At 43.0% G+C, this 57,728-nt stretch overlaps 2 protein-coding genes across 5 annotated transcripts in view; both read right to left on the reverse strand.

Moving 5' to 3' along the window:
- Positions 1-3,442: 3,442 nt before the first annotated feature.
- On the reverse strand, positions 3,443-32,926 carry ISY1 (ISY1 splicing factor homolog). Its single transcript, XM_045063385.1, has 11 exons — positions 32,706-32,926; positions 28,127-28,149; positions 26,966-27,017; positions 25,922-25,987; positions 24,621-24,663; positions 21,967-22,079; positions 15,655-15,772; positions 9,988-10,110; positions 9,101-9,222; positions 4,588-4,674; positions 3,443-4,197 (listed from the first exon to the last, which is right to left on the reverse strand). Exons 1-11 carry the CDS (start codon positions 32,706-32,708, stop codon positions 4,090-4,092), a joined length of 858 nt encoding a protein of 285 aa, XP_044919320.1. The 5' UTR covers positions 32,709-32,926; the 3' UTR covers positions 3,443-4,089.
- A 14,385-nt stretch (positions 32,927-47,311) lies between these two features.
- LOC101683974 (CCHC-type zinc finger nucleic acid binding protein) overlaps positions 47,312-57,728 on the reverse strand; it is a 12,661-nt gene continuing 2,244 nt past the window's right edge. Inside the window, exons 2-5 of one of the 4 annotated variants that reach the window (XM_045063386.1) lie at positions 49,960-50,076; positions 49,749-49,841; positions 49,366-49,567; positions 47,312-48,403 (exon numbers count right to left, since the gene is read on the reverse strand). In XM_045063386.1, the coding sequence (XP_044919321.1) occupies positions 48,286-48,403; positions 49,366-49,567; positions 49,749-49,841; positions 49,960-50,062 (516 nt within the window). In that variant the 5' untranslated portion in view covers positions 50,063-50,076 and the 3' untranslated portion in view covers positions 47,312-48,285. Of the gene's footprint in view, positions 48,404-49,365; positions 49,568-49,748; positions 49,842-49,938; positions 50,077-57,728 lie in introns of all 4 variants that reach the window. The other 3 variants (XM_013055074.2, XM_045063387.1, XM_004738624.3) reach the window with 3 other exon arrangements.

A 57,728-nucleotide genomic window follows, 5' to 3' on the forward strand; every position in this document is an offset into this window, starting at 1 on the left:
GCCTGATGTGGGACTTGATCCCAGAAACCTGGCATTTTGACCTGAGCAGAAGGCAGTCAGTCGCTTAACCAACTGAGCCACCCAGGCACCCTTCTTCCTCCTTTCTTTTCTTATCTTTATTCTTTCTACAGTCACCATGATTAAAATACACAACCTCTAACAATATCACCTGAGTTCTATTTCGCAGCACCCAGACTTAGTGCTAAAAATGTGCCTCCAACAGACCCATCAGACACGAAGGTGAGAAAACACAGTAAGGAAGCGAAGACCAGACATCAACGATGATACCCTGCATTCTTAATATAGAAGAGGGCTTGCTAAGCGACATTAGAATATAATGGCGCAGCAAGGAAGCAAAGCTATCTTACCAGAGCTGTAGACATGGGTACCCTGGGCTGGTGCTGGCTGATGACTGGGAAGGCGCCCTCCCGGGGGCCAGCCCTCAGCCAACTGGAGATCAAAGAAATGCCAGCTATCCAACTCTCTCCCCACTCCCAGAACCCCAAAACATCACGAACATGGGGAAATGAACCCCAGTCCTCCCTGCTTCTGTTGATTCCATTTCATGCTTGAGGCTCTGTCTGAAAATAAAGGGATCAAATGGCTCTCGCAGCACCCCTACTTCTACCTCTGCCAGCTCCATGCTGTCCTCCCACCCCCACTGCCACCCTCCACCTGGCACAGTGCTCCTACCCAGGCCTGTGCTGGCTTAACAGCCCCCCCTCCACACCACCCCCTCAGCATCAGGTTCCCACAGTTCCCCTCCCCCCACCCAAGGGGCTCTGAGGAGGTCACTCCGCTGCTCAAACTTCAGTGATAAGTCCCAGACCCTCTGAAACACAGTATTAAACCTTATTCCTCCGTCATCTGTGTCCCCCATCCCCGCCCTTTTTCCCAGACCCTCCAACTTGCCAGTTTGCATGGAGTCCTCCATGGCATAGCCAGAGGGACTGAGGGGGATCAAGCCCTGCTCTCCCCACTCCTCACCACACTGACTGAGATGGAAACCCAGGCTTTGAGATGCGCAGGAAATACCCTGTGTGGAAACTCAGCACCCCTCAACCCTGCAGGGAACTTCCCTCTACATTCTTTTTGGGAGGGGGTGTTGGGGGGGAAGTGCAACAGGAGAGGGACAGATATGAAAATGCCTGAAGGGGCGGTGTGCTGCCACTGGCCTCCCCAGGGTCCCGTCTGCTCATTAGTCAAGCGCTGCCTGCCCCACTAGGGAAGGCCTGATGTACCCAGATGGGTTCCTGCTGTCACCGCTTCACAGTTTCTGTGAGCAGGGGCTGAGACACCCCCACTATATCCTTTCTTAGGGCTTTGGGAGGAGGCAGTGGGATGCTGATGTCTCTTCTTCAGTTCAGTTGTTAGAGGATGGAGAGGCTGCTGTCTGTGTGGCCACACAACCGGAACCTTTGCTCCCCTGTGACCGGCCTGTCCCTCTCATCACTGCTCAAGGTATCCAGGGTCAGAGTAGAACATGTTCATCTCTTCCTTGTTTATAAATTGCTCAAGAGCCCGAACACAAGTGTCACGGGGGTCAGAGTACAGGGCGGGTGGGGATACATGGGGAGGAAGCCCAGCCTAAGGCCTGGATGGTGCTAGTCTGATGAATCTTAAAGCAAACCAAGAGGAAGACTGATGTTTCACTTGTAGGAAAACCAGTGGGGTGAGCAAAAGGGAGGGAAGTCTATGGAAATATGGAGAGTCGTGTTTTTGGAAACTTCAGGCAAAGCCAAAGCTAATATAAACCACGAAACAGATTTTGTCAACAAACTCAAGGCTCCCAGGACTGGCTCTTTTGTCTCTGAGCAATGAACTGGGCCAAGGAACCACATCCCCACCAGTGATGACACCTGCTGATTCCTCTGCTGTTGCAGGTCCAGAATGGGAGCCCTGCAGAGATCTTCCCTCTCTGGCCTCTCGCAGGGCAAGTAGCCAGGGCCTCTGGGATAGGAAGAAGCCTGGGGTCAGGGCCATCTCTGCCAAGGACACCTATAGGACATGGTGCTAGGTACTTTCCCACCCAGCCCTGGTTTCCTCAGTTATGGGACACTCATTCCTGTCTGCCTACGTCCCAGCAAGCCACTGCAAGACTCTAGCTGGGACAGGCTCTGTACACTGCGGGGCTGGAGCAGGGGCTCCTGTGTCTGGCTCTATCCCAGGGGTTAGAAGCCTGGTAACTCCACTGACTAAGGGATGGAGGCCTGGAGCCTGGACCTTCCAGAGGGGTCACACTCCAGGCATTTCCAGTCACCTTTTCCAGGCAGAAGAAATGCCTACAGTTTGGATTTCCTGCTGTCCTTGAATGCTGGGCAGCCCCCAAGCCTACATGTACCCTTTGGAAGAAAAACCCCCAAGGGAGTGGTCTGAGCCAGGCCACTACACACCCCAAAGAGACTGTGATGAGGGCCCTCACTTGCCTCTGCCTGCACCGTAGCACTGCCGGACCCTGGGACAAAGTCCTGGGCTTTAAAACAGGGAAACTAAGACCAGGGGCCTAGGTCCCAGAGCTGAGCCTGGCCCTGCCCCTCCCTCCCCTGGGGGTTCCCAAAGCTGCAACCCCACCTCCCCCTGCTCCCTACACACATTCAACCAGGGGCTCAGCTAAGGGGGGGACAAGCCAGCCCTTCCCTGAGGGAAGCCAGGAGGCAAGGTGCCCCCACCCCAGTCACACCCCCCCTCTCCTCACCCTCTGTTGCCTTTCCCATGCAGCCACATCCCCCTGCCCCCAGTCTCTGCCTGCCCTGCCTCCTGCCTCCTGTCTCCACATCCAGCTCCACACACCCTCCTAAGGCAGGTGACACATTGCCTGGCTCAAACTCTTGCTAGGATCTGCACAGCTCCCTCAAGGGGCCTATCTGGGTTGGCCATGGCCTGGCTAGCCTCTCCCCTGACACTCACCACCCTCAGCCACATGGGGATTTGGCATTCCCTGACCCCGCTGTTCCCCTGACAGGCAGACCCCCCCAGACCTGCCCAAAGAGCCCAACTCCCCCCTGTGTCACAGGCTTCCCCAAGCAGGGCCACCTGTTGACATACAGTCCAAGTTGGGGCCCGGACCCAAAGGACAGCCCCCTGGTCCTGACGCTGACTCCCAGACTCTCCCAGGATCCCTACAGAGTACATGGAGCACCCCCCACCCCGACACACACACAGCCCTGGAGACTGCTGTGTCCCATCTCTACTGGAAAGAAGAGACCCAGCCCAGAGGGCAGCCTTGGCTCTGACTGTAGCTTCCTGGGCATCCGTGGTGTGCTCTGACCCAGGCCACCTTGGGGACCTCCCCAGCCTCTGCCCTAAGAGGGAGCCCGGAATGTGTCCCACCCCTCCCACACCGGGGCCTTGTACTTCGGGTCTCTGGTCCCAGCAGGGACTCTGCACCAGGCATCCCACTGCACCTCAGTGCGCTTCCAGGAACAAGCTGCAGACATGGAAGTTTCCCTTTCATATAAAAATCTTTAATAAAAATAGCTCTCTTCTGAACGAGTCGTAAGACAGAAGTAACGAATTGAAACTCCTGCCACCTGGGCAGAAGGGAAGGAGGCAGGCTGAGTGGTCCACAGACAACTGGGGGCAGAACCTGACCCAAAAGGAACAGCCCTGGCTGGCAACTGACATGTGACTATGGACCCAGGGTTGACACATTTTGTCATTTTTCAAGAGGAGGTAGCAATACGTCTTTTTAGGAAAAACTGCATCTTTTTAATGGCAGTCATAAATTGACCTCCCTCCCCAGCGATGACAGTAGAAAGCTAAGTAAAACACAGGCCGTCTGTGAGCAGCCTGTTTTACACACTCCGGATAAAAATAAGTGGGTTCCTACAATAGCAAAACATTTGTACAAAAGTGACAGCTGAACGGGTTCAGTACGCAGACAGCCTGCCAGCGAGGCCCAGGCAGCCCCTCCCTTCAGATCAGGAGAGGGGGGTTAGGAAAAAGAGGGGAAGTAGCAGGAAGACTCGAAGCACTAGCCAGCCTGTCTGCGATCCCAGGACAGCAGAGTGCGGTGGGCTCACCAAGGGCCACCGGGGGATGATGGTCTTCTGTCAGATTTTCAGACCCTGAGCAGGTCTCAGCTCAGCCCTAGTAGCCCAGAAGTCTCTTGGCCTCTTCGCTCTGGGCCTGCAGGGTCTCACTAGCATACTTCTGGAGGAGTTCCATCTTCTTCCTCCGTACCAGGGCCTCCTCGATCTGTGGATGGCAAGAAGAAAGGGCTCATCCTTTACTCCTCCGAGAGGCCCTCCATACCTTGCTGGAACCTGGCCAGGAGAGAGTGCCCGGGACAGAGGCCACTGAGGAGCCAAAACCCAGAGGCATCTACCCAAGCCCCACTCTTCCCCACCGGAAGTGTGGGAACACCGTGTGTCAGTATCCCCTAAAGCAGACGAGGGCCTGCCTCCTCGGAAGTCCACACCCTGTTGTGAGCAGAGCAACCAGTGTGGTCGGAGTCAGAGCTGCCCTAATGGACAGGAAGGCCGAGGCAAACCCGCTCCCCCACTCCGTGCAGTCTCCTTTAGAGGTGAGACCCCTGGCGCTGGAGAAGCCCTACCGGCAAGGGCAGCTCCCCCCTCTCTGTCCTACCTCTTGCTGGGATGGCACTGGGACGTGGGCGATGAACTTCTGCTGCCCATCTTCACCTCCTTTCTCCTGGCTGCCTTCCTCATCAGACTACAAACAGAACCCCCAAACAGTCAGTGAGCAGGAGCCTATTAAACACAGGCCAGTATCACTACAAAACTGGACATCTGTGCAGCTGCTTACAAGGAAGAAACAAAAGGAAAGAGGAAGCTCAAGGCTCAGAAAGACATGAAGAAGCACCACTGACTATATATTTGTTTATTTTAATTTTTTTAAATTTTATTTATTTATTTGAGAGAGAGAGAGAGATCACAAGGAGGCAGAGAGGCAGGTAGAGAGAGATGGGGAAGCAGGCTCCCCACTGAGCAGAGAGCCCGATGCGGGGCTCAATCCCAGGACCCTGGGATCATGACCTGAGCCGAAAGCAGAGGTTTAATCCACAGAGCCACCCAGGCACCCTATTTTTACTTTTTTTAAAGATTTTATTTATTTGACAGAGAAAGAGACACAGCAAGAGAGGAAACACAAGCAGGGGAGTGAGGGAGGGGGGAGCAGGCTCCTCACTGAGCAGGGAGCCTGATGCGGGGCTCCATCCCAGGACCCTGGGATCATGACCTGAGCCGAAGGCAGGCGCTTAACCCACTGAGCCACCCAGGCGCCCCCACCATTAACTATTTAAAGAGCAATGAGGGGCGCCTGGGTGGCTCAGTGGGTAAAAGCATCTGCCTTCGGCTCAGGTCATGATCCCAGGGTCCTGGGATCGAGCCCCGCATCAGGCTCTCTGCTCAGCAGGGAGCCTGCTTCCTCCTCTCTCTCTGCCTGCCTCTCTGCCTACTTGTGATTTCTGTCTGTTAAATAAATAAATAAAATCTTTTTTAAAAATTTAAAAAAAAAAATAAAGAGCGATGAAGCTATGTGTAAATGATGCCACCTTTTGTCTGAGGAAAGAAAACAGGAACAGAAACTAGCGAGAGCTATGAGAACCAGGCGCATCTCTGCACTAAGAGACCTATAGAATTTTTGTTGATCTTTATGTATTTTTTTCTTTTGAACCTCATACATGTTCTCTTTTTGTTTAATGAAGATCACATAGAGAAAAAAAGGCCAACTCAGAGGCTGCACTTAAGTCAAGAGAGATTACTAATCACCTAAGGAAATACTGTGGCTTGGGAGACCTGAGCAGCAAGGACCTCTGGGAGGCCCTGGGTGGCCCGCACTGGCCTCTTGGCACACCCTTCAGTGGAACGTCTTGGATGCTGCTGGCAGGAGGGCAAACGCACCTAGCACCCCAGGAAATGGTTCAGCCGCATCTTCTGAAGCCTAGCATGTGCCTCCCTTACAACCTGATAATTCCGCTCCTCCATGTACACGCAACATAAACGGCTCCCTGTGAACGAGGAAGGCCACAGCAGCCTCATTTGGTACTGAATGAGGTACTAAACAGATTCCCGTGACCATGAGACACTAAAGAGTATGCATGATTCCACCGACAAACGTCAAGTTCAGAAATAGGTAAGAGCTTAAGGGTTATCCAAGGTCAGGAGAGTAACACCCAGTGGGGCAGAAGCAAGCTTCTAGAGTGCTGGTCATGGTCATGTTGTTTCATGACGGGGTATTTGCTCCTTGTGAAAATGCACTGACCAGGCACCTGGGTGGCTCAGTGGATTAAGCCACAGTCTTTGGCTCAGGTCGTGATCTCAGGGTCCTGGGATCAAGTTCCGCACCGGGCTCTCTGCTCAGCAGGGAGCCTGCTTCCTCCTCTCTCTCTCTGCCTGCTTCCCTGCCTACTTGTGATCTCTTTCTGTCAAATAAATAAATAAAATCTTTAAAAAAAAAAAAAAAAATGCACTGACCTGCCCACTTACCACTCACATACTTCTCTCTATATGGAATCTACCCAGCAATAAAAGGGAATGAACTCTTGAACCCAACAATTCCGATGGATCTCAAGGGCACTGTGCTGAGTGTCGGAATCATCCTCAAAGGTGACATAAGGTATGATTTCATTTATGAAACATTCTCAAAATGACAGAATTATAGAGAAAGAGAACAGACTGGAGTTTGCCAGAGGTAAGGGATGGAGGAAGGAGGGAGGTGTGACTCTAAGGGAGCAGTGCAGAGAGGGAACAGCTCTGTATCTTAACTGAAATGGTGGTTACAGGGGCACTTGGATGGCGCAGTCAGTTAAGTGACTAACTCCTGGTTTTGGCTCAGGTCCTGATCTCAGGTTTGTGAGCTCGAGCCCCACATTGGGCTCCGTGCTGAGCAGAGCATCTGTTTAAGACTCTCTCTCCCTTTCCCTCTGCCCTCCCCACCGCACATGCTCTAATAAAGAAATCTTCACAAAAAAAAGAGAGAGAGAGAGAAAGAAATGGTGGTTACACAAATCCACACATGATAGAAGACACCAAACTCTATGTACTCATTACCCCAACTCTGTCCTGCAGCGTGGATACTGTACTATAACTCTGGAAGATGTAACCATTGGGGAAAACTGGGTGAAGGATACACAGGACCCTCTGTGCTACCATTCCTGTAAATTATTTAAAACAACAACAACAAAAAACAACACTTGGGACACCTGGATGGTTCAGTGAGTGAAGTGGCTGCCTTCGGCTGGGGTCATAATCTCAGGGTCCTGGGATTAAGTCCCACAACAGCCTCCCTGCTCAGTGGAAAGTCTGCTTCTCCCTCTCCCTCTGCCTCATGCTTGTTCTCTCCTCTCTCTCAAATAAATAAATAAAATCTTAAAAAAAAAAAAAAAACCCACAATAACCTTTGGAGGCCTGCTACTGCTCTCCGGATAAAGGCAAAGCCTCCTCCCTATAGAGCTGGGGCGCTCACTTGTCCTGCCTTGCCCCTCTCTCCCCACCAGCAGCCCACACTGTGCTTCAGCCACATGGGCCTGTCCTCTGTCCCCCAACTCCCACAGTGTCTCTCAGTACATGCTGTTCCCTTCTGCCTGGAACACTCTTCCCTCACCGCCTCTCACTTGGTTAACTTCTCCTGATCTTCCAGGCCTCAGCTAAATGGGCTGCTCCCCAGGAAAGGCTTCAAGGGCTCTCCCCACCCTGTGCCACTGTCTCAGAGCTGCTGTGACAGCCACTGTTTTCCACTGATTCTACCCACTGGACTGTCTCCTCACTGACTTTAAGCTATAAGCAGAGCTCCATTACTGCTGTGGCCCCAGCATGGGCCCGGCTCACAGTAGCCACTAATTAAGGCAACAGCTGCTAAAAGAACAGATGAATGTTTGCAGCTAAAGAAGACCTTCCTAGGTACGGGCGCCTGGGTGGCTCAGATGGTTAAGCATCTGACCCTCGATCTCCACTCAGGTTTTCATCACAGGGTCTTGAGTTCAAGCCCTGTGCTGGGTTCCACTTAGGGGAAAAAATAAAGGAAAAAGGAAGGGAGGCAGGAAGAAAAGAAAAAACAAGACAAGAGAAGAAAATACAAGACCAGACGAGACCTTCCTAGGGCATGCTGCCAGCCTACTTCAGTGGATATGCCGCTGAAGCAAGCACATATGCCAGCTTATTTCAAATGCTTCACTCTTCCCACTGCTCATCAGCCAAACCTGCCCAGAAGCCTCAGGTCAGCTATATCATGTGTGATGCCAACAAGTCGCTAACCTCTGAGACTTTGCCACCCATATCACAGCAAGCTCCTCATACAGGCCCTGACCTACCGCCCACACAGCGGTAACGCCCCTCCCCTTCTCAGTCCAGCAAATCCACTTCATTCTCTCTGGATGTGTCAAGGCCTGCATGGCAGGCCCCTCAGGAGAGCCTGGAACTAGAAGGCTCTGGCTTTGAGGCAGGACCACAGCTCCACCCTTGGGGTGACCTTCTGCATCAAAGCCTTGTCTGCTCTGGGTGGGTTTCTATCTCTACCCTGGAGGGATGGGGGGTGTTAAGACTGCAGCAGAGCTCCTGGACCGGCATCTAAAGAGAAATGACAAGACCTACTGCTGACACCTTGAGCTCAGACTTCCAGCTTCTAGAACACTGAGTAAACCCATTTCTGGTGTTTAAGCATCCCCATCTGTGGTACTTTATAAAGTAAAAGCAACTAATGCAACAGATCTATAATTGCGCTTGAAAACACAGTAACAATAAATAAGTGAACAGATAAGTAAGAAGGAAAAATGGGGATGGGGCTGAAAATCATATGGCTTCCCAAGTGTTTAGAAGTTGGGTAGCAGTATATTCAGGGGGACCTACCTCTAAGAAGCAGGAAAGTAATTCTGGGTGTAAAGCACAGATTACAGAGTGTTCTCACACTCTCACAGCCATTCCCTTCTGGAACCCTCCCTGGGATGCGCGAGGTAATCCTCATACCCATCTTCCAGGTAAGGAAGAGGAGTTCCCAGCCAGAGAGCTGGGCTTTGACCCTGATCTCTCCCCAGTGAGCTGAGGCTTCCTACCGCCCCACCGATTCCCCCAAGGTCCAGTCTAGCCGGTGGCTTGGAGCAGAAGGCAGTGAGGACCAGTCCCCCCACCCCCACCCACAGTACCTCCTCCTCAGTGACAGCATATATGTTGATCTCTTCCTCCTCTTCCTCCTCCTCCTCCTTTTCTCCTCTCGCCAGCCGGGCCTCTCGCTCTGCTTTCCACTTTTCTACCAACCCGGCCCTGACTGCAGAAATAGGAGAGTCAGGCCTCTGAATTAGCTTTACCCACTATGCAGGGCAAGGCCCCATGTCCCCTCTCAAGAGGAGCTCCCTCCACTCTGCCCTGGCAGGCAGGAGCAGGATGTGAGAGAGTCTGGTCACACCACAGCTCTGGCCGGAAGTCACAATAAGGCAGCTGTTTAGGGGACATTCCAAGATCCTCCCAAGTTCAGCAACCTGAGTGGCTTCAGGTTGACAAGGGAGACACAACTGTACATGCTGCTGGAAACAGGATCAGACTCCCGACCAAAGCCCTAGCTCCACACACCACTGGGAGATCAGCACTAATGATTCCTCACAGGGCTGTCATGAGGCTTCAGAACAGAGTCCAGAAAATGGTTAGCACAAGACATGGCGTGGAGGAAGTGCTCAGGGTCAGCCATCTTGCTCTGCACTGTTAATGTATTAGCTGTGTTTCAAGCAGACTGAAAAGCCACTTCGATGGGCACCAGTTCCTGAGTTCAAGAAAGGCCAACGTGGGAAGGAATCCAGATGATGAATTACGGGTGGGGAACAAGTCTGATGTCGCCCTTGGGCTTCCCCCATCTGCTGCTTCTGGCCCCACACAGCCCTGGATGGCATCGTAGTTAATGGAGGGTTCAGTTATGAGCAGACCATCAGCAATACATAAACTCGCTTCTGGTATATGGCACTATTTACAAACCCATTTTCTAAGGACAGAACGGAAACCAGATGCCATCTATAATGAAATGAGTTGCTCATAGACCTACATTTCTTCTCATAGTCCTGTTCCAAAGGCACGATGACACCATCATCTTCATCAAGGTAACCGTAGTATTCAAAATCGATTGCTTTCATGAGCTCCGCACGTGTCTTTCTTGGAGGAGGAAGAGCTAAAAGAAACAGCACCAACTTAACTAAATCACCACAATCACACTCGAGCCTGCATCCCATACAATGTTTCTCAGCCAAGGGAGTACGCTCAAGAAAACACCATGATGGGCGCCTGGGTGGCTCATGGGGTTGGGCCTCTACCTTCAGCTCAGGGCATGGTCTCAGGGTCCTGGGATCGAGCCCTGCATCAGACTCTCTGCCTAGCAGGGAGACTGCTTCCTCTCTCTCTGCCTGCCCCTCTGCCTACTTGAGATCTCTCTCTGTCAGATAAATAAATAAAATAAAATAAAATAAAGAAAAGAAAGAAAACTCCACAACATAAGCAACTCCTATACTAGCCATAGAACTACGTTAAGTGGTACAACCCACCCTTTTCTCAATCAGTTTTGAAACCTTTAACCCAATTAGCCTACTTATTTATTTTTAAAGATTTTATTTATTTATTTGACAGACAGAGATCACAAGTAGGCAGAGAGGCAGGCAGAGAGAGAGAGAGAGAGAGGGAAGCAGGCTTCCTGCAGAGCAGGGAGCCCGATGCGGGGCTCGATCCCAGGCCCCTGAGATCATGACCCGAGCCGAAGGCAGCAGTCCAAACCACTGAGCCACCCAGGCACCCCCCAATTAGCCTATTTAGAAGGAATTTATCCTAACTCAAAAAACAAAAACAAACGCAGGCAAAGCTCTATGGACGGAGATGTGCATTGTTTACAGAGTTGTGAAAACCTGGAATAACTATGGCTGTGAACGACAGGATGTGTGGGGAATGGGGTTCCCTATGGCCCCCCATAGCTGTTTCACAAGGTGTTTTGATAATACAGGAAATGTCATGAGGTTTAATAAAAATGCGATGAAAAATCATAAGTATATAGATAAGACAAAAGAAACTATAAATAAACCAAAAAGATAAATGAGAAAGTCTTGAAGAAAATATTTTCAGACTAAGGGTTAGTACTCAGAGTATTTATGTAATTCTTAAAAATCGAAAGGGAGGGGGGCCCTGCCTAGCTCAGTCGATGTTCAACTCTCTATCTCTGGGTCATGAGTTCCAGCCCCATGTTGAGTGCAGAGATTACTTAAAAATAAAAAAATCTTAGGGGCACCTAAGTGGCTCAGTCGCTTACATGTCTGCCTTTGGCTCAGGTCATGATCTCAGGATCCTGGGATCCAGCCCCACATCGGACCCCTCCCCCACACTTGTGTTCACTCTCTCTCTCTCTTAAATAAAGTATTTAAAAAATTTTTTCAGACAAACCATAGAAGACTCAATCTCAAAAAACAGACTGAGGGTTGCTGGGGGGGTGGGGACAAGATAGGGTGGTAGGGATATGGATATTGGGGAGGGTATGTGCTATGATGAGTACTGTGAAATGTGTAAACCTGGCAAGTCACAGACCTGTACCCCTGGGGATAAAAACACACTATATGTTTATTTAAAAATTTAAAAATAAAAATTAAAAAAATTTTTTTTTCAAAAAATAAAAAATATATTTAAAAAATCAAAAGGGGTGGCACCTAAGTGGTTCAGTAGGTTAAAGCTTCTGCCTTTGGCTCAGGTCATGATCCCAGGGTCCTGGGATCAAGCCCTGCATCAGGCTCTCTGCTCGGCAGGGAGCCTGCTTCCCTCTCTCTCTCTATCTCTGCCTGCCTCTCTGCCTACTTGTGATCTCTGTCGGTCAAATAAATAAATAAAAATCTTAAAAAAAAAAAATCAAAAGGGAAATGATAACCCAACAGGTGAAAGAGTAAAAACTGATCATTTCAGAAGAAAAATATTGCATGTATAAAAATTTCAATTAGGGGCGCCTGGGTGGCTCAGTGGGTTAAAGCCTCTGCCTTCGGCTCAAGTCATGATCCCAGGGTCCTGGGATGGAGCCCCATATCAGGCTCTCTGCTCAGCAGGGTGCCTGCTTCCTCCTCTCTCTCTGCCTGCTTCTCTGCCTACCTGTGTTCTCTGTCTGTCAAATAAATAAATAAAATCTTAAAAAAAAAAAATTCAATTAGTGGGGCGCCTGGGTGGCTCAATGGGTTAAGGCCTCTGCCTTCAGCTCAGGTCATAATCCCAGGGTCCTGGGATCAAGCCCCACATCGGGCTCTCTGCTCAGCACGGGGCCTGCTTCCTCCTCTCTCCTCTCTCTCTGCCTATTTATGATCTCTGACAAATAAATAAAATCTTTTTTTTTAAAATATTTTATTCATTTATTTGACAGACAGAGATCACAAGTAGGCAGAGAAGCAGGCAGAGAGAGAGGAGGAAGCAGGCTCCCCGCTGAGCAGAGAGCCCGATTCGGGGCTTGATCCCAGGACCCTGGGATCATGACCTGAGCTGAAGGCAGAGGCTTTAACCCACTGCGCCACCCAGGTGCCCCAAATAAATAAAATCTTTAAAAAATTTTTTCAATTAGTAACTGAATTCAATTATTAATTTCATTAGTAAATCAAGGAAATAAAAAGTAAAAATAATAAATTTTTAACCTTCAGATCTGCAAAAATTTTACAATTATGGGAAACTAGAAACAGCTAAAGGTCTTCCAGTGAATGAATAGTTACATAATGTATGGCTAATTCATATCCTCTATGCTTTAATCCTTCACATCCATTCACAGAGTTCTAAGCAGAACAATGGGAGGATATCAACACAGAATATGGCACAACAGGTATGGGAGTGCCACTGGGTCTTGGCAGTCCTCCACCCATCACCCTGACACTGGTGATAGCAAATCTGTCCAACCCTGCACCACTCTTGGTCCCTGTCCTGTGACAATTTTGGCTGCACCCAGCACAGGGTACAGGGCTAAAACCTGGCTGGCTCAGAACATCGCAGCCCTCCCCATCATAGGGGCTGGTTCAAGGATGGACCTAGGATCCAATCCAAGCCAACCAGAGCAATTCTAGGAGTTTTGCTTTAACCACTTTGGGGTGGCGAAAAATCTCTTACAGAGAGAGGACAAAGCATAAACTGATGATGGACCACTTGCCACCACAAGCAGAGAGCTAGAGAGAGAAACAAGCTCACAGACTGGAAGTCAAAACTAAACATGGAAGAAATGTGACCCGGTATCAGCCTTTCCTGAAGACAAACCACCCGTGGGCTTTTCAGTTATGTGAGTCAATAAATTCACTTTTCTGCCTAAACAGAACTGGGGTTGAGTCATCTGTCACTTATAATGATGAAATTTAGCTGATGAAATAAGCATGTAAGTGCATTTAAAAAAAAAGCCTAGAAGGGAATGTACCAAATCAGATAATTATGATTACCAGTTATCCAGGGGCACAGGGATGGGGGAGACCCAGGGGACAGTGCTATTTGAATTATACTCATTAAGACTGACTTAAGTACTTTCAGGGTACCTGGGTGGCTCTGTTGGTTAACTGTCTGCCTTCAGCTCAGATCATGATTTCAGGGTCCTGGGGTAGAGCACCCTGCTGCTTATCCCTCTGCCTGCTGTTCCTCCTGCTTGTGCACTCTCTCTGTCTCTAATAAATAAACAATCTTAAAAAAAAAAAAAAAAAAAAAGACCAAAGCACTTGCCTTTCTAAAAAAATATCTACAACTGACTTTTTTAGAAAAATGCAAATTTAAAAAAGTAATTATGTACAGTATAACCTCAGTATAGGAGCCCCCTCCACATACATATTTTCATTCACATGAATTTTCTCTTCTTAAATTATTAGCTTTGATTCTTTGACCAATATGTTGGATTGTCATTTCCCTTTAAAAACTGAAGAAAATATGCCCCAACATGTCAACAACGGTCATTTATAAGATGTGAAAATATGGACAGGCTTTTTTCTGATTTTCTGTATTTTGCAACTTCTCTGTAATAAAATTATATTAATTTCATAATGAACAGCATGATACTTAAACTCTGAATTATTTTTTTTAAGATTTTATTTTTAAATAATCTCTACACCCAACACGGGGCTCAAACTCACAAGAGTCCCACACTCTACCTACTGAGCCAGCCAAGCACCCCCTATATTGTTATTATTATTATTTTTTAAGATTATTTTTTAGAGAGGGGAGGGGCAGAGGAAGAGGGAGAGAATCCCAAGCAGACTCCCCACTAAGCACAGAGCCTGATGCAGGGCTCAACCTCATGACCTTGAGATCATGACCTGGGCCAAAATCAAGAGTCAGGTGTTTAGCCAACTGAGCCACCCAGGTACACTGCCCCCTGAGTTATTTTTAAGTGTTGTTAATAAAACAGGCAAAACAGTTTGGGCATAATTAATTTAAAAAGAAGGACTTAATATAGGTAGAACTGTATTTGTATTTGTTTGCATTTTTTTTTAAAGATTTTATTTATTTATTTATTTGACAGACAGAGATCACAGTAGGCAGAGAGGCAGGCAGAGAGAAGGGAAGGGAAGCAGGGCCCCTGCTGAGCAGAGAGCCTGATGCGGGACTCGATCCCAGGACCCTGAGATCATGACCTGAGCCAAAGGCAGCGGCTCAACCCACTGAGCCACCCAGGCGCCCCTGTTTGCATTTTTTAAAAGATTTTATTTATTTATTTGGCAGAGAGAGATGCAGCAAAAGTGGGAACACAAGCAGGGGGAGTGGTAAAGGGAGAAGCAGGCTTCCTCCTTAGCGACCCAGGTGTCCCTAGGTAGAATTATATTTTTAAACAAACAGAAAAGCTGACTGGAAGGAAATGGGGCAGAATCTTAACAGCAGTGAGAATACTAGTGTCTTCTCTGCTATTCATACTTCTTTGTATAAAGAGTTCAGACTACTTTTTTTTTTTTTCTTTTTTTTTTTTTTTATATTTTATTTATTTATTTGACAGAGAGAGATCACAAGTAGGTAGAGAGGCAGGCAGAGAGAGAGGGGGGAAGCAGGCTCCCTGCTAGGCAGAGAGCCCTATGAGGGGCTCAATCCTAGGACCCCAGGATCATGACCCAAGCCGAAGGCAGAGGCTTAACCCACTGAGCCACCCAGGCACCCCAGCATTTCCACTTTTCTCCATTTATACCTCCTGGTGTTTGGCCCAAGGTTGTACGTGTTCTTCAGGTAGGGCTTTTCAACTAATAAGTAACTGAAACAGGAAGCTGTTTCAGTGAACATCAGAGTCTGTCCTGATAATCTCAGGAAACCTCAAACAGGGAAACATTTAGGCTGAGAGACTGGCACGTGCCAAGGGTGAGAATTTGGTGCCAGTCAATTCTGGATCCACCTCCCAGGCCCATCTGTGCACCCTGGGCCTACAACTTCAACTACTAGTACTTACAGTTTCTCATTTGAAATCTGGGGACAATAAGGGGCACCTGGGTGGCTCAGTGGGTTAAAGCCTCTGCCTTTGGCTCAGGTCATGATCCCAGAGTCCTGGGATCAAGCCCTGCATCAGGCTCTCTGCAGAGAGCCTGCTTCCCTTCCTCTCAAATCTGGGGACAATAATTCTGACATCACTGCAGAGCACCTGAGGAACAATACAGGAAGAGCACCTAGCCTACAGGTGTGTTATGATGATCACTAGCAATCAGAGGCTAAAACCTACATTACATCATCACAAACTATATCACAAACATTAACAGTTACTTACGCTCTTTTTCAAAAAGCTCTCTGACACCAGGCAAATCTTTAGCTGCTCCAAAGTACTTGTAACCTCGATTTCCTGGGACTTCTTTCCCTTCATGATCCAGCATTTTAGGGCCAACTTTCTTATTGGGAAGGAAAAAGAGAAAATGAATCTGATCTTTTAGTTCACATATTTGCAAATATACCTGAATGTGGGAAAACACTGATGTACAGAGAAAAATATTTAGGTCCATTTTTTTCATAAATTAAAATCAGCCTAAATTAAAATAAAATAAAATCAGACTAAATACCTAAGAGCACGAGGACGATTTATGTAAATTTCAGCATACTCAAGGATGGAAAATATTCTATGCCTTAAAAATGATGATTCTTGGGGCGCCTGGGTGGCTCAGTGGGTTAAGCCTCTGCCTTCGGCTCAGGTCATGATTTCAGTGTCCTGGGATCAAGCCCCACATCGGGCTCTCTGCTTGGCAGGGAGCCTGCTTCCTCCTCTCTCTCTGCCTGCCTCTCTGCCTACATGTGATCTCTGTCTGTCAAATAAATAAATAAAATCTTTAAAAAAAAAAATGATTCTTATGAAACTTTCCTATCACCTTAGGATAACACTTATGATATGACCCAAGTGACAAAAGCTTAAAGAAACAATTGCAAACAACTTCAATGACAAGGCAGTAAAAGACAAATGAGATGCATCCTGAAGAGAGAAATCTAACCATCAAAGATGATCATATCAACAGCTACATGTAGTATGTGACCCTGGACTAGGTCCTGTCTTAGAGGGGCAAATGCTAAAAAGGAGATTACTGGGAGAATCAGTGAAACAGCCAAGAAGGATGGATAAAATGATTATATCAAAGGTAAATGTCTTGGGGCGACTGGGTGGCTCAGTCAGTTAAGTGTCCACCTTCAGCTCATGTCATGGGACCCCAGAGTACTGGGATCGAGCCCCACATCAGTCTCCCTGCTTGGCAGGAAGCCTGCTTCTCCCTCTCCTGTTCCCCTTGCTTGTGCTCTGTCAAAAAAAAAAATCTTAAAAAAAAAGTTAAATGTCTTACACTTGATAATTCCACCATGGTTATGTAAGGAGAACGTTCTTACTCTTAGAAAATACACAGAGAGGGGCGCCTGAGTGGCTCAGTCAGTTAAGCATCTGCCTTCACCTCAGGTCATTATCCGAGAGTCCTGGGATTGAGCCCTGTTTCCGGTTCCCTGCTCAATGGGGAGCCTGCTTCTCCCTCTCTGCCTGCAGCTCCTCCTGCTCGTGTGCTAACACACACACTCTCTAATAATTAAATAAAATCTTAAAAAAAGAAAATATAGACAGAGTGAGGAAAAAAGAAAATATACACAGAGATATTAAGTATTAAGGGATAGGAAACATGATGTATTTAAGCTTCAAATGGTTCAGAAAAAATAAATCTGAAGGGACACACAGAAAATGACAAAGTAAATCTGGCAAGTAAATCTGTATGAATGGTATATAAGAATTCTCTGTACTAATTTTCCAACTTTCTCAAAAATGCTTTAAAATAGTGATACAGGGACGCCTGGGTGGCTCAGTTGGTTAAGCAGCTGCCTTTGGCTCAGGTCATGATCCCAGCGTCCTGGGATCGAGTCCCACATCGGGCTCCTTGCCCGGCAGGGAGCCTGCTTCTCCCTCTGCCTCTGCCTGCCATTCTGTCTGCCTGTGCTCGCTCTCTCTCCCCCCCATCTCTCTGATAAATAAATAAATAAATCTTAAAAAAAAAAAAAGTAAAATAAAATAAAATAGTGATACAAATGACTATTTTTTTTTTAGATTTTATTTTTATTTATTTGACAGAGAGAGATCACAAGTAGGCAGAGAGGCAGGCAGAGAGAGAGAGAGGAGGAAGCAGGCTCCCCGCTGAGCAGAGAGCCCAATGCGGGACTCAATTTCAGGACCCTGAGATCATGACCTGAGCCAAAGGCAGCGGCTTAACCCACTGAGCCACCCAGGCGCCCCTACAAATGACTACTGACATGAAAATATGCTGCTGATACACTTTGTTAAGTGATACTTTGTTACGTGAACAAAGCAGAGTAAGAAATAATCTGGTTAGAATAAGAAATAATCTCTGTAAAAATGAACATATATATTCATAGGATAAAAGTTAGATAAGTAGAAAATGTCAGTAGCAGCTCTGTGGGCTAAAAAAATATAACATACTCTATATCATGCAGAGAACATAACAAAGTTTTAAATATTTTATAATTTTTATATTTTCTCTCTTGCTCTTTTTTTGTTTTGTTTTTTGTTTGTTTTTGCACAGAACTATGTAGTATCTACATAACCAATGCTACCATTTTGGAAAGAAGCACAAATGCTACAACCAAAGTTGTACAGACAGTAAGTGCGATCTCAGTCAATGGCATTCACAGAAGAACAACAGAAGGAACTATTCAAGTTGCATCCAGGTAATGACATTCCGACTGAATGCTCTGCTACTTTATACTTTTCTGACCTTAATGATAATGTACTACTTTTTCTTTTCTTTTTTATTGTGGTAAAATATAGATAGCAAAATGTACCATCTTAACCACTGTTAGTGGACAGTCCAGTGACATTAAATACGTTTGTAACTATCATGTAACCCTCACAACCATTCATCTCCAGAACTCCTCTCATCTTGTGAAACTAGGACTCTAAATGTATTACTTTTACACATAGAAAATGGAAATAGAATTGGTAAGCATTAAAAAACTCTAGAAAAAGGGGCACCTGGCTGGCTGAATCGGTACAGCATGCAACTCTTGACCTCTGGGTTGTAAAGTTCAACACCCATGTTGGGTGTAGAGATTACTTAAAGATAAAATCTTAAAAAAAAAACTCTAAAAAGAAATATATTAAAACACTGATGTTGAATGGCGGCAAAAATTATAAAATACCTAGGAATCGACTTACCCAAGAAGTCAAAGACTTATACTCTGAAACTATAAAACACTGATAAAAGAAATTGAAGATTTGGGGCACCTGGGAGGCTCAGTGGGTTAAGCATCTGCCTTCATCTCAGGTGATCGTAGGGTCCTAGGATCGAGCACTGCATCGGGCTCTCTGCTCAGTGGGGAGCCTGCTTCCCCCTCTCTCTCTGCCTGCCTCTCTGCCTACTGGTGATCTCTCTCTTTGTCAAATAAATAAAATCTTATAAAAAAAAAAAAGAAAAAAAAAAAAAGAAATTGAAGGAGACAAATGAAAAAACATTTCACACTCATGTACAAGAAGAATTAATATTGTTAAAATGTCCACATTACCCAACACAATCTACAGATTTAATGCAATCCCTATCAAAATATCAGCAATGTTTTTCAAAACACTAGAACAAATAATTACAAAACTTATTTAGATCCACAAAAACCCTAAATAGACAAAGTAATCTTAAGAAAAACGAAGCTGAATTCCACATTTCAAGATATACTACAAAACTATAATAAATCAAAACAGTAGGGCTGTGACAAAAAACATGCATAAACCAATGGAACACAACAGAGAGCCCAGAAATAAACCTAGGATTGGACGGTCAGTTAATGCATGACAGAGGAAGCAAGAATATCCAACGGAAAAAAGACAGTCTCTTCAACAAACGGTGTTTGGAAAACTGGACAGTCACATGCAGAAAAATGAAACTGGACTGCTTTCTTACACCATACATAAAAATAAACTCAAAATGGGTTAAGGACCTAAAAGTGAGACCTGAAACCATAAAGTCCCAGAAGAGAGCACAGACAGTAATATCTCTGACATCAGCCATACCAGCATTTTTCTAGATAGGGCTCCTGAAGCAAAGGAAATAAAAGCAAAAACAAACTACTGGGACTACATCAAAATAAAAGCTTCTGCACAGCAAAGGAAACAGTCAACAAAACTAAAAGACAATCACTGAATGGGAGAAGGTATCTGCAAATGATATATCCAATAAGAGGTTAATATCCAAATAAAAAAAGAGGTTAATATCCAAAATATTAGAAATTAACAACACCCAAAAACAATAATCCAATTAAAATATGGGCAGAGGACAGAAACATTCTCCAAAGACATAAAGATGGCCAACAGACACACTGAAAAGATGCTCAACATCACACATATCAGGGAAATATAAGTCAAAACCACAGTGTGTGATATCACCTCACACCTGTCAGAATGGCTAATATAAAAAATACAAGAAACAACTGTTGGCAAAGATGTGGAGAAAAAGGAACCCTCTTGGACGCTGGTGGGAATTCACACTATGGTATAGCCACTGTGGAAAACAGTACAGAGGTTCCTAAAAAAATTAAAAATAGAATTACTGTATGTTTCAGTCATGGCACTACTGGATATTTACTCAAAGAAACGAAAACACTGATTTGAAAAGATATATGCACTCTTATATTTATTGTAGTACTATTCATAGTGGCCAAGATATGGAAGCAATCCAAGGGTTCACTGACTGTTAAAGTGATAAGGAAGACATGGAATACACAAACACACACACACACATATATATAAAGAAATATATATAAATAGAAATATATATATACACAATGGACTGTTACTCAGCCATAAAAATGAAAGAAATGTTCCCATGTGTAACAACATAGATGGATCTGTAGGGTATCATGGTAAGTAAAATAAGTCAATTAGAGGGAAAAAAAAAAATGCCACGACTTTCCCCATATGTGGAATTTAAGAAACAAATGAACAAACTAAAAAAAGAAACAAACAAAAAACCAGACTCTTAAATACTGAGAACACACTGAGGGTCACTAGAGTGGAGCTGGGAGGGAGAATGGGTATAACAGGTGAGTGGGATTAAGAGTATATTTACCATGGTGAGCACTGAGTAATGTACAGAACTGTGGAGTCACTGTATTATGCACCTGAAAGTAATTATACTGGAATTTCTTAATCAATTTTTTCAAGAAATCTAGTCAATAATATAATAACTATGTAGTGACAGATGGTTAACAATGCTCATTGCATAATGTATATACAAGAGTTGCTGAATCACTATGTGGTACACCTGAAATGTCATATTATGTGTCAACTATATTTCAGTAAAAAATAACACTGAAAATTTTAATTTTGGGTGGTGGCAGTTAAGAGTATCTTACATAGTAATTTTTTTACTGCTTCTGAGGTCACTTTTCCGGGAGGGTTAGCAAACCTCTGCATTACTTTAAAGCTGTCCGACAGGACACACAAGATCACCATCACCGAACGGCTCAAGAGTTAAGTGAGACAGTTCCTCACACGGTGCCAAGAACAAAACCAGGACTCAAGAAACATGAATGCCTCTTAAAAAAAATTAAAAAAAAAAAATTAAAAAAAAAAAAAAGAAACATGAATGCCTCTTCTTCATTTGCACACCAGGTACTTAAGTGAGAATTAGGTGTTAAAGTTTCATAAAAGTAAGAATACCAGCAGGTTAGAAAAACTTCACCTACTTCCTGTGTAACACATTACAACTAGTGGAACAGGTCAAATGACCTGAGGTAGACCTCTTCACAAACGAATCAATGGGGTGGGCTCTGGGCTAGTATTTTTTAAAGTTGAGACCCATGAGTGGGTCATGAAATCAATTAAGGGGGTCACAATCATCAATTTTTTAAGTCAAAATATAACAGAACAGAAAAATCTCAACATGCATCAACACGAATTTTTTCGGTACATTTTTGTATGTATTGGGTTTTGACAGAGTCTGTATTATGTGTGTGTTTTATAATGGGTCATGGTCCTAAAAACTTGACAGCCAGTCTAGACTACTGTATTTATGAATGTCCAAAGAAAGGAAAGAATGGAGGGCCCTCAAAGCCCCCTCCAGGAAAGAACCCAACAATGGCTGCCCCGACTCCCAAGAGGCTCAAAGATGATGTAAAGGGACCATGGTCATTTTTGGTTTTTTAAGACTTTTATTCTTTTAAGTTATCTCTACACCCAACATGGGGCTCAAACTCACAACCCCAAGATCAAAAGTCACATGCTCCCCTGACTGAGCCAGCCAGGTACCCCAAGACTAGGGTCATTTTAAACAAAAGGCCCAGAGAGATTAAGTGGCTTACTCAAGAACATCTGGGCACTAAACTCAGGTGCCTTGTCTGCTCTGAGGGCTGTGCTATAGGGTCTTTAAGGATTATCCTACCCATGCTTCCTGTCCACATCCAACGGGCACTTTCCAAGCCGTCTTTCATTCCTTCCTTCCTCAAGTGCCTCCTCTGTGGCAGACATGGGCCAGGGGCTGCAGGGGATTCAAAGCTACCCAGCTGCCCAAAAAGCTCGCTGGCTTACCCCCAAGATCCTCTGAGACCACTGCTTACTTACTCCATAATCAGGACCTCCCAGCTCCTTTATCCGGACTTCCCAGTGTCCCTTCTCTCTTAGCAGTTTGTTAATTTCATCATTCAGGTCACGAATTCGGAATTCGCCTAAACCGGCTAGAAAACAAAAAACATTAATATCGTTTCTTCAAAATAGCACTCAATGTTATACTCTTAAAAATGAACGTCAACACTTATAAAGGTATCCGGTACAAAAATACTCATTTAAGTTTATAAGAAAAACCATCAACACCCAAATAAAGGAAAAACAAGGATTAGTAACAGAGCTCTCACAAGCACAGGGGGAAAAATAAATCCTTGAAAAACAACTTCCTCCTCCTAACTGAAGCAATCCTGCAGTTCCGTTTATCCACCTATTAGAATGTCTCAGTGGGGGCGCCTGGGTTGGCTCAGTAGGTTAAAGCCTCTGTCTTCAGCTCAGGTCATGATCCCAGGGTCCTGGGATCAAGCTTCACGGGCTCTCTGCTCGGCAGGGAGCCTGCTTCCCCCTCTCTTTCTGCCTATCTCTCTGCCTACTTGAGATCTCTGTCTCTCAAATAAAAAAATAAAATCTTTTTTTAAAAAAATGTAGAAAAGAATCTGGTAACCTATTCACAAAGAAAAAAAAATCCTACTGGGATTTCGTCAATGTTATATGCTGAGGCTTCCCATCCATGAATGTTGTGTATCTCTTCATGTGCTGGGGTCATCTCTGATTTCCTTTATCAGTGCTTTGTAATTTTAAGCATACAGATTACAGGGGTGCCTGGGTAGCTCAGTCAGTTAAGCGTCTGCCTTCGGCTTGGGTCATGATCCCAGGGTATTGGGTTTGAGCCCCAATTGGGGCTCCCAGATCAGCGGGGAGCCTGCTTCTCCCTCTCCTCCCAACTTGAGCTCTCTCTCACCAAGAAAACTCTCTCTCTTCTCACCAAGAACTCTCTCTCTCTCAAGAAAATAAATAAATTAAAAAAAAAAAAAAGGCATACAGATTGCACATATGTTTTGTTAGATTTATACCCAAGTATTTATTGTATTTTGGAGGTTCTGTAAATAGCACTTTTTAAAAATGTTCTAGTACCAATTTTTCAGTGCTATGTTATAAAAATAGAACTGATTTTTGTGTATTGACCTTCTATCTGTGACCTTGCTAAACTCACTTATTCATTTTAGAAATCTTTCTATAGCTTTGTTGGGATCTTTTACAGGGAAAATTACATGATCTGAGAACAGAGAATTATAGTTCTTCCCTTCCAGTCTGTGTGCCTTTTATTTCCTTTTCTTGCTTTACTGCACTGACCAGGAACTCCAGTATGACCTAGAATATAAGTGGTGAGAATAGGTATCCACCTCATTCCTGCCCCTAGGAGGAAAGCATGCAATCTTTCACTATTAATTATGATACTAGTGATAGGTCTTTTGGTAGGGTTAAAAAAATTTTTTTCCTCTTATTCCCAGTCAGTGGAGTTTTCATCACGAGTAACAGTTAAATTTTGCCAAATATTTTTTCAGTATCTACTGAGAAGGGCATGTGGTTTCTCAACTTTAGAATGGTGATTAAGTGAATTACATTAAATTTTGAATGCTGAATCAGCAATGCATCCCCAGGATAAATCCCACTTGGTTGTGATTTATTACCCTTTTTATAAATTGCTGGATTTGGTTTGCTAATATTCTGTTGAAGATTTTTATGTCTACATGCATGTGGAGTATTGGTTGGCAGTTTTTTTCTATCCACATAATGTCGTTTTTTTAATTTTAGTATCATGATAATGCTAATACTAAAATTTATAAAATGAATGAGGCAGTATTCCTTCTCCTTCCCCTTCAATTTTCTGGAAGAAACTATGTTGAATTGGTATTATTTCTTCCTTAAAGGTTTGGTAGAACTGACCAGGGCCTGGAGATTTCTTTGCTGGAAGGCTTTAACGATGAATTCAGTTTCATTAACAGATACAGGGGTGCCTGGCTGACTTAGTCAGTAGAGGATGCAACTCTTCATGAGCTCATGGGGTCATGAGCTCAAGCCTCACACTGGGCACAGAGTTTACTTAGAAAGAAAAAGAAAAATTTTTTTTATTATTTTTTAATAGGTATAGGGCTACTCAGCTTTCAATTTCCTTTTGAGCTGTGTTTCTAAACCGTGGCACTACTGAGATTTTGGGTCAAAAATTCTTTGTAGGAGGCACTGGAGGATACTTAGCGGCATCCCTGGCTTTATCCACTAAATACCAGTAGCAACCCAAGTTGTAAAAATAGAAATTTCTCCAGATCCTGACAAATGTCTCCTGGAGTGTTTTATAAATGTCAAATTGATTAACACTATTGTTCAGTTCTTCTATGTCCTTATTGATTTTCTATCTACTTGTTCTATTGAGAGAAGTGCTGAAATCCCCGCATCTAATTGTGGATTTGAGAATCAACACTTTAAAAGGCAGGTTAGGGGTGCCTGGGTGGCTCAGAGGGTAAAGCCTCTGCCTTCAGCTTGGGTCATGATCTCAGGGTCCTGGGATTGAGGCCCGCTTTGGGCTCTCTGCTCAGCAGGAAGCCTGCTTCCCCCTCTCTCTCTGCCCTCCTCTCTGCCTACTTGTGATCTCTCTCTGTGTCAAATAAATAAATAAAATCTAAAAAAAAAAAAAAAAAAAAGGCAGGTTACCTTACCATTCTGAATTTGAGCCACTTTTTTTGAGATTTCTCCAATGATCTGTGAAAAAAAAAAAAAGGTAATTCTCATGACTTTTGAACATGTCTGAAAGCACAGAACAAATGTAATCCAAAATCAGTAATTAAAAATACTTAAGGGGCACGTGCGTGGCTCAGTGGGTTAAAGCCTCTGCCTTCGGCTCAGGTCATGATCCCAGGGTCCTGGGATCAAGCCCTACATCAGGCTCTCTGCTCAGCAGGGAGCCTGCTTCCCTTCCTCTCTCTCTGCCTACCTGTGATCTCTATCTGTCAAAACAAATAAATAAAAATCTTTCAAGAAATATTTAAAAAATAAAATTTAAAAAATATTAAAAACAAAACAAAACAAAACCATAGAATCCTAGTAATGAGCCATTCAGATAATAAGAAACAACAGAATACAAAATCAAAACCAAAATGAGGTTTCACCTTACACCTGCCAGAATGGCTAGAATCAAAAAGACAAGTAATAACAAGTGCTGGCAAGGATGTGGAGAAAAGAGAACCCTGTTCTCTTTTCTTTTTCCCCCTGTTTAGTGGGAATATAGACTGGTGCAGCCACCTTGGAAAACAGTATGGAGGTTCCTTAAAAATTAAAAATAGAAAGAAATACCATACGATCCAATATTTCCACTACTGAGTATTTACCCAAAGAAAATGAAAACACTAATTTGAAAAAAATGTATGTTAACTGTAGTATTATTTACAATACCCAAGATATGGAAGCAGTCCACATGCCCAGGGACAGAGGAATGGATAAGGAAGATGTGGTGGGCATATACAATGGAATATTACTTGGCCATAAAAAAAAAAATGGCATCTTCCCATTTGTAACAACATGGATCGACCTAGAAAGTGTTATGCTAAGTGAAATAAGTCAGACAAAGACAAATACCATGTGATTTCACGTATATACAGAATCAAAAAAACAAATGAATAAACAAACAAAAAAGTAGAAAGAGACCCATAAATACAGAGAACCAACTCATGCTTGCCAGAGGGGCGAGGTTGGGGATGGGCAAAATGGATGAAGGGGAGTGGGAGGTAAAGGCTTCCAATTATAGAATGCTAAGTCACAGCGTGGGGAAAGGTAAAGCAGAGGGCATATAGTCAGTGGTATTATAATTGGGTTTATAGTAACAGATGGTAGCTATGTTTGTGGTGTCACCATGCTGTACACCTGAACCAATGTAACATTCTGTATCAATTATACCTCAATTCAAAAAGAAGCAATTAGAGACTTGTTACTTCTACTAAGACCAGATTCACCCAGAACATACTTGTCGTCTCCACTTCTCAGCTTTGGGCAGCTCAGTACATTCTGAGGCAAGGAAGGGTCTTCGTTCCTAAGAAGAAGCAAAATACACATGTTGCCACTGTCCTAGTTACCAGCTTTATACAGCATCCACAACTGATTCAGCCCTGAAGACTAAACATCCAATGGACTAAATACATCTGAAGCTTCAGTTTCAGATGATCTTCAAGCCTTATGTTTCACTCTCCAGTCTCTACTTAGGAAAGAAGTATACATACAAAAACATACATACAGAGGCTGCACCGTATCTAGTAGAATGAACCACTGGAAACTACTTAAAATTCCAGAGAGATGGCCAAGTAAGCTAGGTTATATCCATTTCATGGCATATTCATATTATCTTAAGAAATAATGGCTTCGGTGTTTAGAACAAACATACATGTGTATACATGTGCGTGTTTGTAAGCATGTATGTGTATAATTTTTCTTTAAAAACAAAAAGTAGGGGCGCCTGGGTGGCTCAGTGGGTTAAGCCGCTGCCTTCGGCTCAGGTCATGATCTCAGAGTCCTGGGATCGAGTCCCGCATCGGGCTCTCTGCTTGGCGGAGAGCCTGCTTCCCTCTCTCTCCCTCTCTCTGGATGCCTCTCCGTCTACTTGTGATTTCTCTCTGTCAAATTAATAAATAAAATCTTTAAAAAAAAATAAAAAATAAAAACAAAAAGTATTGAAAGAATGGTACATATTATTCTTAACCTGGCTGAGCCTCCATGAACTAAGATCACTCACTGGATGCAGCTTTAGAGCTGCTCTCCATGGCACTTCCTATATTAGACAGAGCTGGGATAATATGGGAAGCTAATTATCATAATACAAAGGAGGCGGAAGAACAAGCAGCTAGATTGTCACACTGCCCCAGCTAGAGGGAGGTACACATAGAATTCACAGGTACAGACTCATAAGAATGTCAGCAAGCACAGACAAGGAACAGGAAATCGAGCCTGCTCAGAAGGGAGTTTTACCACATTTGTTCTTGAGACTTTACAATTCACAAGGAAGCTTTACACCAACCTTCACTTTTCCCTCTTCCAGCTGAGCTTGGCGAAATCTTGCTAAGGCCGTCCTATCAGAGAGAAAAGAGAGAAAACTCTGTAAGATACTGCTCCCAGAGTTATCACCCAAGTTCCTAAATGGGGTAGATTGGCTCATGACCATCATGTAAGGTATTCATTATATATATATATATACACACACACACACATATATATGTATATATATATATATTATTATATACTTTTTTTAACTGTCCAAAGTATTTGTTAGTTGTTTATTTATCAAGGCAAACAATTCCATAACCCAATATTCACGCTTCATAGTTTAGGAACACAGGTCAGTGACAAACTTCAATTGAACTCAACCTAAAGAAATTCTTTACATTCCGAAATCACTTTGCACTCTGAAAGATACCAGCCTTCTTCATCTCCTCAAAATCTTTCATGGAATCATAATTTCTGAGATATCTGCACATGCCGTCTTTCTTGGTTCAGCCACAGCAAACTTATAGAAAGTGCAACCCCCAGGGATACAACGAAGGCTCCAACAACATGAAATCGCAGACGCTTGGCCAGAAAGCCTCGCACCTGACATTCCGTCAAAGCACTGGAAGTGATGGTAGTTATTCTCCTCAAAACCAACCTCAAACCTAACGTCCTTCCTAACTGATAAAGAAATGGACCTATTATATACTTTTTCATAATACTTATTCATTAAAAAAAAAAAAAGAGCATACACGAGAATGTGAAAGAGATTATGACACCACAGAGTAGTTCTGGGTTTCCATGTTCCAACAGTGAGGGACTTAAAAAAGCCACTGGTGTTCCTGCACACCCAAGTAACTATTTTACTTATACTGGATGTAAAGACTGTGGGGAGCTCCAAGCATCAGACCACTGTGGTGAGCAACACATCCAGATGTTAAAAGACTAATATCATGGGGTGCCCAGTTGTCACTCTCACACCCCGTGCACCATCCCCAAGTGAGCTAATGTTTAACCAGTATAAGTTCTGGGATCTGTCAGAAAACACTAATGGGGAAAACAAACAGCAAATATGGGAATACTATTTTAACACATGTAGAGAAAGAAACATACCAAAAGGAGCAAACACACAAAGAGCTCCGTGGTGATAATTAAGTAACATAAAATTTACAAACAAAATTAAGTTGATACTTACATGGCCTTTTCTGCATTTCGGGCCTAAGAGAGAAGGGAAGAAAAATGCCCATGTTTAAAATACCCTTTTTTTCATGTACTATTTAGAGAAAAGTATCACAAGGACAGTCACAAACATAAAGTTTGACTTTACAGGAAAACTAGTATATGTACACTGTAACAACAACAACAACAGCAAAAAAAATCAACAGATGTCCAAATCCTGTGACTTTTTACACTGCTCCCTCCACCTAAAATCTTTACCTCTCCACTATCCCCACCCTCTTGGATCTGGCTAACTCCTATCCATCCTTCAAAATGTATCATCTGTGTCATCACCATCCCAGAAAGTTCTTCTGTAGCCCCTTCTTCTCAACGGGGCTGTACCTTTTGTTTGGTTTATAACTACTGTGGTCCTTTCCACCTAGCATCCCAACTGTCTGTTTCCTGCCAGCATAATTTGAGAAAGAAAAGCCTGGCTTTTCCAAACTGAGTTTTATGTAAGTATTGTCATAATAGTGTCAAGACAATTGTCCCTGAAACACAGTGTCAAGCACAGAACATGTTTTCTGGGTTGTAGTATAAGTATTTCTGCTTATACTTGTACTTGTTGAGTCAGGGACTTGAATTTTACTCTCAGCTTACCAGTCCTGAGAAGCAGTCTGTTTTCCCATCTTTACAATAGGGATCATACCTCTTATCTCATAGAGATGTCATGATGACTTGATGAGAAAAATACCTGAAAACATCAGGTATGCAGTTTATACTCAGCAAAAGCGAGCTCAATTTAGGTATCCTTTCTGGTCCTCCCTTTCAATGACCACAGGAAAAAACTTGGCGAAAGCTGGGTGGATACATGAATACATTATCTACTAAGGAATAAAATAGCTCAGCTTTCCCAGGGGAAACCATCATCTTGAAGGCTGAGGCAGTGTCCTACCTATTTCATTAAATCCTACAGATTCTGAATATTTAATTTAATGTTTCTCAATGGTTACTCCATGCTTAAAATACCATGGTAGGTGCTAGCAATTGAGCCATGGATCTTCTTCTTGAGGGGACTTCTTGGAACTACCCCCCCCCCAGTGAATAAATGTGATAAGGGAATATACCCAGGATAATGTAGGCCCACAAATACAAATGTGTGATGGTTAGAGTGTTATAAAATAACCAACAACTCCTGTACCCAGAAATATCCAGGCCCAGGGAGCCCTCTCCCCTGCTAGGGAATGAAGAGATGGATTCCCTATGCTTGCTCGAGTTCAGAAAGGAAGAGCCTCAAGGCTGAACAGTATAGTATGAAGCAGTAATTTGGGGCATATTCTCCCACAGAAAGGGTTGTTTCTTTTTTTTCTTTTTTTTTTTTTTTTAATTTTAAATAAACATATAATGTATTTTTTCCCCAGGGGTACAGGTCTATGAATCGCCAGGTTTACACACTTCACAGTACTCACCATAGCACATACCCTCCCCAATGTCCATAACCCTACCTCCCTCTCCCAACCCCCCTCCCCACAGCAACCTTCAGTTTGTTTTCTGAGATGAAGAGTCACTTATGGTTTGTCTTCCTCCCAATCCCATCTTCTTTCATTTATTCTTCTCCTACCCCCTTAACCCCCCCATGTTGTATCTCCACTTCCTCATACCAGGGAGATCATATGATAGTTGTCTTTCTCCAATTGACTTATGACACTAAGCATGTTACCCTCTAGTTTCATCCACATTGTTGCAAATGGCAAGATTTCATTTCTTTTGATGGCTGCATAGTATTCCATTGTGTATATATACCACATCTTTATCCATTCATCTGTTGATGGACATCTAGGTTCATAGTTTGGCTATTGTAGACATTGCTGCTATAAACATTCAGGTGAGGGACGCCTGGGTGGCTCAGTTGGTTGGACGACTGCCTTCGGCTCAGGTCATGATCCCAGAGTCCCTGGGATCGAGTCCCGCATCGGGCTCCCAGCTCCATGGGGAGTCTGCTTCTCCCTCTGACCTTCTCCTCGCTCGTGCTCTCTCTCACTGTCTCTCTCTCTCAAATAAATAAATAAAATCTTTTTAAAAAAAAAAAAACATTCGGGTGAACGTGCCCCTTCGGATCACTATGTTTGTATCTTTAGGGTAAATACTGAGTAGTGCAATTGCTGGGTCACAGGGTAGTTCTATTTTTAACATTTTGAGGAACCTCCATGCTGTTTTCCAGAGTGGCTGCACCAGCTTGCATTCCCACCAACAGTGTAGGAGGGTTCCCCTTTCTCTGCATCCTCGCCAGCATCTGTCATTTCCTGACTTGTTGATTTTAGCCATTCTGACTGGTGTGAGGTGATATCTCATTGTGGTTTTGATTTGTATTTCCCTGATGTTGAGTGATAAGGAGCATTTTTTCATGTGTCTGTTGGCCATCTGGATGTCTTCTTTGCAGAAATGTCTGTTCATGTCTTCTGCCCATTTCTTGATTGGATTATTTGTTCTTTGGGTGTTGAGTTTGCTAAGTTCTTTATAGATTTTGGACACTAGCCCTTTATCTGATATGTCGTTTGCAAATATCTTCTCCCATTCTGTCAGCTGTCTTTTGGTTTTGTTAATTGTTTCCTTTGCTGTGCAAAAGCTTTTGATCTTGATGAAGTCCCAATAGTTCATCTTTGCCCTTGCTTCCCTTGTCTTTGGTGATGTTCCTAGGAAGAAGTTGCTGCAGCTGAGGTTGAAGAGGTTGCTGCCTGTGTTCTCCTCAAGGATTTTGATGGATTCCTTTCTCACATTGAGGTCCTTTATCCATTTTGAGTCTATTTTCATGTGTGGTGTAAGGAAATTTCATTTTTCTGCATGTGGCTGTCCAATTTTCCCAACACCATTTATTGAAGAGATTGTCTTTTTTCCACTGGACATTCTTTCATGCTTTGTCGAAGATTAGTTGACCATATAGTTGAGGGTCTATTTCTGGGCTCTCTATTCTGTTCCAGTGATCTATGTATCTGTTTTTGTGCCGGTACCATGCTGTCTTGATGACGACAGCTTTGTAATAGTGCTTGAAGTCCGGAATTGTGATGCCACCAACTTTAGCTTTCTTTTTCAATATTCCTTTGGCTATTCAAGGTCTTTTCTGGTTCCATATAAATTTTAGGATTATTTATTCCATTTCTTTGAAAAAATGGATGGTATTTTGATAGGAATTTCATTAAATGTGTAGATTGCTTTAGGTAGCATAGACATTTTCACAATATTTGTTCTTCCAATCCATGAGCAGGGAACATTTTTCCATTTCTTTGTGTCTTCCTCAATTTCTTTCATGAGTACTTTATAGTTTTCTGAGTATAGATTCTTAGTCTCTTTGGTTAGGTTTATTCCCAGGTATCTTATAGTTTTGGGTGCAATTGTAAATGGGACTGACTCCTTAATTTCTCTTTCTTCTGTCCTGTTGTTGGTGTAGAGAAATGCAACTGATTTCTGTGCATTGTTTTTATATCCTGACACTTTACTGAATTCCTGTACAAGTTCTAGCAGTTTTGGAGTGGAGTCTTTTGGGTTTTCCACATATAGTATCATATCATATGCGAAGAGTGACAGTTTGGCTTCTTCTTTGCCAATTTGGATGCCTTTAATTTCCTTTTGTTGTCTGATTGCTGAGGCTAGAACTTCTAGTACTATGTTGAATAGCAGTGGTGATAATGGACATCCCTGCAATGTTCCTGACCTTAGCGGAAAAGCTTTCAGTTTTTCTCCATTGAGAATGATATTTGCGGTGGGTTTTTCATAGATGGCTTTGATGATATTGAGGTATGTGCCGAAAGGGCTGCTTCTGGCCCACTGATTTCTCTTCTTCTTCCGATCTTGGGCTCATTAATCTACAAGGGCTTGTAATAAATACATCTACAACTTTATTACTGCATAGAGTGGTTCTTACGGGGGGCTTCACTTAATGAAAATATTATGGTTACCAAGACGTATGAGCAACTTTTTCGTACCAGCGCGATGTGCATTCTCACATTTACTCGTCGTGAGCGCTACTGAACGAATGGAGAAGCCAACAGACCACTCCAGACCAGAGAGATCACATCCTCACGCAATAACACTATATCATCCCTTCAATCATTACTGAACACCCACAACGTGCCAGACGCCGTTTTAGACATTAAGAAAGCAATGGTGAAAAAACCCTGACCTCGTGAAGTTTGTATCTCGTGGGAGAGACCGGGAACACATAAATCAAACAACCCAGAAACATACTGTCACAACCGCTGTTCATTTCCCGTATGAGACTTGGGGACAAACAAGTGGGCCCATGCCGGGCATCGTGACTTGGGGCCGGTCCTTGCGCCTCTCTATGCCTTACTTTTCCTGAGCGGTAACTTAAAGTGCTTGATCGACATGAAAACACTATCGGAAAAGAGAACTCCTCCGCTCCCGAGGTTCCCGTTTCCTCCCCCAACTTCTGACAGCTGAAGCAAGGAGAAAAAAACCGAAGTTACAGGTAGCCCAGGAGCCTGAAGCCTGCAGTGATGCCCGGCTGCGCGGGCCTACACCACGAGCACCCCGAATGGGGCCGGGAACCCTCACAGCCCGCCCGCTCGCCCCCTTCATCACGCACCCACCCAACTCACCATGGTTGAGCGAGGGTGCCGCCTTGGGGCCGCGTGGCCCCAGCCCCCGGAGTTACACCGCCTCCCGCGAGGCGGACCCTAACAGGAACAGAAATACCCTAGGCGATCGCACTACCAATTTTTCTGTCGGAAGGGCAAAAGGAGAGGACCGGAAGTGGGGAGCCGGAAGTGAAATTGAAGAATTGACAAGGGGTGGAGGAAAAGTGAGCGCGCTCCTGTAAGGCTGGTCCTCCCCAGGAGTCTGGAGGTTGCACCAATACAGGCGCACGAAAAATGGGCGGGACGGGTGTTGGCAAAATTGCGCTTGCGTAGTGAGACTGATATGGTTGGCTTAGCCCCCTGGTTTTGATCTCGCGATAACAAGTGCAAATTTTCTCGCGTTAATTATTGGTATTGCGGAAGCCGGCGATACCTGCTGCTACTGAGACTGAGCTGTTTGGTGTTGGTACTGTAGGTCGCATCCCTCCGTCCGCGTTTCTGCTTCTTTTGGTGAGAGCAAGTGTGCCCTTGTGGAAATCGCTCATCCTCATGCCTCCGAACGAAGTCCTCCCAGCCTGCGCAAAAGAGGGTAGGCAGCTCCAGAAGTGGAAGGCGCAGACTCCAGCTAGCGGGCGCTGAAACGCCTCTTCGGGCAGAGCTGAGCGAGTGCTCTCCAGGAGTTCGAACTGGCCGCGCTTCGTCAATTCCTTCGCGTTTTCCTGTCATTTGCGTGCGGCCTTTTCCCGAGCTCTTCTGGAATCGCGGGCCTTATCAGAGCTGGACCGGTACTTGAAGTCACTTTCTTTTAAAGTAAAAAATGTAAGGACCGGGGAAGAAAAAGCTACCTTCTTGGAGAAGGAGGTTGGTTAGAGAGGTGGTATGTGTAGCACTACCAGAGAGAGGCGGTCAGTGTGTGATGAGCTTACTGCTACGATAAGATGATCGTTACACAAGGACCCAGGAACACGGGAGAGGCCACTCGATGGGTGGGTATGGTTCTGGGGGCTCCTCCCGTATGGTGTCCAGAGCTGTGGTGTGGAATTCAGGGGAAGGAAGGTAGCAAATTAAGCCAGTAACAGCAGCTCCCCCTTTTCAGTGCCTTTCTCTGCCAGAAGACCTAACCAATGGTGAGCACTTCGGCTCCAACCTGAGACACAAGTCCGCGGGGGGAGGCGGAGGGGAAGGCAGCCAACTTGTGGTTCAGGATCAGGCAGGACAAGTACTTGGAAGAGTAGACACCAGAATCTCATGCCTGAACCATGGTAAGGACAAGTTGTCTCCTTAAAAGTTTCAGGTGGGCGTTTGGCCATCCAACCAGACTCCACCTTCCCACGTTTCTGGCAGCTAGTTATGGATTTGTGATTATATAATAGTCAATGGGAATTGAATGAGAGGATTGTGTTGCCACTTAGGCAGTGTCATGAAAAGTATGGGCATGCCTTTCCCTTTGCCCTTTCCCTTCCCTGCTGAGAGGCGAGTATGGCAACAGCCACCTTGAACTCAGAAATGGAAGAATTGTGAGGATGCCAGAGCCACCTCCCAGCTGTGGAATATCTAGCTCTGTAGAATGAGAGAAAAATAAACATCGTCTTGTTTAAGCTGCTGCATTTGGGGGGTCTTTTATTGCCTTTATTAACCTTTACCATAAGTAACACATAACAAAGCTTGTTGATCCCAAACAAGCAAGGTCATTCCTCACTCAAATGAGTTTTTTTGAGACAGAAGTTTCTCAGACTTCTGTATCTTTACCCATTAAATCCCTGACACTAGGATGCAGAGGTCATATGAAACAGGATTCATAAGTCATTACCTATATTGATTGTCCTTCCAGCATTCGTTCTGCCTACCCACTTACCTGAACTCCATTTGGGAATCTTAGGGTTCAGGGGAAGGAAACTACATTCCCAGCTTTAAGAACAGAATAAGAAGTCCAGGTTAAGCTAAACAATCCATGTCATCTCCCTATGAATATTGATTGAGTGATGGGCTTAAGACCCAGGCTGACCCAGAGTGAGTCTCCAGACTTTGCTTGCAGTGCTGGGTGGATGTCAGAACAAACGTAATACCAGAGCTGCTGTCAGCCACTCAAGGACTCCCAAGACAAGACTCAGTATTTGGGGACCTAAGTGAGTTGCTGAATAAGGCCTCAAGCCCACGGCTCAGTCTTCACTTGTATAGACCAATAAACTCTTAGTGTAGAAACCAGTAAGAGTCGGACTTACGGTAAACTAAGAGCATCCTGATGATACCATTCATCCTGCCACAGTCTGCTAATGTCCTTTCTTTCTCTGTGCACACTGGTCCTGTCTTCCCATACTGTTCCTTCTGCCCGCAGCACCCTTCCTTCATTTTGCTACCCAACTAATCTCGTTTAGCCTTCCTCATTTGAGACAATTTAGACAGCCTTAGATGACTTAACCTCTGTGTTTAATTTCTAGTCTATGAAATTGCCATAATAGTATTTACCTTTCTATTTTCATTTTTCCTCATTCATGATATTGGGGCATTTGCTTTAGAGTTGTTAAAAGAAGCAACTATATATAAGGAGCTCAGAACAGATCTATGTAAAGTACTCAATTATTTTAAAACCAAAAACCCCATGATCTGCAAGTCACATCTATTATGTGGCCTTACCGAAGTCTATGTAGTCAGCTGGTCCAGCCTCAGGGACTCTGTAAAAACTCTTTTGGCCTGCTTTTTTTTTTTTTTTTTTTTTTTTTTTTTTTTTTTTAGAATCTATTTGTCAGAGCGAACACAAGCAGGGGAAATGGGAGAGGAAGAAGCAGGCTCCCAGCTGAGCAGGGAACCCGCTGAGGGGCTGGGTCCCAGGACCCTGGGATCATGACCTGAGCTGAAGGCAGTCACTTAACCAACTGAGCCACCCAGACGTCTCTCTGATGACCTTTAAATAACTGAATTTAAGATTTACAGGCTTTGCCCTATTGGAATCTTATCTTGCCCCAAAGGTCTGGCTCGTGAGATAGGATAGCCAAATGAGTAAAGCAACAGAGACACTATACTGCCTTTTTTGGTGTGCCAACAGCCCCAACTTACATTGTTTCTCAGCCACCCTGTAAATCTGAACAGCCTGTTGTATTGCTAAGATTTTCTGTACTTACATCCCAGTGTCAATCCTAAATATCTTACTTATCTATGCATCTACAGTTGAGACCTATCATTAGATCACATCACTAATCTACAGAACAACTGTAAACTGACCAGCAGGCTGAATTGGGCCTACAGGGTTGGTTTTTGACTTCCGTCGTGAAGAACCGGAAAATCTCACACAGAAATCCTGATATGAGGCAACACTAAACCCTTCTTCGTGCTCGGTAACTGTCAATACAGGTGAAAACCCTGCGTGGCTGAATTGGTTAAGCATCTAGCTCTCAGGGTCTTGAGTTCAAGCCCTGCATTGGGCTCCACACTGAGTGTGGAGCCTACTTAAAGAAAAATGCAAGTAAAACATCCTAATGTTAAGGGTGCCTAATGTTAGGGGCTCAGTCATTAAGCGTTTGCATTCCGCTCGGCTCATGATCCCAGGGCCCCACATCAGGCTCCTGGCTCCCCAGGAAGTTTGGTTCTCCCTCTCCCCCTGCTTGTGTTCCCTCTCTCGCTTTTTCGCTGTTCCCTGTCAAATAAATGCATAAAATCTTTATTTAAAAATCCTAATGTTAGGGGCGCCTGGGTGGCTCAGTGGGTTAAAGCCTCTGCCTTCAGCTCAGGTCATGATCTCGGGGTCCTGGGATCGAGCCCTGAATCGGGCTCTCTGCTCAGCAGGGAGCCTGCTTCCCCCCCACCCCCTGCTGCCGCCTGTCTCTCTGCCTACTTGTGATCTCTCTGTCAAATTTAAAAAAAAAAAAAATCCTAATGTTAGGTCAGTGCATGTTAAAATCTACAAGTGGTTTGGAACTGGGCAATTGACAAAGGCTGGAGGGATTATGGGGATGATAGGAAAAACCTAGAATGCTTTCTGCAAATGGTTAGTACAAACATGGATAATAGCAACTCTGCTAGTGAGGACTCAGAAGGAAGTGAAGAGCTCAACAGAGAAAATCTGTGTCTTAGAGAACACATAAATAGAAATATGGACACTAAAAGCACTGCTGATGAGGGCTCAGAAGGAATTGGGGAATGTTATCAGAAATTGGAAAAGGGACGCCTGGGTGGCTCAGTGGGTTAAAGACTGCATTCAGGCTCAGGCCATGATCCTGGGATGGAGCCCCGCATCAGGCTCTCTGCTCCGTGGGGAGCCTGCTTCCCCCCCTCTCTCTGCGTGCCTCTCTGCCTATTTGTGATCTCTGTCAAATGAGTAAATAAAATCTTTTTTAAAAAAACTGGAAAAAAGGGAAATCCCTATATGATAGAAATCCCTATATGTAGCTGAGTTGTAGACTAGTTATGTGGAAGGTGGAATTTGTATATGACAAACTTGGATATTTAGCTAAGAGGGGTTTTGGTTTCTTTTTTTATGCTTATAGTAAAATGCAAGAGCAAAGAGATAACCTAAGGAAGTACTGTTAAAACAGATTCTGAACTTGATGATTTGAGAAAATCTTAGCCTATCCATACTACAAAAGATGCTAAAATTAGGAGGTTCACTGGAAAGTTTGCTCTGGAGAAAAAGCTAAGGGTGTGGTTGAACCACCTTTTTCTAGTGCCTTAGAATGATCAAAAGGTCAGAATATTCATCCACTTTGGAGATAGGGTAAGAGATTAGGTGTGTGACCCCTGAATCCTTTCAATCATTACAGCAGAACCCAGGACAGAGATGGAATTATCCAGGAAAGTTCTGTGGAGGAGCCTCTTGTCTAATGAAGTGAATTCCCATGACAAACACAGAAGACCCATAAGGTTGTACTACCAGCTTGGACTCCAATGGACAGAAAAAGAACAAAATGAAAAAAGGCTGTTAAATTCCCCAAATTTTATATGGAGGAAACAAGCTGATAAATCTACTCAGCTATACTGGGACGCCTGGGTGGCTCAGTCAGTTAAGCATCTACCCTTGGCTCAGCATCTACCATTGGCTCAGGTCATGATCCTGCGGTCCTGGGATCTAGTCCCGAATCGGGCTCCTTGCTCAACAGAGCCTGCTTCTCCCTCTGCCTGTCGCTCCCCCTGCTTGTGCTCATTCTGTTAAAAAGAAAAAGAAAAAAAGAAAAGGGGTTGGCTCCTGGGAGGTCAGCTTGAGCCTGGAGAATATCCTCAACCATTAAACCTGATACTGTTTGCCCAGCTAGATTTTTTAATTGAGACCAGTGACTCCCTTTTCCCTTCTAGTTCCTCCCATTTTAAAGGGCCTTATCTGTTACTAATGTTCTATACCTTTATTACCATTGACTTTTGGGAGAAGATAACTTAAAACCAAACCACAGATGGGGAGGAATTTCACCCCAGGATAGATCATATCTAGCTCTCACCTATACCTGATTGATTGGATTATTTTTTGTAAAGATTTATTTACCTGGCAGAGATCACATGTAGGCAGAGAGGCAGGCAGAGAGAGGTAGAGGGAAGCAGGCTCCCCACTGAGCAGAAAGCCTAATGACGGGCTCGAACCTAGGACCCCAGGATCACGACCCGAGCCGAAGGCAGAGGCTTTAACCCACTGAGTAACCCAGGCGCTCCTCACCTATACCTGATTTAGACAATGAGACTTGGGACTTTGGATCCAAGACTTAGAAATGTTGCTTGGGTAGTGTGTAGTGGTCGACACTTGGGGTGAGGCTGGGATGAAATGAATGCATTCTGCATGTGAGATGGCTGTGAAATCTTTAGGGGCCAGAGTCCAGACTAAGGAAGAATAATACCCTGCCAAAGTGTACATGTCCTAATTCCCATCACCTGTGAATGTTACTATACATGGCCAAGGTTCTTTTGGGATGTGATGAAGTTACATCATCAACAGGTAACTAACACAGTGATTGAGTCCTTGTCCAGGGGCAAGAAAACCCTTGAATGGATCCTGTAGAATTCTGTCCTTAGGAGAAAATAAGATGTGACAATATGAGCATAAAATAGTAAAAATGAGGGGTGCCTGGGTGGCATAGTCGGGTGAGCCTTGGACTTCTGGTTTCACCTCAGGCCATGATCTCAGGGTTTTAAGATCAGGCCCGACCTTGGGCTCCCCACTCAGGGTGAGATTCTCTCCCCATCTCCCACCAGCCCTTCCCCCACCCTCTAATAAGTAAAATCTTAAAATAAAAAATTTTTTAAAAAGGAAATTGTAAAAGCCCATGAGTTCATACTTTTGCTAAGAAAAGTTAAAAGTTAGGGTGCCTGGGTGGCTCAGTGGGTTAAAGCCTCTGCCTTCAACTCAGGTCATGATCTCAGGGTCCTGGGATCGAGTCCTGCATCGGGCTCTCTGCTCAGCAGGGAGCCTGCTTCCTCCTCCTCCTCTCTCTCTGCCTGCCTATCTGCCTACTTGTGATCTCTGTCTGTCAAATAAATAAATAAAATCTTTTAAAAAAAAGTTAAAAGTTAGTTAAAAATTAGTTGCAAAGATATAAACATGAAGGAGTTCTGCTAAGGGAACTTCTTGTTACAGAAAGTACTTATTATATAAATGTATTTTTTTAAAGGATTTTATTTATTTGTCAGAGAGCATAAGCAGGGAAGCAGCAGGCAAAGCAAGCAGAGGGAGAAGTAGGCTCCCCACTGAGCAGGGAGCCCAATGTGGAACTCTATCCCAGGTCCCTGGGATCATGACCTGAGGCGAAGGCAGACACCAACCGACTGAGCCACCCAGGCATCCCCAGATTATTCTTAGTAAGTGTACTTTTCACCTGCAAAAAATTGAATAAAAATGTCCATTTTATATGAGCTGCCAAAGTGAGCACGAATAAAAATGTCCAAAATCAGCTAAACAATCCAGAAAATTTATAAACTATACAAAGAATAGAAAGGTCCGATCAACACCTGTAGCCTAATAAAAAAATATTTCAAGAACACTTTGTTTCTAGAAGAAAGGGTCCAAACATTTTTAAATATGCTTAAAATATAGGGATTCAGACCTGTTGCTGAATGACCATACTAGGAGAAACTGTTAAAAAGAGGATTCAAGCTCACTTGCAACATCTCACACTTTAATCACCTTTGGACTTCTGTGTCCTAACCTAGGGCTAACCAGCCCAAAATACCAGAAACTCCCATGCTGATAACCCGAGATGAGATGGTATCCTTTTTCTCTTGGGTCTGAGAGTGTTTACACTCCAGAACAAGTATAAAAATGGAATATGGTAGAATTATAAAATCCTGGGGTACCTAATCATTAGGATGGCGTCACAAAGGCAGAACATTCTACAGTTATAAACAAAATTTAAAACCACTGTATTTGTAGTGTTTCCAATTTTCAAAGCCAGATTAAATTTGTAATCAAAGTTTAAATTTAGAACAAATTTAGAATCAAGATCAAAATGCCTAAGGAAAACTGATTTTCAAAATGTTCCTCAGGTTTAACAGAGTATGCATTACACAAAGTTCAAAATAGTAGACTGCTCCTCCATGCATGAAAGCATTAGACAATCTCTCAATTAAGAGAAGCCGAGTAGCTATTGTCCTCAGAGGGATGTGGGCTCTTCTCCAGTTCTCTATAGCACCACCTCCTCCATCTCCCAGCTGACCAGCTTCATTCACATCACCATCTGCTGCCTTCCAAAGGCTCTGGAGGTAAAGGCATGCATTAAAGGTATCCCTGATCTGGTTCAACCAGGCCTTATCTCAGACTTGCCAAACATACTGAGAGGTATTCCTCTCAAGGTGGCATACAAACAATCTATGGCACTGTAGGAAGTTTGCATAAAACAGTTAAGTACCATTTATTATTCCAGTTAAGTGGTAGGCCCTTTATGAGTAACATTTTGTGTAATCCATCATAGTGATCCTGCAAAATATAAGTTTTGGGTTTTTTTCCTTCACTTTATATTTGAGGAAACCAGAGCTTAGAACTGCTTGCTGTTTCATTTTTTTTTTTTTTAAGATTTTATTTATTTGTCAGAGACAGAGGGAGAGAGAGTGAGCGAGCACAGGCAGACAGAGAGGCAGGCAGAGGCAGAGGGAGAAGCAGGCTCTCTGCCGAGCAAGAAGCCTGATGTGGGACTCGATCCCAGGACCCTGGGATCATGACCTGAGCCGAAGGCAGCTGCTTAACCAACTGAGCCACCCAGGCGTCCCTGCTTGCTGTTTCAAATTGGAACAGACATTCCAGTCAAGTCTGACACCACAGCCTATAATGTTTACATGATGCTATGGTCCCTAAAATGGGCAAGGCTCTGCAGCTAAAATCAGGTTTTTGGATGCCCAGGTACTGCAGTTCCAATAGACCTTGGGGGATAAAGTGAAATATAACTTGGCCAGCATTTAGAAGTCATACCTATTAATTCCTGGGGTCTTCTATCCTGGGCTTGCATTTTTAAGGATTTAAGGTCCTTTAACTATTTGTTCTTTATAACTGAGGTATTGGTAGAGATCTAGTTATCATCTGTGGCTGCTAAAACCATGAGGTGCAAGGCTATTGGAAGACTTTATAATAGAAAACACTGAAATCACCGCAACCTACGGATCAAGACTAGTACCACCAGAAGTAAGGCAACCTGATATTATGTCCCTCCTGATGTGATGCAACAGGACATACAAACCCCCCTACGATGTACCTAACCTAAAAAAAATAATCAAAATGTAATCACGCTTCTAGACCTGACTACCACTAAACTCTGGGAGGTAAAACCATATGAGACAATACTATAGGGATACAACCAACCAAATGCAGGTCATTAGAGATTCTTAAACTTGTCTTTTCCAAAAAGGATGGACAACTTAAAAGACTTAAGAGATATTACCAAATGCAATATATAGAGAGCACTGGATCCTGACCCAGCAGGAAAAAGTTAAATGAAATCAAATTTGTGTTTCCTCCTACATTACCATATTTTGCAACTATCCCAACTCCAAGGCATTTTTTGGGCTGATCTGATTCAGAAACCCGTTAATGAAGCAATTTTGTACAAAGTCGATATAAACTTGGCAGCTAGGAGAACTGATCTAATTCTGAAATTTGGCACAAAACCCACTAGAGTGAATTGACTTTCTCTTCCATTCACAACAGAATCAGCAAAGGTTTGAAAGTCAGTGACAAGTAACTTTTTGCTTCTGTTTCAGCCCTCAGCTGTATGGTTTAAAAATGTAAAAAAACAAAAATCTTGCCTCTAAATTTTTGTCCTACTCAGAAAAAACAATCTGTGACTATAAACTCTGACCTCTTGCCCTATCAGTTCGGGTTCGCTGTGTGAAAACTATCACCCCAAAATATTAGCAGACAAGCAAACAGCAATAGCCTGAAGAGTGTCATCTTGTCTGTGTTACATGATATAATTTGCACAGTTTCTGACTTTTCCAAATTAAAAATACCACCTGGAAGCACTGAATGAATGCCATTCCTCTAAGGAGCTTTAAATCAGCCAAAAGCCTTCTGACCACTCAACCAGGTATAATCAGTTCTTGATTAGAAAGCTCCTGAGAGGGGCACCTGGTGGCTCAGTGGGTTAAAGCCTCTGCCTTCGGCTCAGGTTATGATCCCAGAGTCCTGGGATTGAGCCCCCCATTGGATTCTGTTCCGCAGGGAGCCTGCTTCCCCGCCCGCTTTCAGCCTGCCTCTCTGCCTACTTGTTGATTGCTGTCAAATAAATAAATCAATCTTAAAAAAAAAAAAAAGGCAAGCAAGCAAGCTCCTGAGTTCCAACATAGGACTGCCTCATAAATGTTAGGTGCAGTCAACTAAGCATCAGACATCAAGTACATGTGCCTATTGCCTACAGTTTTGTGGCCTGATCCAAGAAGTATAAATGTAGTAGACATAAGGACTGGAGTTCCCCATTCTCCTTCCAGGTAACTGTCCCCCCGCCCCGCCTGATTCCATCCCACTTGCATCCACTTTGAGGTCCCAGTGTCATAACACGTCTCCAATGACTTTCATTATTGGGGACACAAGAGGACATACTAACTGCAACTAAGAATATTTGAAATGAACCTAAGGGCAAAGGATGGTTGTTCTGTGAAAGCAAAGCAATGAAGGAGCCGCACTGAGGAAAGAAGTCCATCCCAGTCAAGTGGTCATTCACTGAATGACTTCTCTGCACCACCAAATTATTTCTGCCCAAGTTTGGTCAGTTAGCAATGTTCTCTGGGGAGATAAGAGTAGGCAGGTTCTAGGACCTGGTTCATGGGCCATGCTGCAGAGTAACCTCAATGAAACTTCAATGCCGGAAACCAAAACTAGGAAGGATCAAGACGAAAACACATCCAAACTACTTGAAATTGCTTGATCTCTTCAGGCCCATTTAGGAAAGGACGTTTTTACAAGTAAGTAATTAAGTAAAAAAAGACAGGCTTGTTATTTTTAAGAAAACACTACAACTATCCTTGCCTTCGGATATGTAACAGCTGCCTTAGGAGGTAAAACACTGTAGCTTGCTATCAGAACATACACTTGAAGATTATAGATAGCAGCTAAGTTCCTTGTAAAGGTTTGTTGTGCGGTTGAAAATGGACAGAAGGGAAGCAGTTATGTGTAATGAATGTTCTTTCCATTCTAACGCAAGCAAGAGGGCGCCTGGGTGGCTCAGTGGGTTAAGCCGCTGCCTTTGGCTCAGGTCATGATCTCAGGGTCCTGGGATCGAGTCCCGCATCGGGCTCTCTGCTCAGCAGGGAGCCTGTTTCCTCCTCTCTCTCTCTGCCTGCCTCTCTGCCTACTTGTGATCTGTCAAATAAATAAATAAAATCTTAAAAACAAAGAAAAAAATAAAGCAAGCAAGAAAGGGTAATTACACACAAATCAGTGTAATTAAGAGCATAAGCACAGGCCTAGTTCTCAAATTCCAACTGTACCACCAGGACTAAGACCTTGGTTACTTACACCAATGGTTTTCAATCCAGTGGTACCTGAGAATCATCTGGAAGCTTATAAAATAGCGCTCAGGACCCACCTAGACAAATTAGAGCAAAATGGCTGCATGTCTAATTCTAGAAGTTACTAGCTCCCAGCCGTTAAGCCTGTTGCTAAGATTCACACTTCTCTGCTGCTTCAGCAGTTACCTGCTCTTCACATCAAGCACCCAAGACTCAAAATAGGAGCCCCCAATACTTCAGGTTACACGCATGAAATGCAATGTTTAATCCTTCCTATGACATACCAGAGCCTACCACAAAAATGTGCCCCCAATCTTTTAAAGAATTTTCAGTATCATGGAGGTTTAACTTCAATGATCACAAAAAATACTCATACATATTAAGGCAAACACATCCAAAACAGATAAAGCTGGTAAAAGACAAATATGCACTATAAACTTCACTCCCCTCAAACCTCAAGGTTTTACCTCTGGCACTTTAAGTAGACAAGGTTACAAGTGAACCTGAACCTGTACCAGATACCTTAATCTAAATGTTTTCTGGAAGCCAACTTCCCCAAAGTCCTATGCTACTCATCAAAAACATGTCCGTACATTGTAGTACAGTGCAGCAATGAACTCCCAAATTAAAACCAGTGTCACTACATTAACACCATCGCTGTTAATTCTTCATTGTAACACAGCACATTGATTGGATAGGGAAGGGAATTTATTATTATCTACTGTAAAGAAAGGAAGGAAATCTTTTCAGTTGTCTTTGAAGTGTCAAAGCAGGAGCACCTAGATGGTTCAGTCAGTTAAGTATCCAACTCTTGATTCTGGCTCAGGTCATGATCTGGGGTTTTGCGCTCAGTGGGGAGCCTGCTTGAGAGTTTCACTGACCCCACCCTTGCTCACTCTAAATCTTCAATAAAATAAAGTTTCAAAGATCACTGAAATTAACATTTTAAACTACTACTTAATAGGAGCACCTGGATGGCTCAGTTGCTTAAGTGTCTGCCTTCAGCTCAGGTCACCATCCCAGAGTTCTGTAATGAGGCCTGCACTGGGTTCCCCTGCACAGCAGGGAGTCTGCCTCTCCCCTAGCTCATGTTCTCTCAAATAAAATCTTTTAAAAAGCCAACTTAATAATGTAGCTTTAGTATGCACATCTAAGTTAAATGGAATGCTCAATTTGAGTATTTTGAGAGTGTATGCATGAGCAGTGGGGTGGGGATGGGGACACAGGTAGAGAATTTTTAAAAAGATTTTATTTATTTGACAGAAATCCAAGTAGGCAGAGAGGCAGGCAGAGAGGGGGAAGCAGGTTCCCCGCTGAGCAGAGCCCAACGTGGGGCTCAATCCCAGCACTCTGGAATCAAGACCTGAGATGAAGGCAGAGGCTTTAACCCACTGAGCCACCCAGGCACCCTGAGGTAGAGAATTTTAAGCAGGCTCCATACCCAGTGCAGGACCCTGAGAGCATGACCTATTTTTTTAAATGTAACCTCCAGGGATGCCTGGGTTGCTTAGTTGATTAAGCCACTGCCTTTGGGCTCAGGTCATGATCCCAGGGCCCTGGGATCGAGTCCCATAGTGGGCCCCTTGCTCAGCGGGGAGCCTGCTTCTCTCTCTGCCACTCTGCCTGCTTGTGCGTGCACTCTGACGAGTAAGTAAAATCTTTCAAAAAAAAAAAAAAAAAAGTAACCTCCGAAGCCCTATGTGGGGCTTGAACTCAGGACCCCAAGATCAACAGTTGCATGCTCTACTGAGCCAGCCAGGTACCCTTCAATGTATGGATTATTCTTTTAACTATTCTTTTTTTTTTTTTAAAGATTTTATTTATTTATTGGACAGATGGAGATCACATGTAGGCAGAGATACAGGCAGAGAGAGAGGAGGAAGCAGGCTCCCCGCTGGGCAGAGAGCCTGATGTGGGGCTCGATCCCAGGACCCTGGGATCATGACCTGAGCCAAAGGCAGAGGCTTTAACCCACTGAGCCACCCAGGTGCCCCTTAACTATTCTTTACTAGATTCTTCAAGGTAAGTTTGTAGGCAAGATTTCCATCTGATCCACTCCTGTTGAAGCAGCTTCAAGAGGCTGAGAAATTATTGTAGAAGCAAGCAAAAAGGCAGCAAAACTTAACAGGGATGCAAAGATGAAAATGTTAGACAATGTAGAATTCTTTGCAGCACCTCCACTTATCCTTCCATCATCCCCTCAACCCTTGGTAGGAGAAATCCTTGCCCTTTTATCGACTTGGCAGGCATAGGACTCTCAGACCTTAAGAAATGGGGGATTGGTTTCTTACCCAAAGTGAAAGCTGCTAAATCCCAAACCAACCCCATTTTTGACAGAGCTGACCTATCAAGGCAATATACTACTTACTATCTGAAAATTATTTTTAAAAAGTTGCTTAAAACCAAGGCTCGTGGGTGTCCAACTCTTGGGACTGAGCTCAGTGTCAGCCTCCACACTGAGGAGTCTGCTTCAGAATTCTCTCCCTCTGCCCCCTCCAATAAATAATCATTTTTAAAAGTCTTACAACAAATCCTTCCTTGCTACAGGAACTTCTCATTGGCTTTCAGCAATTAGTTTGAATTCCCTAGAATACAAGTATTTTCACGTTGTACTTGCTCAGTCAAGATCAATGCAACTAAATGCAACCTTATGAAAGAACACTTATGTGGCCTGTGAATAGGCCCTCAGTTATGCGTATCAAAGGGCTTTAAACAAAAGGCTCCTTCCTAGGTACTACAAATGCAGGACAAAGAGCAGTTGTGTGAAGCAAAAACGGTTCTAAATATCTCACTGCTAGGTTTTCCAACTTGAGGCTGGAAAACCTCAGGGGGAAAATAACCCCATGCATACCACCCCCCTAAACCTGAATCTACATTTATCAATATTGCCTTTGAAAACAGGTCTTCCTTTATGCTATCTTTTCCTTGCAACAAAAACAAAAATTATCAAGACATTTAACATGTCTAGTTAACATCTGATATATATCATTTGCTCAATACAAATATCAAAGGAGAAAGAAACTTGTTAGCTTGTAGTCATGAGTGAAAGGACCTACATACCAGGGCTTCACACTTTTTTACTTTGCCTCCTTTTGACTATTAATGAGACCAAGTAGAAATTGGCACGGCACAGCTTAGACACCAACATCTTAACCTTGCAATGGTATAGATAAAAAAAAAAATGGACTACCTGGGGAAAACAATATATATCCAATGTGAAGAACCACATGGCAGTATGAAGGGGTAAGAATTAACTAAGTCGGGAAAGCATAAATCACTAACTACAGTTAGTTTAGCTGGGGGTGTGGGGTACCAAAAAAAGAGGACATAGTGTAACTGTATTTCTCAAACAAGTTAAGCTTCCACTTATGTATGCTTATATGAGCTTTGAACTCATTTATAAAGTGAGTTTGTTCATTAAACCAAGTAATTTCTAAGGTTTGTCTCAACTCTATAACAATCTTAGAGACAAAAAATGAAAAACATTTCACATCCTTGTGATGCCCAGGAAAAATATCACATGTTAAAACATAACAATGGCATTAAAACTATCAAGAATGAACATAGAGGTAAAGGACAGCACTGTAATGGGTTACAAAGGGAATTTTTTATATCCCCTGCATAACAGGACACCAAAGGATCTATACTTCCTTATAATAGCTGTTTTTCATTATTGAAGACATGACTGGGTTAGAACACAAAGAAAAGTCCAAACTGTCAGCTTTTAGTCCTCCACATTCCCCTCTTTAATATGGCATTTTGCACTATATACATTAATGAAAATTTGAAACAAACAAAAAGAACTTTAGTCAAACTCCCCTTCCTCCTCCAGCTTTATTGGATAGTTTAAAATTACATTTCTATTTTCTAGGACTTCAGTTGCTTTTTCCATCTGACTTTTTAAAAACTGATTACAGCAAATGAAACACAGTTGTCTAAGTGATATAGTATACAAAAATAACATCTTGATTTCTGTGAAAATGCATTTCTCTGCAATTCCTGAATAACTCCAAATTATGCTAACTCTGAGCATAGATGTTTACTCTGGGTTTTAGATTTAGTCTTTGAAAAAATGTGTTCTAAACCTTTGCCATCACCTTATGTATATCCAGCATCAACGCTGTGATGAAGTTGTTCCTGTTTAGGCCTTTATCCCGATTTTTCTCGCACAGCCATTAACACACGTTTGTCTTTTTATTTTGTTTACTCCCACTCAACTGTATGTTCTATGTAGGGCCTGATACAGATGTTACTTGATGTTATTTAATAGCTACTGAGGTCAGACAATCCAAGGCCATCATTATGCTAAAATTAAAGTTATTTATGGAAGCTCATAAATACTTCCAGAATTGGTTTTACCTCCTACATGGGAACATATCCAAGAAACCCAGAATGGGCTTACTGGTCTGACTCAACTCTTCCCATTCCTCAATCCCTATTCACCAGTGGCGCGGAAAGGGGGTTCTTTAACAAAGCATTATACATAACACCTCTACCAAACTAAACATAAACTTTTTTTTTTGTAGTTAAATGCAGAAAGTCGATTTTTTTCCACCCCTTTCCTCCTTTTACACGGCAAGTAAAGCTCACTGGCCTGGGAGTAGCCTCTATCCGCCAACCTTTGGCCAGTGAAGAGGATTCAGAGAAAATAATACAACCATCAATCAGAAAAAGGAGGGGCGACAAAGGAAAATAATTAAGCTGTGGCTTCAATCGTGCATTCCCGTGCAAGGTGCCCTGACTCGCCACAGCGGTAACAGTTGACTTCACTTGTCTTGCTGCAGTTGATGGCTACGTGACCAGTTTCACCACACCTTAAAAAAAGAGAGAGAGTTTTCACAATGTACTCAGAAAATGCAAAACTGTACTGGAGCAATAGTAACTGAGGAACAAAAAGCATAGCAATGAAGCAATGCATTTTTTTCCCTCAAGAGTCTCATTAACCCCTAAATTAAGAGCAGAAACAGGAATTAAGTAACAAAGCACTCAATTATGCAGCCAAATAAAATTAGAATTTTCACCGTTAACAGATCCACCAAAAACAGGGACACCTGGATGGCTCAACTGGTTAACCAACTGACTTTTAATTTCAGCCCAGGTCATGAGCTCATAGTCATGATATCGAGCCCTAAGCCCCATTCTGTGCTGGGCATGGAACCTGCTTGGGATTCTCTCTCCCTCCAAAATGCTAAAATCAATGACACTGGCTAAGATGTACCTTCTTCTTAAGTTGTATTTAAGTAATCTCTAAACCCAGGTAGGACTCAAAATCATGTCCCCAAGATCAAGAGTTGCACTCTCCTCTGAATGAGCCAGCCAGGTACCCCAAGATGTACCTTTATACAAATTAATCTCTAAGATTTCACTGGTAGATACTTATCAAAACTTTCCAAGTTTTATACCTTAAATATGTACATTTTATTGTATGTTTTATCCACAAAGATTTCTGGTTATAGGACAGAGTATTTGTATATGGGAATTAACAGTTTTCTACAATGCCTCTGAAAACTCCAAATTACAGCATAAGAGTTCTTATTTTTAAATCGTTAAAAGTTCCAAAGTTGTGTAAGTTGTCCAGCTGCCATAAGCCACAAGCCTTGATGGCAGAACAGTGACTCATGTACAGACAGGCTGCTGGTTACATATGCTGAAAATTATCATCATCTGGTCACAGCCAACTTTCAGTAAATGGTCCCCAAGTCCCTTCCATTTATACGTAACTCACTTCTAAAATAATCTCTGCCACAAGGCTTCCTCTAGCAACACTCTAACTTACCTATAGCACTTCACTTTGGTGCAGTCTTTCTGAATGTGTCCAAATTCTCCACAAGAATAGCACTTCTGCTCATCCGCATGGTCACAGTCACGAGCCAGATGGCCTGGTTTGCCACAGTTGTAGCAGCATTGCTCTCGCTCTCTCTTGGGCTCCTTGCAGTCCTTGGCAATGTGGCCACCTCTACCGCAGTTATAGCAGGCTTCAACAATAAGGAAAAGAAGCAGACCAAGACTATAAAACCTTTACAAAACATTGCTTTGTTTTAAGCCATACAATACAAAACCTCAAAGGTATTAAGTCTTTCCCAATGCTATGTGCAGCAGTAGTACATGCTCACCTCTCCAAATTCTACAAGAGTATGAAAAGAAGTGTTAAATACTTACCATCCTCTTGAAGATCACAATCCTTGGCAAGATGACCAGACTCACCACAGCGATAACAGATGTCTGGAAGAGATGAGGAAACAAACTGGAAACCTATTTTGGGCAAAAACAAAAGAATTTGGCTAATTAGGCCAGTCTTGATACTAATAAACACTGAAGTGCTTCAAAATTTTTTATTCGACAAAAATACCTCTATCCGAGGTAAAACCACCTCTGCCACGGCTTCTCATTCCACGACCACGGCCTCCACCAGTAGGGCATTCCCGGGCCCAATGGCCAGATCGTCCACACTTGAAACACTCATTGCTGCTCATGGCTGCAGTTAGATCTTCGAAATATTAAAAATGACATTGTTAAACTACTTGAAATTACTTTTAGCTTTTACTGCCCTTTTAGTGTATTTTTGGATAATTATTCTGAAGGAAGCCAGCATATATACTGGTTAGAAAAAGGGCCACACAACTATGTACTTAGGCATCATATGCCTATTAAGAAATATAGTAAAACTGAAAAAATGTAAAACGTTTTGATATAATTTGATTTTTAAAACCATTAAATTATGAATATGTAGACTAATACAAATGTTATTCAGTTATTAATGGGGTGATAGAATGCACATCCATATAAGAAATAATAGTATCTCCTTCCAGGTCTAATTTAATGGCCACATTTTCATGGTTACAAGCCAGTCAACTTTATTTTGAGCAACTGGTTATTTAATGGTCATAAAATCGGAATAGCTCAAAACAACAGAACCACAGTATGTACTTTTGAGAGTGAGGGGTAGCTAAAGAGAAACTTTCTAACTTTAGCATCTAACAGTGCCTGGTTAACCACAGCACTTGTCTGCAGACTCTTTACAGCAGACATGTTAAAAGAAATGCAGGATATAAATTTTCTCTAGAAGATACAATATGTTAAAAATATTAGAAAAACAACAAAAGGGTACACCAAAGTATCAAAACCATCTAAAGCCCAGGACCTTTTTTTTTTCTTTTATTCTCTTCTTTCCCAATTTTCCTGTAGTTTTACATTTCAAACAAGGCTATCTGGAATGTCACACGGATTCCTTTATTGGGTATTATTTACAAGGGGGCCAAAACTCCCACTAAAGCAAATGAATTTTATACTACTTATGTAACAATCTAAAAATAAACAGGAACTATTCCTAGAATAGAATGGAACTCCTAGGAAAGTGGTTTTTAAAAAACAAATTAGCTCAGAATAATGCAGCATAGTAACTTCCACATCTCAGTATCTTTACCCTATTCCCAGTGTCAACCCATGGTACACCAAGTTTTTAAACTACCCTCTCAAAGATAAGCACCATGATCTAGCAAAACAACTAAGACTGACTAGAGAGTGTAATTATCCAAGTCAACCACAGTACCAAAATTCAAGTGACAGTGAAATGCTAAAGTCCCCCCTCCCCGCCACCCTTTCAGTAACCAGTTCATTGCTAAGTTATAGAGAATCCACTAACTAAAAATTAAGCTAAGTTCAGTTTCAGACGTTTCCATTGTCAAATATTCAAAAGAACTCAATACTTACCCCAAGTATCTACAATCAGATTCAGGGTAAGTTTTCAAAGGGATCTTTTTTTTTTTTTTTTTAAGATTTTATTTATTAATTTGACAGAGAGAAATCACAAGTAGACGGAGAGGCAGCCAGAGAGAGAGAGAGAGAGGGAAGCAGGCTCTCTGCCAAGCAGAGAGCCCGATGCGGGACTCGATCCCAGGACTCTGAGATCATGACCTGAGCCGAAGGCAGCGGCTTAACCCACTGAGCCACCCAGGCGCCCCTCAAAGGGATCTTTTTATCAATTCCTGCTACTTGGCATATAAACACATTACCAAAAATGGGCTGGGGGGGGGGGGGGAGGACAGGCAGGGACCAGCATGGGATACTTAAGAGTTAGTGGTTTCAGGGGTACTGAGTTAGGTGTCCAACTTGTGATTTAAAATGACTCAGGGGCGCCTGGGTGGCTCAGTGGGTTAAGCCGCTGCCTTCGGCTCAGGTCATGATCTCAGGGTCCTGGGATCGAGTCCCACATCGGGCTCTCTGCTCAGCAGGGAGCCTGCTTCCTCCTCTCTCTCTCTGCCTGCCTCTCTGCCTACTTGTGATTTCTCTCTGTCAAATAAATAAATAAAATCTTTAAAAAAAAAAAATAAAAAAAAAATAAAATAAAATGACTCAGGTCATGATCTCATAGGCAGATCAGCAGAGAATCTGCTTAAGATTCTCTCTCCCTCCCCACCCTTCAAATAAATCTTTAAAAAAAAAAAAAAAAAAAAGGTTAGTGGTTTCAGGATACATAATGCACATTTCTAGTCAGAAGAAAGCAGCCAGGGGCACCTGGGTGGCTCAGTGAGTTAAAGCCTCTGGCTTCGGCTCAGGTTATGATCCCAGGATCCTGGGATCAAGCCCCACATCGGGCTCTCTGCTCAGTAGGGAGCCTGCTTCCCTTCCTCTCTCTGCCTGCCTCTCTGCCTAATGTGATCTCTGTCAAATAAATACATAAAATCTTTAAAAAAAAAAAAAAAAGGAAGAAAACAGCCAATAAAGATTAAAAATGTGTTTTTGCAAAGCATGAGATTACTTTTTTTTTTTTTTACTAGTATTTGCCTTTTAAGTCATATAAAGTACTGGTTACCACCAAAAAGAAGAGTTAGGATAAAAAATAATAAAAAATAAAAAGATCACAGAAAAGAGCTGCTTATGGTACCTTGTACCCTCCTTTTCATTTTGCATCTTCTCCAGTTTATTATAGCCAGACCAATTTAAGCACATTTAACTACTGCTGTCAATGAATTCTTTGCACAGAAATGATCACTTCCTTTTATAAGGTAATACAGGCAATCTGACAAGTCCTTAGTATTTTATCATTTAATATTTAAACAAGAGGGGCTCCTGGCTGGCTCAGTCAGTTCAGTGTCCAACTCTTGATTCTGGCTCAGGTCATGACCTCAGGGTTGTGAGGTCAAGCCCTGTGTCAGACTCCTCCTACAGCAGGGAATCTGCTGGAGGTTCTCTCCCCTGCCCCCCCACACTCACTCTCTAAACGAATCATAAATATTATATATGTATAGGGCTCCTGGTTGGCTCAGTCAGTTAAGTGTCCGCTTAGGCTCAGGTATGATCTCTGGGTCTTGGGATCAAGCGCTGCTGGTCTGCAGGGAGTCTGCTTCTCCCTCTCCCACTTGTTCACGCTCTAATAAGATCTTTTTTTTTTTTTTAAGATTTTATTTATTTATTTGTCAGAGAGAGAGAGAGCAAGCGAGAGCAAGCACAGGCAGACAGAGTGGAAGGCAGAGTCAGAGGGAGAAGCAGGCTCCCTGCGGAGCAAGGAGCCTGATGTGGGACTTGATCATAGATGCTGGGATCATGACCTGAGCTGAAGGCAGCTGCTTAACCAACTGAGCCACCCAGGCGTCCCTTAATACACATTTCTAAAGCTACTTTCAATCACCCCTTTAGACTGATGCTTTAAAAGAACACTTTATTCTATAATAAACTACAAAAGAAATATGTTACAATGAATCATCATGTATATAAAGTAGGTTTACTTTCAGCATAGAAATACGAGTTTAAAAAACCACTCAAGAACTGATTTCTCTGGGTGCCTGGGTGGCTCAGTGAAGCACCTACCCTTCTACCCTTCAGCTTGGGTCATGATCCCAGGGTCCTGAGATGGAGCTCCCATCTGGCTCCTTACTCAGGGAGCCTGCTTCTCCCTCTCTGTCAAATAAATAAGTAAAAAGAAGATACCACACCCCCCCAAATTGATTCATCTATGTGTACAGTTTTTCATGAATTGTTTCTCCATTTTGTCTTATCTGAATGCACAGAAACCAGATCCAAAATGAACAGGAAGAAAAAGAAATCACAGGAAAAGTACTTCTGGAAAGAAGACAATTAGTTAAAATAACATTTAAAGATTAAACACTACACTCTACTTCTTCTCCTCACCCTAATTCCTAATTGAAATTTGGTTAAAGTGTAATCATTTCTATATGAACCACAAATTATTTAGGGAAAGCAGTATTTCTCCATTTAGACAGTAATTAACAACTCTACTAAAGAGATAGGCAACTTTATACACTTTAACTAGTTTTAGATATTTGCTTTGCCATCAACAAATTTTAGTCTCACATAATTTTGTTTACTGGAATAAATCCAGGTCAAAAAACAAAACAAAACAAAAAATGAAGTCTTAAAGGGAAAGAAACATTTCATTAACATCCCAAAGACCCATCATCAGTAGGCCATATGCTTTCTCAAAGTTCTTCCCAGTGGGCTTAGGTAATGTATTTGCAATCTGCCTTCTCCCCCTTTGGTCAAACCAATCACAGTCAATTAGCTGTTCTACATTTTCACTTAGTCTCCTGTGATAGATCTGTCTCATCAGTAACATTAAACCAACTGATTCCCACTATGTTTTAGAGACCAATCATTTATCCTAGAAGAAGGTCCTTACTAATATTCATCTTATATGCAAAATGTAGTTAATTAAAAGGTCTTTATAGAGAATTATATGCTATTCCCTATGAAAAGAGGCAGTAAGGTAAGACCGTCAAGAATTATAGTTCTGTGATTCTCACTGCCTATGACTACTCCTGGCTGGAATTTTGCTGTACTGTGCTGCCGCTGCCCTCTCCACCTGTCACAACCTTTTCCAACCTTCAATGGCCAACTCAAATGCCAACTCTTATAAAAGAATCTGACCACATCTCCTAGACTGGAACTCTCTTTCCTATTAAAGCTGACAGTACTTTATTGGTATCTGTCTGATGACACTACTATATAGACTTTTATCATATTCCTGAGGGCAGAGAACAAGTAATTCACCTTTCAATCACAACACCCCATACAATTATCCTTTTAGTAGAAGTTACACTCAGTACTTTAACTGCCTCCGGGAAGGGGACAATTAATAATCATTTGCTGAATGAAACAAACTGTTTCTTGTACAGAGTCAACCCAATCTAACCAAGTACTAACACCTAAATTCTTGCTATCACAAGAGTTACTGCACCATTAATTTAAAGTAACAATGTAGGAGCACCTGCGTGGCTCAGTCAGTTGGGCATCTGCCTTCAGCTCATGATCCCAGGGTCATGGGATAGATCTGCAAGTTGGGCTCCCTGCTCAGTGGGAAGTCTGCTGCTTCCTCTCCCTCTGCCCTTCCTGCCCGTTTGTGTGCTGTGTCATAAAATCTTAAAAAAAGTAAAAAAAAGGTTATGTATTTTTAAATTATGTTCTCAATGAGGATGTACTATCACTCTCAAAAAATGTTTATTTCGGATTATCTAATAAAATTCTATTACTCCAGGAATTCACAATCTACTAGACCTCTAGTATTTTATGGAATGCTACAAGACATATCTACTAATAAAGATAAAAGACAAAATGCTGTATTTTCACTGTTGCCAGGCAGAAGGAGAGCATGTATTTCCTTCTTTTTGCTGCTAAAAATCATTGCTTGTATCTACAGCAACTATCACTGTCACACAGTAAAGATCTGGAAACTCTTTTAACAGGTAAGCCTGGGTAACACCTGCTGTGTTACCTCAGACAATTTAAAGTCTGTCCTTTTCAGGAAAAAAAATGATAAAACTGATCTGTAATAAGGATTGTTACCAGGGATCTTGTCCTTAACAGGTGTCCAACTTAAAAACTTTATGGGTTTATGTCCCCCGTTTAGTCTTTCTACTCTTCCCTCAATTAAGTTAGACTGCTTACAGGTGGATTAGAACCCAGTGCAATGCCTATAGAGCAGCTTACAACAGGGCACACTCTGCTTATAGTCAAGTTTCCCATCTCGAAGTCTACTTCCTAAATGGAATGAAGACGTAAGAAAAATTGGGTAATAATGCCAAACGAGGGGCGCCTGGGTGGCTCAGTGGGTTAAAGCCTCTGCCTTCGGCTCAGGTCATGATCCCAGGGTCCTGGGATCGAGCCCCACATCGGGCTCTCTGCTCAGCAGGGAGCCTGCTTCCTCCTCTCTCTCTGCCTGCCTCTCTGCCTACCTGTGATCTCTGTCTGTCAAATAAATAAATAAAATCTTTAAAAAAAAAAAAAAATAATGCCAAACGACTTTATATTTCCAACAACAGAAACCAGTTATTTAGTTTCCACTTCACATTTTCATGACACAAACCAGCTTAAAGAAATGCAGGAGGGGTGCCTGGGTGGCTCAGTGGTTGAGTGAATGCCTTCTGCTCAGGTCCTGATCCCAGAGTCCTGGGATGGAGTCCTGCATCAGGCTCCCTGCTTGGCAGGGGGCCTGCTTGTCCCTCTTCCACTCCCCTGCTTGTGTTCCTTCTCTCACTGTGTCCCCGTCAAATAAATAAAATTTAAAAATCTTAAAAAGAAAAAAGAAATGCAGGAGAATGTGGCATGCCAGGCAGCAGTAAGACAGTCAAGATACCACTTGAAAAGACCGAAAATCCACTGAGAGACCATATATAATTAAGAGGTCCGACTATTTTACACTCATCTAGGCTTAAATTCTGGAATTGATACGAAAACAGTATTGATTATACTAACTTGTCTTTATCAATGTAAGTGTTCCACCATTTCTGATACTAAGTACAAAGCTAGTAAACTACTTAAATCTTAACAGCACACTTTCAAGACTAACAATGTGAATCCCAGTTAAGACCCTAACTCTGGCTATAAATGTATTTAAATAAGTAGTAACGGGCAAGTGGTGGTGGGGGGGACAAGTTTTTTGTGGATCTGGCTCTCTATTGCTTTACATGGTTTTCATAACCTAGCTGTTGTGTATCCACACTTACTGTATCTCCTGTTATTTCCCTTAAGTGTAGGGTTATCCCTGACTCATTCATGCTGCTGACCTAACTATATCCACATCATAGGGGAGCTTTTGCCCCTCTGAAGGTACTCATCATTATGCTCTAATAAATCAGTTTAGTGTTCCAACATGGTACTGAAACACTTCAGACCCTTAAGATAGATAAACTACAGACAGAAAAGAAGGAAGCAAGTTACGCTGTACACTGCCTGCATTCTGGCCAGAATAAAGGAGACCAGAGTTTAATACTGGGAGTGATTCTGGGTTTTCACCCTGGTTCCTGCCCTGATTACCCCAAAGGGTTTTAATAACTAAATATCTACTATGACTCAAAGGTTAATAAACATATTATCTGTAATCCTTACAACCCTGCAAGTTAAGGTATTCTTGTTCCCATTTTACTGACAAGGAGACTGAAGATCTGAGACTGTGTTAAAACATGTTAATTTGTAATGCCAAAAATCTTCTTTTTAGGTAAACTGAAACTAGAACTCATCAACCTTTTAAAAACCCACTGTCATATATTAATTTATTCACAGTATACCATCACACAGCTTTCCTGAATTTTAAGCCAAGACAGATTTTCTCAACCTTCTTTGTGGTAGAACTTAAAGAGTGTCACCACAGAACCAAAGACTGGCAACCTGATTTCACCAGTTAACAGCCTCATTTGTAATTATGGAGCCACTCCAGGTGAGCACTATACTACACTTTCATACTACTGCTTAACAGATTCTACCTACTTACAACTTAAATTTTGGTGGCCACAAGCTCTCACTTTATTATTCCAGCAGTTCTTCACAACACAAAAATGATGCACAGCTTACTGAATTCTCACAAACATGCCCTTACTGCAGCAGCAACTGACACTGCCAGAATAGGAGTTCTATTAAGTCAGACAGTAGGGAAAGAGCATTCTCCACATAGCAGACCAGGATGCCTTGGCATCAGTCTTCTGGCTCTCCACTTACTGTCAGAAGGCTAGGAAGAGGAAAGAAGCCAACAATTTTTAAAAACTCTCTCTCTTGCAAGAGGGGGAAAAAAAACTGCAAAATCTCTCTTGTGGTCAAGTGCTTAGCTAACAGACCATTCCAATTATTCAAACTGTAGTTCTATCGCTTTTAAGCACCAATCCGGTAACTTCTCATATACATACCACATAT

The sequence above is a fragment of the Mustela putorius genome, unplaced genomic scaffold (genome assembly GCF_011764305.1).
Source record: "Mustela putorius furo isolate JIRA1106 unplaced genomic scaffold, ASM1176430v1.1 tig00003850_pilon_pilon_pilon, whole genome shotgun sequence".
Classification (NCBI taxonomy): Eukaryota; Metazoa; Chordata; class Mammalia; order Carnivora; family Mustelidae; genus Mustela; species Mustela putorius.

Bases quoted from the DNA above. Each gene is read 5' to 3' on its own strand.
- ISY1 (XM_045063385.1), bottom strand. The intron at 15,773-21,966 runs GTAAGTAAGCAG...CTTCCCAATAAG, and splicing joins TGGGAGGTCCTGATTATGGA to AAAGTTGGCCCTAAAATGCT. The intron at 4,675-9,100 runs GTACTGTGGGTG...TTCTGTTTGTAG, and splicing joins ATGCTGTCACTGAGGAGGAG to TCTGATGAGGAAGGCAGCCA.